Source organism: Solanum lycopersicum, chromosome 2 (genome assembly GCF_036512215.1).
Source record: "Solanum lycopersicum chromosome 2, SLM_r2.1".
In the NCBI taxonomy this organism is placed as follows: domain Eukaryota; kingdom Viridiplantae; phylum Streptophyta; class Magnoliopsida; order Solanales; family Solanaceae; genus Solanum; species Solanum lycopersicum.
The window spans coordinates 19,668,866-19,740,954 of NC_090801.1; the positions used below are offsets into that span (position 1 = coordinate 19,668,866).

Genomic DNA, 72,089 nt, shown 5'->3' on the forward strand with positions numbered 1-72,089 from the left:
GGGTGACTTCATAGGAATGCTTGTTATGAATAGTATTATGAGATGTTACTTGCACATTGCACCAGTGTGACTTGGGGTTGTCTTAGGTGATGGTTCTTATGTGAAGGTTGTGTTTTATGATATGTTATGCCCTTATGAATGTATGTGGTTAAATTGATGAAGGTTGTATGAATGTTTACTCTTGGTGACCTTAAGGTGATAGTTTGGCATGAGTGGTGGAATGGGACACTATTCATGCATTGCACTAAGTATTACTTAAGGGTTGCTTTAGGTAATGGAGTTAAGGTTAAAAAAGGAAATGTAATGTATTGGGGCTATTAAAAGTGTCTTAGATGTGATAAATGGTCTTATCTATTGTTGTGAGTGGTATTCCATGTCTAAATGATGTATGTGAATTATATTGTGCTTATTGTATCAAATGCATATGAAGTTTCTCTAAAAGACATGATGCATGGTTTCCATCTTAATGTCATCTTTAAAAGCATGTTTTTCATGGTTATCATACTTAGTGTAATTTTATATTAATATCATTCTTCTTCATCTTTTTACACAAAGTGTAGGTGATGTTGGCTAGAGGTTCTTTTATAGAATGAAGAGTGTGTCCTTAATGATTCAAGGACCTTTATGTCAAGAGTTTATTTAAGTTTATGTAATAGTATAGAAATTTCTTTTGTATTGTTAAGGGTCGTGTCCCTATTCTATTGAAATTGTGTATAAGATTGAAAGACGAGACTTAGTGTCCTAACTATGTAATGGATTTTAAATAAAGTGACATTTTAGTCGTGTGTTATGGTATGGAGAAGTTTTAAATTTTCTGTTAATTCTATCACAATGCAATGAATGAATGCTAAGGGCTTGTATGAGACCTCCGAGAGGTCAAGTACGTCGTGTTAATTCTAGGGGGTACTCTCTGGTCATAACAGTTTATTACTTACACATTAGGAAAGTCATACCTTAACAACAATCCAATCAACATACATACATACCTGCATGTCTTACCATAGCATAAGGAACACCCACAATCCCTTCCAAAGACTACTTGTGCAATATAAAAGAATTATCAATATCCCCACTCCTACTAACTATAACTCATCAAGAAATCATAAAAATTATTCAAGCCATATTTATTATGTTATTGCATAGGGATAATAGCATTAACTAACATAGACCATGTGAGCTACATGCAATTCGGTGTCATATAACCCCATAGAAGAAAAAGGTACCCTGCTTTCCTAAGGTAGAACTAGACATCTATAGCTATAAGGTGGATCCACTAGCTAAGACCTATGGGGGCACATTGTTATGGGATAGGAATATTTCTCCTAGAAAACTGGCCTATTGTATTAACGGGAGAGTTTTCATCTCATGAGAGCATATGTGGAAGACATGTCCCCTTGTAATAACGGGAAGGCCTCTACCTTATTTAACATATCTGCTCGGTGCTAAACATTATTTCCCAATTTATACATAGTTAAGAGAAATTGCTTTTACATATGTGAAGGATAACTTTACCCTTAATTCAACCCAACTCATAACATAGCTTATTCATTCAATAAAGTGAGAACTACCTTTCACCTTAGAATCATCATATTCATCTGAGAAATCCTTTCAGAATACATCAATATAATTTTTTATGAGAATCAACTTCGAATCAACAACATATAAATATAATCATCCTATAAAAATCATACATAATCATGTGTAGTTGTAAGGAAAACTTGTCTTTCGTTGATACCAAAATTCACACATTAGTATAGGATCTTCGCCTTTCAAGTGGAACATAAGTTCATGTATAAGATACATGACAATAAACACCTCCACCTATCAAGTGTATCAACAATTCATATATAGGAATCTTAATCATAGAATGACTTCATACATTGCCTTCAAGGTTATACATAAAGATTCAACCCTTAAAGGGTAATTCAACCCTTATCATTTACCCTTCAAGGGTAATAAATGATGTCTTTCAATCACACTTAGAATAATTACTTTAAGTATGAATAAAATAATATTAATTAACTAAATTAACATATATATAATTTTGAGTATTCATATTGCTTCAACAAACACATCATAATTTATGAAATAGGGGTCATGGGGGACTACATGGACTCATTGGGAAATTTACTATAAAAATCACCAATAAAAGAACATTCATAACATAATACAATTAACTCATAGAAAGTTATTTTAAGAAGAACCCATTGCTAGAATAAAAACCCTAGTATTTTAACAGTATTCCAAATTTGAAATTCGAAGTGTAACGTCTTCATGGAGAAAAATTTTCCATTAATCAAGGTTCTCATACCTTAATTGATGTTTTCCCACTATATTGTAGTGAAAATCTTGGATCTTAAACCCTAATATCATGTTCTTGGTGTTTTTCAATGGAGGAACTCTAGAGAGAGAAATATTGAGAGAAGTGGGTTTTGGAAAATATTTGGGTGTTTGAGTTTATGATTTGAAAATGGGTAAAAATTGACATAAAAATATATAACCACCCCTAAAATGTCCAAAGCATCCCCACTTAATTGGACTAAAATAGAAAAGACATAAAATTCCACATTTTGAATGGTCGTGGTATGGACCACGACCCGTGATCCTCCTCGTGGAGTTGAGGTAGTGAGCCTCATTTTGGAGCACAAATCTCCATTGTCTAAGGAACCTTCACGACTTGTGAAGTGGAGGATGGATCGTGGTCCTACCCGTGAAGGGTGGAGGCAGTAGCTTGCCTATTTAGGGCCCTTAGCTCTCAAGCCCTAGTAATCTTCACGGAGCCTCCAACAGGTCGTGGTCATGACCACAAACAGTGGTGATGGCAGTGAAGTTGAGGTAATGTCTAAGAAAAATGGGGGACACAAGTTCATGGTCAAGGCAAGACCATGCCTCTCTTTACAATCTGTGGTGAGGACCTAAACTCGTGGAAGATAGGGCTATGTGCTCCAAGCTAGGGGTTGCCTTGGCCATTGGCCTTTGTTTGGCCCCCTTGCCTTGGCACTAGCCACTTGATCAACACCCAATAGACCTCAATTCAATCTAAACGTACTTACAAACCTTTGGGGAGTCATTTTATAATTTATTTTTTTAGTCGTACGTTTAAACTCTAGTTTAACCTATCATTTTTTGGAATGTTACAAGTGTACACTAATCATGCAGCAGTCCGGTATTTTCTTATTAAGAAGGATGAAAAGCTGAGGTTGATTAGAGGGAATCTTCTATTTGAATAGATTTATCTAGAGATAAAAGATATAAATGGATTGAGAATAATATAAATAATCATCTATCCAGATTGGAGGGTTCATCTCTTTGAAGAATGAGAGGCAGATACGCAAAGAGTTTCCTAATGAGAAATTGCTTGCCTTGGAACTTGCTCAAGTGCATTGGTATGCTGATATTTATAATTTTCTAGTGAGTGGTTTATTTCCACCAAGCACCTCAGCATATCAAAAGCAGAGGGCTGAAGTCAAATTCACGTTTCTATGTATGGGATGAGCCCTTCTTATTCAAGCAAGGACCATATCAGATGGTAAGAAGGTGTGTAGTTGAACATGAGGCGCGCAAGTGTTATAGAGTTTTCACTCTTCGCCATATGGTGGACAGCACAGGGTAAAATGCACTGCACATAATGTATTTCAATGTGATTTCTTTTGGCCTACTCTTTTTAAAGATGTTACTATGTTTGTAAGGGGTTGTGATCAGTGCCAAAGGATAGGCACAATTTCTATAAGGCATGAGATGACATTGAGTAATATACTGGGAGTTGAGATCTTTGACGCCTGGGGTAGACTTCATGGGATGACATGGTCCCATAGAAATCAACACATCCTAGTGGAAGTGGAACTACGTGTCTAAGTGGGTGGAGGCAGTTGCATTACCATCCAATGATGGAAAGGTTGTTTTGAAATTCATCCATAAGCACATCTTCACCAGGTTTAGAACTACAAGGTCCATGATTAGTGATAGAGGTACACACTTTATTAATAATCCAGTGCGCAATTTTTTGGCTAAAAATAGGGTAAGACACAAGGTAGCTACAGTGTATCCCCTAGGCTAGTGGGCAGGTAGAATTGTCTAATAGAGAAGTCAAGAAGATTCTCCAAAAGACTGTGAATGCCCAAAGGAAAAATTGTGTTGTCAAGCTTTGTGGGCACATCAAAATTCATAAAAATCACCAATACATACTTCTCCTTGTTGAATGGTGTTTGGAAAAGCGTGTCACCTCTCAACTGAATTGTAGCACAAGTCATAATGGGTGATCAAAAATTTCAATTTAGATGTTGAATTAGTTAGAATGAAGAGGATAACCCACTTGCATAAGTTAGAAGAATTCAGGCTCCATGCCTATGAGAATGCTAGGGTTTATAAAGAGAAGACTAAGAGGTGGCATAAAAAACATATTGTGGCACACACCTTTGAGCCTAGTCAATTGATAAAGCTGTTCAATTCAAGATTGAAATTATTCCTCGGAAATATTTGGTCTAAGTGGAGTGGACGTTTTGAAGTTTTAAGGATAACCTAACATGGTGCGGTGGAGCTAAGACACAAGGAGAAGATCTCTACTTTCCTTGTGAATAGACAACGAGCACTATTTTGGGAATGATGTTGATCATTACCTTGAAGCACTTACATTGAGTTATGAGTGAGTTATGAGATGGATCATGTCGGGACATTAAATCGGGCACTACACGAGAGGCAACCCATGACCCCTTGTAATAGTTAGGATTTCTATTCTCTTTGTTTTGTTATTTCAATTCATAAAAATTATTAAAATATGATAAATCAATGAAAATACATATATACGAGTCGTGCCAAGACCAAAAATAAGGCGATGGATAGGAGGTAATCCATCGAAATTGTACTAATGAGCATAAAATGTGCAGGAATCAGGAATTTTGACTGATGGCGTGTCGCGCTCTTGGAATTAAGTTTCTAGAGTGAGGCAGAATGGTCTGTGGACTTGGCGCATTGCGAAGTGGTCCTGAAATTTTGATTCAATGAGGATTGCATTCTACGTCAAATGTAAGGCATGCCAATGACAATGTCGCATCGTGGAGGGGGAATATATATTATCCTTATTGAAATTTTATTAATTTCACAAGGTAGAACACTACATGGAGCCTTTGTGTTATTCCCCCAGGTAAGGATTTTTTACTTTCATTAAGTGAAATGGGTTCGACTCATTTTTAATTGAAATAAACCGACCCAATTCACCATTTAACCCTAAATTGTGGTCCCTAAAACCCCATTTTCTCCTAACATTTAACGATTTTCCCTCCCCTTTCCCTTGCGATTTTTCCAAGTTTCATTCATGACCCGGAGCCATTTCAACCTTCTTTCTTGACAAATTTCTCCAATTTTACCTCTCCATGTATAAATCTTGGTTTCTCTTGATAGTAAGTTTGTTATTGCTTGTGATGACTTTATGTTTAGAGTATTTAAGTTTAGGAAATTGTGGGGTCTGTATGTGAAGGTCATGGGTTGTGGTGAGAGTGATGTTTGTTGTGTTTCGCTGGGTTATTTCAAACTTTTTAGTAGAAATAATGTACTGTTAATTGTTGTGGTTTGGAATTGGTCATGAAGTGGGTTTTTGTATGAATGTGGGGGAATCATGAACATGTTTGGTTAGGAAAAGGGGCAGTATTTTGGTCATAATTGTGGAAACTTTGTAGTGCTTATCCGGTAGTTCGAAGTCTTAAGTAAAACTAAGTTAATCTAGCTTGAATCTGGGTATAGAGTGATTTGGCAATTGGATATACATGTTTCTTATTCACAATGATGTTGGCCATTTGGCTCAGATTATTGGCTTACTAAATTGTCATAGCATTTTTGACTTTTGGAGTTGGAATTTCCTCTACTTGGTATCATTTGAGTTTTGTTGCGGATGGTTGTTTGAATATGTTCGTGGAATATCAATTTTGTGGTGTTGGCTGGATGATATCATGAACTCATGTGTATATATGTGTAATGTGAAGTCTTGAGTATAACAATTTGCATCTTGAATCATGGAGTAATGTGTGAGGATCTTACTCTAAGTGTGAGGTCAAGTGTAGTTTGTGAACATGTTTGGTGATTTGAAAAGTGAATGTGCATGCCTTTCTTTGATTATGTCAGGGTTGCATAAAATGGGAGTGTTAATTCTTGACTAATACTTATTGACTAATGCTTTGTCAAAGATGTCGTGTGGGTCCCAATCATATTAAGGCTAATTTAATTGTTTTGTAGTCGATGTGTGTTTGTATTCTTGTGGGAAGTCTGAGTACCTAGGCTAACGGATGCGTTGACATAAATGTGTGGTGGTGTGAGCACATCACCCATGTTTATCAATATTGTATATTTTGATGGGGCTGAATTTTATTCTTTTTTAAGGTAACCATGTAAAGCTCCCAAAGACCCGATAAGTCAGTTGCCATTTCTAGCCAAAAGAAGCGTGTCCGGAGTGGGGGTAGATCTCACCCTCACCTGCAGTTCAAAAGGGCCACACCACGTGATTCGGGGTGAAGGTTGTGACCAAGGAAAGGAAGGCATGGTGGAAAAATAACAATAAGGCATCATATTTCACTAAAGTTTGCATTGATAGGGATAGCTTGGCGCAGGAGTTTCCATAGATACTCAGGCAGATCAGGGAGTTACATATGGAGTTTATCTTTTCAAAGCCGGAAGAGTGCAACTTACACATGGTCCGTGAATTCTATGTCATCTGGGCACCGAAAGCGAGATATCATTTTGTGACAGTGAAAAGAGTAGAGATGCCTATCACACCCGCACATATCAATGACTTATTAAGTAACACTAGACAGTGATCCACTAGTGTTGACAAGGCTGAACATACGCCCTCCATACCGGTCCATTAGACACACTTTGTGCAGTATAGTAAGAAAAGATTAACCAATCTCTTCCCTATGCTCACGTGCTTAGGGAAATAAGAGTCTGGCTAAGGATCACTATGAATTGTTTGATATCAGGACTCCACTACATAGATATTACCCCGACCAAGGTTTTCTTGGTTTTTGCATTGACAACGGCTACAGAGTTGAATAGCAAAGCTATCCTAAAATCGGCGATGCGAAAGGTCCGGGTTCATAAAGGTCAATGCTTTAAGTGGACTTATTATTAAAATGTGTTGTGTTGTAGGTATTCCTGAAGAGAACGTGGATTACATGGCACCATTATTCCAAGCACCCATGGACATCACTAGGACAAAGGGGGCCGTTGTCCCAACTCGTAGATGATGCGCCACCAGACTGGTTGTCGGGTTTCTACTGACGCACAATTGGGGAAGGTTGAGAGGCGCTACCCTTTGAATGACCATGTTAAGGCCCTACTTGGGATTGGTCCTGAGTTTTATGAGTCGCCATCAATGAAATTTTGATTGATGAAGAGAGATTGTGGACCAACTAAGATATGGAGTCCGACTCAGATGAGGATGTAGAACCCGCTCAGTCGAGATGAGACTGAAAGGGGTGAGGCTATAGAGGATTGATCAGGGAGTGTTTTCATTCATGCATGCATACATGGGTGGCTAATCCTACCAAGTCAAGAGATCACATTCACGTAACTTTCATGCATCAAGTAGGGATAACTAGGTCTACCTAAAGAAGACACCATATCAACATGTAAAGGCTCTTCATAGTCTATCATCATCACATACCAACATTTAGAGGAACATGCTTTCATTTACAATATCACATACCTTTATACAAGATCACCTCAAGATCACATAAACACCTTCACAACATGGACATTACACAAGCTAACACATATATAACATAATAACTTCACTTTACATATTCATATAAGCCATAACACCTAATACATAGTCCCATTACTTCACATAACCAACTTCACATTAGACCATCACAAATAACATAATACTACTACAATTCACATAATAATGCCGACAAGCCCATGATCACAATAAGAACAAGAAGTAAACACCGCCACCATAAGTGGACCATATGCACAAAAGAAATTTTATATCAATCCTACATTAGTAAGGGAATTAGGTCAACTTACTCTCTTTAAAAAGCTAAGATCACCATACCTTAACATCTCCAAAAAATCATAATATAATAGTATAACTAACCATAGAAATCAACAATACAACATAAACTAAACTCAATTCTATCAACATTAGTTCATAAGCAATAAATCCGCCACAAGCAAAATTTAGAGATCTGAGAAGATGAAGAGTTCATGGAGATTTTAATTTGAAAACATCAATTTAACATCAATAATATCATACTTAATGATTTGAAAACATTTCATTCAAGAACCCTTGAGTTGGAGTGAAAACTAGACTTCTTCATATACTTAGAAATCACTTTGAAACTGACTCTAAGGTGACAATAAGCCTTAGATAAAGAACTCTCATACATTATTATAATAAATCCCAAGAGAATTGAAGAAGAATCCATTAGAAATCCAAAACCCTATCTCCATCTTGACTTCATGCTCACATGGGGGGAGGGGGTTGGAGAGAACTTTGGGAGGGAAGGGTTTTGATTTAGGTGTTAGGGTCTAAAAGAGGGCATAATCACTTTTGATACACTTAAAATACCTAAATACACCTAAAACAACCGTCCAAGCACTTAAAAAATACTGGGTGAATTTACCATTTCAACCCTAAGCTAGCCAAACTACTGCAAGAAATTGCAGGCCCAAACGACGCAACTAGACCATGGACCGTAGCCTGGTCCATTCCCTATCTATTGGGTCTGTTGTCTTAGTCAAAGGCTCAACAATTTTCAGGACTTGAAGGCCTGGTCAGCGCCCAAGACTGACGGACCATCCATTCATTGATGATCCGTCATTTGGAGCCGTCAACCATGTTGTCTGGCAGCTTCTTAGCTTGAAGGTAGGGTCCTTCTGAAGAGTCCCTCATGCGTCCTTGGGGGAGTCGCACTCGGGCTTTAAGACCCTAAATATGCTCATATAGGTTCTAGGGTCATCACCGCTGACTTAGAACCAAAACAACACACTTAACTTTCATCAAAACACATAGGCACACACTAGCACATAGACGACTAGTATCCGAACGTCTTCGTCGTTCCTTGACGTTAGACCTCCAACTCAACCAAACCGACCTATAAACTCATTTAAAAAATAAATTAACAAGTGAAAAGCCCTTAAAACACAAGTGAAGTTATATCTCATCCTAGTTCATTTTTAGGGTTGTTATAGTCTCCCCTACTAGGGAACATTCGTCCTCGAAAAACTCTTGGCACTTAAAGGAAAAACAACCAAAGCAAACAGCCCACATTCATGCATACACTATAATAAACCATACACATAGTTAGGACACATAGTTAGGAAGAACTTACTCCACATAAAAGGTTAAAACAACTTCATGCAATTCAAGCAAGTAAAGCTACACCTACTAACTCCTTAGGCATCATTCTTTACCATTTCTCATTATATTTGAGGAACTTCCTTCTCCAAGTTACATCATGCGCATTTAGACATCACTTAGTACATCATGCAATTTCTCATCGAAGCACAATCATGCAAAATTTCAGTAAGGCACATTTAAAGCAATTTCCTCATAAAGGCTCAACATGCAACTTATCAATAACACATTAGACATGCTTAACAAGTCAACTCATGTACTATCTAGGAATGTTCACAATTTCACCTCATGAATCTAAACTCAATACACGTGAACATGAGGGAATAAAATATATGACAACTCCTTTTTTTCCACAAAAGACTCCAACATGAACCAAGATACTAAGAACTCTTAGTTTAAGGCTTGAATAGGCACATAAGGAAAAGATAAGGATAATTCACTCCCGGCACCCTTACTACTCACCATACTCCTCCATTTGGGAGAAACTCATCTAAGGTTAACATGAACATACCATAAGAATCTAAATCAAGAAACTATCAACCTTACCAACACCATTCTCACCCAACTCTTCAATTCACTAAGCCTCTTAAAACAACAACATCAATCAAACATATCTCATGAACACCAAAGACTCTAAAAAAAGTCTCTTCATCTAGTCACAACATCCCCTACTAGGAGAAACTCAACTAACTCATTCAAACATCCTCCTCCTTTTTTAAGGTCAGATCAAAACAACATCAAATGTCCTTACTCATCACACCTCTACATTTCTAACACCAATAATCATCACCATAGGTCAACTCATCCAACCTAAGGTCATCATCACAATCTTCCATATCCCATCTATCCAGTCACACAAAACCTTTTGCTCTCCCTCAACCTCTACAACCAAATTCCTCAAAGGCCACACTCTAGAGACCATCATATAAAGAATGAGGGAAAGACATCATAGAACAAAACTCTTAGGCATGATTAGAAGAATAAAGAAGTGAAACTTTCGTATCACCCAAGATCCTCCTATTCATAATGTGGTGCGCTTCACATTATGAACAAGACTCTACTAGATGTGGCTTTGAGACAACCTATGGCCATCCTATAACCTTATGCTCTGATACCAAGTTTGTCACGATCGGAAAGTACCCTCTAAAAATAACACAACGTAATCGACCACTCAGAGATTTCATACAAGCCACATAGATCGTTCATTGCATATGACACTCAAAATAAGTAAAAATTTAAAATTTTCTTCACACACGAAGAATACTTTCTTTAATAAGCAAGCGGAGGACTTTAAAAACATATAACATTACAATAAGTCTCATTAAACCATCAATACATTAGACTATAATATTTGGGACTAAGCCCATAGAAGACTTGAAATAAAGACTAAAAGACCATAAAAGAACATATGGGTCTTGTACTCGAATCTTCGACGACTCACCAAAACTTCATGTTCAACCTTAAGAAACTTATCCATCATCCAAGGCATACCAAGACCTCCAATCCCTACACCTTAGTCAAAAAGGGAAAAGAAGGGGTTAGCACATTTAAGCACTAAGTAAGGAAGCCATGCAAAAAAAGACAATTAGTATAGAAATATTTTTCATGACATTTTGATAGAAACCTTCATCTAAGAGTTTAAGAGATATAATACAAGTCAATAATCACATATAAGTCATATTAAGATAATATCAACATATAGAACTTAATACCATATTCATCAAGTAAGCCTTTTTATCACTTTAGACTCTATACCTAAGATTACTCTAAGACCCACCTAAGTAAGACATAAAAAGACCGCCCATACACCCTCTTCAAACAGACCTAAGTGATCCTCAAAGCTAAACTAGATAAGAACCTTTGTATTCAACATACTTTAACTAAGTGAACATTAATCATTAAAGCCATTTAGGAGACAACAAAGAAATAGGGGACTTCACATAATGGTCTTGGAAGACCTAGGGAACTTACTTTAGTATCTTCAAAGCCAACTTGTGTCATGTGTAGATAGCATCCCATTCCATTACCTACACGTTGTAGAACCTATCCAATACTAGAGTGCACATCCCACATGATAAGAATAAGCATTAACCGACATAGACCATACTTGCTAGGTATGAAATTAGGTGTCATAAGACCCCACATCGTGGAAGGTGTTATACTTGCCAAAGGTAGAACTAAGACACATCCCATGTCACATGGTTAAGGGATATCAAGGGCTTTTTTATACTCTAGTCTTAACTCAAGTAGATTACTACAAGAAACATATCCACTCGGTGCTTTGTCTTGGTTCTGTTAGAGTAAGTTCATTCACATAAGGGTATTTGAGAAGGTACTATCTTTAAAGCCTTACCAACTCATAACACCACTACCAAGAAGGGACCCACAAGGGTCTACCGATCAAGGTTCATTACGATAGCTCTTATGACTTTCTTAAAGATGGTTTCATGTCGTTCCGGCCAACCTACCTCTACGTCCATCATTCTACTCAAGAAGGGCACCATTTAGGTCTACCACTTCAAAGGCTTCTTTATTAACCTTCTTTCAAATTAAAGGTTTCACATTAGTCTTTCATAGAAGGTTACCACGAATCCTAGACTTCCATTCATTCATGCATACATGGGTGCCTAAGCCTACTAGATCAAGAGATCACATTCAGATAACTTTCATGCATGAAGTAGGGACAACTAGGTCTACCTAAACAAGACACCACATCAACATGAAAAGACTCTTCATAGTCTATCATCATCACATACCAGCATTTATAGGAACATGCTTTCATTCACAATATCACATAGCTTTATACAAGAACACCTCAAGATCACATGAACACCTTTACATTTTGAACAATACACAAGCTAACACATATATCACATAATAAATTCACTTTGTACATACATATAAGACATAACACATTATACATATTCATGTTACTTCACATAACCAACTTCACATTATACCTTCACATATACCCTAACATGATACTACACCAATTCACTTAATAATGCTGAAAAGAGAAAGATCACAATAAGAATAAAATTTAAACACCGCCAACATAAGTGGACCATACCACACAAGAGCAATTCTATATCAATTCTACATTAGTAAGGAAATTAGGTCAAACTTACCCCCTTTCAAAAGCCTAGATCACCATTATTTAAATTCTCCAACAATTCACAATATAATAGCATAACTAACCATAGAAATCAATAATACAACATAAACTAAAGTCAGTTCTATCAACATTATATCATAAACAATAAACTCACTTCATAAGCCAAATTTAGAGATTTGATAATATCAAGGGTTCATGGAGATTTCATTGGAAAACATTAATTTCACATAAATAATATCACATATAATGATTTGAAAACATTTCATGCAAGAACCCTTGAGTTGGAGTGAAAATTGGACTTTTTCATTTACTTTGGGATCACTTTAAAATTGGCTCTAAGGTGAAAACAAGCCTTAGATAAAGAACTCACATACCTTATTAGAAGATATACCAACATAATTGAAGAAGAAAGCCATTAGAAATCCACAACTCTGGCTCCATCTTGACTTTATGCTTCCATAGGATTTTTTGGAGAGAACTTTGGGAGGGAAGAGTTTCGGTTTAGGTGTTAGGTTTTAAAAGAGGGTTTAATCACTTTAATACACTTAAAATACAACTGCCCGAGCACTTAAAAATACTTGGTGTGAATTTAACATTTCATCCCCAAGTTGGACGAACTACTATAAAAAATTGTTGGGCCCAAACGAAGCCACCTGACCACGGACTGTGGCCTTGCCATGCCCCATGAATGGGGTCCATTGTCTTGGTTAGAGGCTCAAAATTTTTAGGACTTGTAGGCCTGGTTGACGCCCAAGACTGACGGACAATCCATGCATTGATGGTTCGTCGTTTGGAGACGTCAACCATGTTGCCTGACAGCTTCTTGGCTTGAAGGTAAGGTCCTTCTCAAGGGCCCCTTGTGGGTCCTTGGGGTAGTCTTACTCAGACGTTAAACCCCAAAACATTCTCATCTAGGTTCTAGGGTCATCACACTAACTTACACCTCAAACAACACACTTAACATCCATCAAAACACATAGGCACACACTAGCACATAGACGACTAGTCTCTGAACGTCTTGGTCGTTCCTTGACATTTGACCTCAAAATCAATCGAACTGACCTATCAAACGCATTAATCAATAATTAACAAGTTAAAATCCCTAAAAACAAATGAATCTCTAGTTCATCCCAATTCATTTTTAGGGTTGTTACAAAAAATTTCTTTTACGATGTCATATTCATGGGTTGCCAGATAATTTTCTACTATAATATTTCTACCAGAGTCTCGACACTGTCAACAAAAGGTGTTGTCAATCAACCTATTTGGGGTTATATTATAAGACAACCTTTTGTCGTGGCGTCATTGTTTCTTGATGAGATGACTAAGATAAATTGTGCATGGTGTAGAGGATCATGTGTCTCCTCTAAACCTCGAACTGATTGAAGAAAAATTAGAGAAGATTTAAGAACTTGACGAGAATATGGCAAGGATAATGAACCAAATGGTCTTATTGACGAAACACGTCATGGGAAGTAGTTATAAGGTTGTGAATGCAGTTGGTACTAGCAGTAGAGTGAGCTCGTATGATGCAAAATTTGAAACCATGTATAATGAAGAGGTACATTCCTAGTGGAGCCAAATGGGGGGTTCTTTTCTGAGTTATCCAAGGTCAAGCGAGAATCAAGGTTGGAATAGAGATCGTGATGATGGCTGGAGAGATTTAGATTGAGATTGGTGTAATAGGGGTACAAATTGTAAGGAGAGATATGATGATAAAGATCGTTATGTTCTTCATTACGAACTATCCAAAACCGACGAAACTAGATGTCAGCTCCGAAAACGTTTGGGCCGAGGATATGCTTGCCCGTATATTAAGCAAAGTTGAAGGATCAGATAAAGTGGTCAAGGATGTGAATGATGATTTCTAAGATTTGAATCAAACAGTGACCTCTCACTTGGTTTCCATAAAATAACTCGAGACCCAAATGAGTCAAATTTTGGCCCAATTAAATACAAGACCAAAAGGGGGTCTTCCTAGTGATATTTTGGCCAATCTAAAGAATGATAGAGTCAAATGCATGGCCATTTTGACCCGAAGTGGAAAAGTCATGGGTGGTCACTTTCCAAATGATGATAAGACAAGTTCAAGTAAAGGTAAAGATGTTACTGTCAATAATGATGGACTTTCCAAAGAATTGAACAATGAAGCGTCCAATGAGGTTGATGATGCAAGGATGTTGTCTCCAGTGACGTTAGAAAGTCAAATTTGGGGGTTGCTCATCATTCGGTATCTACAAAGCTGGTGCCTAAAGGTAATCCGTCGTTTCCTCAATGATTGAATAGGAGGGACAAAGGCGCAAAGTTCCGAAACTTTCTCTTCGTTTTCAAAACTCTATATATTAACCTTCATTTGGTAGAGGCCTTGTTAGAGTTACTGGGTTATGTGAAGTATGAAAGAGTTTGTTACCAAAAAGATGATATGTATTTGAAACAATTGAGTTGAATTTAATGTTGTTTTGAAATGGGTTCAATTATTTATTTATGTTTTCATTAATGAACTGGAGTTTCAATTTGGTCATAACATAGCTCTCTATGCTTGCTTGAAAAAGATGCTTAGAGTTAAATGAATGGTTGATATTTATAAAGATTTGTATCTTTACAACCCATCTTGAGAAAGTGTACTAATTAAAGAATTAGGTTGCTTGTATTGTTAAGCTTGTTGAGGTTCGAGAGAAATCACTCGTTGAGAGATAGCTATTATATTCAAAACTTATCCTACTCGTTAAGATCAACAACTTAAAGTAATTAGTAATTACTCATTAAGTGGAACTAGTATTTAATTTCTTACACTCCTAAGTTTCTCTCTCTAATCATTCAATTCATGTGTTAACTACCTTTGTTGAAAATTGGTTACTAAATCCTCCATTTAATATTGATCATTAAAACACATCTCGTTGTTTGAAGAAACCCTCCACTTCAATTGGTTTTTTTTTCATGAAAAGCATACATGAGATAAGAAATTCAATGTTTTACTAAGATTTCAAATAGTGGTCCCGAATTCTAGTTGATTCTATTTCGACTCTTCCTCAGAGAAAGGATTAAGCTTTTGTTGTGTAGTCTTTTACTGCAACAAGAGATTAGAACACTTGTTCACTTTGTACTTGAATTCTTTACTGTATAAGGATCGACCTTAACTCATCGTTTGGTTTATACTTGATTAGCGACTACCTACACTTGAAGCTCTAGTTAAGCGTTCTCAACTTACACTACATTGCAGGCCTTGATCATAACTATTGATAAAGATGTGAAATAGTGGCCTATAGCCCAAACTCAAATGGCACCACCAACTATATGTGCTTTTTGTGGGAATGGGAATACGACTCATGAATGTTAGCTCCGCAAAGTTATAGCTAAAAGATAATTGCAATTGGTAATTATAATAGTGTAAACTTATAAAGGCACCAACTTAATTCCATAGGACAGAAACATCCTGGATTTTGATGGAGTTCATCAAATGGTAGTTTGAGTGCATGACAACAAATAACTTTAGCGGTCAACGTCAAGCACCTCAGCGACAAGAATCAACAGAGGTAATATGAGGAAGATCTAATGAAGACATTCATCATAAAGATTGATAAGATGTTTGAAACTCAAAAGTGTTTCTATTCAAAATATAGAAAAGTAGGCTGGAAAGATTGCTAATCAGATATCTAAGAGACCACCCAGAACTCTTCCAAGTGACATAGTGAAGAACTCTAAGGAGTTGAAGGTTGTGACATTGTAAATTGAAAATATGTTCAATGATAATTGCAAAAGCAAAGCTTGTGAAGCTACAAAGAGACACAAGGAAGTTAAAAAGTAGTAGAGGAATTTAGTGAAATTCAAAAAGGAAAGGAGAAGTCAGAATTAGAAGTAGATTTTAAGTTAGCGTTTGGTCATAGATTTTCAAATATTCTTGACAAATATTATTTGGATGAAATTTCATCAGGTGTTTTGCCACACTATTTGAGAGACATATTTCACATTTTTAGAAATTAATGTTTTCAGGGTCCTAAATACATGCCTACATATATGAGAATTGGGAAAAGGGTCAAATATGCCCCTAAACTATTTGAAAAGGTTTAGATATACCCTCCGTTTAATGTTTGGTCCATTTATACCCTCGCCGTCCAACTTTTGGTCTACATATGCCCTTTTGGACGTTAGTTGGCCAACTCGGAATATCCAACTCATTTTACTTTTATTTAAATGCCAAATGGATATTCCACGTCATTTTTATGTATCATCCCTTGACATTTATATTCAAGGGAAAAGGGTCAAATATGCCCCTAAACTATTCGAAAGGTCTAGATATACCCCCGTTTAAAGTTTGGTCCATTTATACCCTCACGTCCAACTTTTGGTCTACATATGCCCTTATGGGTGTTAGTTGGTCAACTCAAAATATCCAACTCAATTTACTTTTCTTTAAATGCCAAATGGGATTTCACATCATTTATATATATTATTACTTAACATTTATATTAAAAGAGAAAGGGGTCACTTATGCCCTAACTATCCGACCCAATTTTAAAACACATATACGACCGTCTTTTAAATGGTTCAATTATGCCCCTAATCCGACTCATATATGTGTGAATTATTTTGTTATTTACATCATCATCGCCTGCTGCAGCTTGCAGTTGTGTCTGTAACGTTGTTGCGGTGAATTCCTCTGCTCTAGCCCTTACCTGCCAGATTTGCGCCTCCAGCTCTGCGTTGCGCCTAAACGCTTTTCAAACCTCGACTTCCTTTTCCTTTAGTTGTCGTGCCATTGATTCTTCTGCAGTTTCAATCAGAGCACGATAGTGTTCGCCATTTAAATGGTTCAATTATGCCCTAATCCGACCCATATAGGGTATTTAAAAAAAAGGGTCAGGTTGTATAGATTACTTAAAAGACGGGTCATATATGTGTTTTAATATTAGGTCGGATAGTTAGGGGCATAAAAGGCCCCTTTCTCTTTTAATATAAATGTCAAGTAATAATATATAAAAATGATGTGGAAAATCCATTTGACATTTAAAGAAAAGTAAAATGAGTTGGATATCTCGAATTGACCAACTAACATCCATAAGGGCATATGTAGACCAAAAGTTTGGACGCGAGGGTATAAATTAACCAAACTTTAAACGGGGGTATATCTAGACCTTTTGAATAGTTTAGGGGCATATTTGACCCTTTTCCCTTGAATATAAATGTCAAGTGATAATAACAAAAATGACGTGGAAAATCCATTTGGCATTTTTGAATAAAAATAAAATGAGTTGGATATTCCGAGTTGGCCAACTAACGCTCAAAAGGGCATATGTAGACCAAAAGTTGGACGGCGAAGGTATAAATGGACCAATCTTTAAACGGAGGGTATATCTAAACCTTTTCAAATAGTTTAGGAACATATTTGACCCTTCTCCCATGAGAATTTAATAGTTTCAGTTTCCATCAACTATTTGAAGGAAATACAAAAATTGAAAACGGGGTAGTCTTCTAAAATGACTTTTTGTTTAGTCCAGTTAAGGCCCAGAATTGAATTGGCGCGGGTATAAGAGACGAAATTTTCCCGCTTTATTGATAAAAAGAAGGTTGGAAAAAATTTCCCACAGATTGCCGGAAGATGTCGATGTGGCAGTTGTACTCCGTGTCGGTGAATGATTTCCGATGGAAAGTCTCAGGAGAGTCTCTTACTGAAGAACCGAGCTTAACCCTACCTCCCCAGCAGCTCCAATCCATACCCGATCTCTTGCGTCAAGGTACTTGTTTGTTTTCTTCAATATTTGCATGCCGTGCCATGGCATTAAAGTAATGGCTTCTTTTGAAATGCAGGAACTTCGAGATTAGCAGGGAACACCGATTCAACTAGTACACGATTTCCAATTTTTCGAGGGAAACCTGTGTCAGTGAAACATTCTTCCATATCAACAGCTCTTTCCATCCTTGATGATGAAGACAAGCCGATTTTGGACACAGGTATCCTCCATAATAATCTATTATGTAAAAATTTCATCTTCTTTTCATGTTGCTTCACTGCAGGTGTTTAAAAATACGGTGTATACTTGGGATTTTTTCAAATAAGACCCACAACTTAGAATTAGTATTTGACCTAAAATTCAATTTTGGATTATTCTTTGTAGCACGTGTTTCCTTTTGATTTGTCAATTTTAGAGATATAGTGGAGTATGTGAGTCCATATCCAAGTTTCTTGACTATATATATGCATTACCGTATTATTGTGCAGGCATAGGAACTGGAAGACAAGATGTTCTTACTTTTCAGGAAGCCGTGTTCCAGAAAGGCTCAGGGGAACCCCTTAATGCTCCACAATCCTTTTCCCCTTCTAGCTTGAACAAACAATTTAGCATGTCAAACTCGTTGTTCCAGACAGCCTCCGGTAAACCAGTCAATATATCTTGTACAGGTCTTAATAAGGCCAAGGCGTTGTTGGGCTTGGAAGAAAATGGTGACCATGAAACATTTCCAGGTTCTGGAAAGAAAAATACAACTCCAGATGAGCTCTTTGGTTTTAGGAATTCCTTTCCTATTGTGGAAGTAGAGGGCATTGCTAGCACAGGGTCTACTAATGTTTCAGCAGCTTCATTGTCTCCGTTTGATGTTAAATTTAACTCCACAGTTTGTCCAGCAGAGGAGTTAGTAGCAGATTTTCTGCACTCTGCAGGTAAACCTCCTCCAATAAAGTTTCATACTGCTGGTGGTAGATCAATAACAGTTTCCTGTGAGGCATTGAAACGCGCAAAGAGTCTGCTTGGAGATCTAGAGCTGGGTTGTCTTGTTGATGAAAAGGATATGGCTGATCCATTGCTTTCTTTTTCAAAAGACCAAAAATCTGTTGATCAGGTCTCCACCAAAGAATTGAACTCTGATACTCCTGTTTCCCTCTTATCGGCAGCGAAAGGTAGTGGGTCCTCAAGCCTTTTTACATCGCCATTGAGATCAACTTTGTATCATAAAAAGTCTTCAATTAAATTAGAGAATCTCGTTCCAGCAAGTAACTTGATTAAGGAATTTGATGCTGTGGCAAAAGAAAGCACTAGTAGGCTGGACCATAGTATTCCACAGAATGGAGAGCCATTCAATAAGAACTCAGCAGCTACGGACCTTAGAGAAAATGATATCGCTTCAAAACCTAAATTGCTAGAACGGCCTTCCAGGGGCCCTTTGGTGGATATCTCAAATAACATTGGAGGAGGAATTGCAGATAGAAACCAGAACGTTGGTCGGAAGAGGAAACCCGGGGGAAGTTTTGTTTCTCCATTCAAGAAGCCTCGAAGCACCAGCATTGTCAACCCTCTCAAAAGAAACGATTCTGGTGCTGCTAATGGTATATTTGAAGTTTGTAATTACACTCCTTATGGCTTGTCTTGAATCATTTTTGATAGGTTTGATATCATTTCACTAGGGTTCTCAGATTTAGCACCAAAATTACCCTCTCAAAAAGGAAAGGTTTCAATTCGATATCCATTCCATGTGGCACGATTGTATATGAAAGAGTATCTTGGAAAGCCTCCATCAATCCTGAGCAAGGTGTGAATGGGCCAGAATAATTTGTTTCCTTTGATTGATGACTTTGCTTTTGATAGCTGATACTTCTTATATTCTGTGGAGATTCAGTTAGAGAGTTTGCCAGATGACGTGAGCAGGATGAATCCAGCCACTGCTGAGACTTATGTGTTCAATGATGAATCTTGCTCAGGTTGCATTGGAGTAGGGTCTTTTTTGGAGATGCTGTCTCAATCAGGAGCTTCCATGCAATATGTTTCTAAAAAGTAATTTTTTATACTTCTCTGCAAAAATGTTGAGAAAAATTAGTTGGCTGTCAGAAAAGCTGCTGTTTGAGTAGCTACATTACTAGAAGCAACCAATTTGTTTCAAGTGTTGCATTAAATGATTGTTGACCTCTTGTAGCAATATGAATAGATATTGGTAATAGTACCCATTGAATCATGCATGTGTCTGGGAGCTTTCGTTGAAGCTACGGAATTATTTTGCTATAGATTTCACATTCTGTACTGACATTGTTGAGAGTTACAGGAACTTGTATTTTCTAGATTCCCTTAGATCCACCAGTTGATCCATAGAGCTATAATCTTGGGTGTACGGTATGAATCATCAGATGGAACCAATTAGTTTTAAGTGCTGCACTAAAGAATTGTTGCTTGTAGCATTATGCATAGTTGTTGGTAATAGTACCCATTCAATTATGCATCTGTGTGTGTCTGGCAGCTTGTTTTGAAGACTTCAAAATGATTTGGTGATAAGTTTTGCTTACAGTTCTGACATTGTTGAGATATCCTGGCACTTCTATATGCTACTTTCTCTTAGATCCACTTATTGATCTATATAGTTATAAACTTATTATCATGGGTGTACTTATCTGCTGAGCAGATCAAGACAATTCTATCGTTTAATATGGTTGATGTCTAATAAAAGTTTATCTTCCTTTTAAATTGTTCTTTGATGTGACATGCTTACAAATATTCTTCATCATTCCAATAGGTGGATTACAAATCACTATAAGTGGATTGTTTGGAAACTTGCATCTTATGAGAGGTGTTACAGTGGCAAATTTTCCGGGAAACTTCTGACAATATGCAATGTACTTGAAGAATTAAAATACAGGTATCTGTAATTCAGCCAGTTTGTGCATTTCCTCTTGGATCTCGCAGGTACAATAAAAACATCAATTCATCCGTTGGACAGATATGAAAGAGAAGTAAATCATGGTCATCGATCTGCAGTTAAGAGAATTTTAGAAGGAGACCTCCCACCTTCTTCTATGATGGTACTCTGTGTTTCCAATATCTATTCAATTCATGTCTCGCCAGTTGGACCTCAATCTTCATTGTCTAGCACGACCGAGAATGGTACTTGTGCAAAAGTTGAACTGACCGATGGGTGGTAAGAAAAATATTAATGTTTATGGTGTCATAAATTGGATTTCCTGATCATGCAGAATTTGTGTGTTTTATAGGTATTCAATAATTGCTGTTTTAGATTTACAACTATCCAAGAAGATGGCTGCTGGAAAGCTGTTTGTTGGCCAAAAGCTTAGGGTACCACATTAAATTAATAGTTATAGTCTATTCTTTGAGCTTTTCATATTGCTCACAGCTTATCTTGTCATTTATAGATCTGGGGAGCTGGATTGTGTGGCTGGACAGGTCCTGTTTCACCTCTTGAGGTTGTTGCCTTTAGCAGCTTCTAGATAATGAATATTGTTGCTTTCAAGAGCTTTTCCAGTTTCTATTGGCATTTTTAAAGGTCTGCATTAATTTTAGGTGTCAGGGACGACTAGTTTACTGCTGCATATAAATGGGACATATAGAGCTCATTGGGCATCTCGTTTGGGTTTCTGTAAGTATTAGTAATACCAAAAACTCATTACTTGTAGTTATATCCTGGCTATGCCATTATAATTTATTATGTTTCCGTTTGTCCTGTCTTGCTTCATGTAAACACTGTTAGGTAAAGGTGGTGGTATTCCATTATCATTTATGTCAATCAAGGATGGTGGAGGTGCTGTTCCACTAACATTGGTTGTAATTTCAAGGATATATCCTGTTCTCTTCAGGGAAAGGTAATTGAAAGTTGTTGGGGAAGAAAAAATAGTTTTGATTCTGATGACAATCTATGACATTCAGGTTAAGTAATCGGGGGTTCGTTGTAAGATCTGAACGGATGGAAGTTAAAGAGATGCAGAATTTTAATGAAAGGTGATACCAAATAAATAGTTATTTGTTTTTTTGACTGCAAGCTTGCTAAAAGATTTCTGTCTTTCTCTTGGTATCTGCATTATGGGTTCATTTTTAGAATTGCTTTAGCTTTTTTTTTTTTTTTTTGAATTTGAAAAATCCGTCACATTTTCTTCAATTAGTAGAAACTATCACCTAGATGCAAAAAGAAGTACGTAAGTGATGCAGCCAATCTTTAGCTCACTCTGGATGACAAAAGCTATCATGAGTTTTACTCGCTGTGCCTTTTTGCATCAAGCAAATGCTAGTTAGCTTTTGAACAATTTAATAGCTCAGTGCTTACCACTTATACCTTTATTACTTATACCCCTTACTTCAGGTGGTCCATTGAGTTGCATCATTTTATAATCATCCAGTATATCCACCCAAAATGTGTATTCGTCCTCGGTCATTTTTTGATGCTATTACATGCTTCCTTGAATATCTTTTGGTAATAAACTTTCACTCTCACCTTTGTGTCCTCCTGCCAGCTTCTTGCTTTTTCCTCATTTGAATCCTGTGATACGTAAGAAATGTGCCCCAACCCCATCATAGACTACAGTGCATCTGATACTAGTTTAGTAACATTATGGCAATAACCTTATGGATCACTCTTAAGTCCACGTTTGATTTATTCAATAAATATGATTTCTTTTCTCCAACATAAGTAAAAGTGGCACAATGTTTTTTTTCTGTAAAGTGGTCCTTACTTCCTGCTATTATGTGTGATTTTCTATTAAATTTCCAGTGGGTCAGGCATCTGTATCGATCTATTAATTAGAATAGCTATCTAGAATCAGTGTTGTGGACGGCGAGAGGCGACAAAAGGCGACAAGGGCCTGCCTCGCCACGCGGCGAGGCGAGGGGCGAGGCGCTTGCCTTTTTGAATAAAGGCGCCAATTAATACCAAAAATTAAAAATATTTAACTGCATATTTTGTCCAAAATCTTAATAGCAATAACACATATTAACAAATATTCAATTCAAAAACCAATAGTAGATACTAAAATGTCTAAAACTTTAAAGACCAAACAATTCAAAATACAATAAACCAAAACTTTAAAAGTCTATTCTTCTTCAAATTATCCAACCCTTGAGTGCCATAATTCCATCCAATGTCCCTCTTTTGCTAGCAACTGCCATTGATTATTAAATTCAATTAATTCGCTATTTAGGAATATTGGAATAAATAATTAGGAAAATGGAAAGATTTTTTTTTAATTAACTGCCTATAATTAAAAAAAAATTACACAAAGCAGTAAGCAACTAAGCACTGCTTACAGCCTTGCACCAAAAAAACACAACTGAAAAAAAAAACTGAAGAAGAAGAACAAAAAAAAATGTTGAAGAAGAAGAGAGAAAACGACATACCTGGAGAACAGAGAGTCGCGAGGGAACAGAATTGTGAGCCGGCGGCCGGCGAGGGAGAAGGAGAACAGAATCCGACAGCGAGGGAGAACTGGAGAGAGGCTCGCGATGGAGAAGCCGACAGCGAGGGAGAAGAGACAGCGATGGAGAAGAGAAGAGAACTGGAGAAGAGAGTCAATCGAGAGAGAGAGTCGCGATGGAGTTTCAGAAATTTCAAAAGTAAAAAAAAAAAAACCCTAATTTTGACTAATATTATTAAGTCAAATATTTTTAATTAAAAAGGCAGCGCCTTTTCTGTCGCCATTGTAGCGCCATACCTCGCCACTCCTCGCCTTTTTGCTATCGCCTCGCCTCGGCAGAGAATGGCGAGGACCCATCGCCTCGCCTCGCCTCTCGCCAAAGGCGATGAGGCGCTCACCTTTTGTAACACTGTCTAGAATAGGATAGCATATTAGTTTTTTAAATGGAAACATAAATTGGCTTGAGTCATGCTCTACATCAGCTAATATCACCATTATTTTGGGAACTGTAACAGACACAAATTGCATGAGAAGGCCTAGAAACCTACACTTGACTAGACCTTATTAAAAAAATATTTGACCTATGCTTCCTTCTTAGCATATTGAATACTGGAACTGTTATGAGGCATGAAAATAAAGTTAAGACACTGTGGATAGTATCTCCTTTTTCGTCAGGCAAAGGACAAAAAGAAAATAACTTGCTCTGAGCTTAGAGAACATCAAACAAGTCACTAATTTTTTCATGTTATTAGGAAAAAGAACAGAGCAGTCAGAGGAAAATAGAATTAAATGAATGCAAGGAAGAGGGAAAATATGAGAGGATCCAACATAAAAACGAAAGTGATGGGATTTTCTTAGCCTTAGAAAACATCAAAAGGATTTAATTTCGCATAACTTACCATCCTTACCAAATACTCACTCTATCATTGTCATCAGTAACGGGATATGCCACGGAAAACAATTTAATTTCGCATAACTTACCATCCTTACCAAATACTCACTCTATCATTGTCATCAGTAACGGGATATGCCACGGAAAACAATTCATAAGCATGAATCATGGAAGGTATAGAGACTTAGAACGTAAATATGAGCTTGAATACTTATGCATCAGTGACAAAACATTTATGTATTAGTATAGAGTATTGGAAAAGGAGTTCTACCTTAAGCTCTTTCTTCAAGACCTTAACTAGATGCAAATATTTTGAATTTGTGGCTTGTGCAGCCTCCCATGTAGCCTCTTCAACATTATGATTCCTTCATAACACCTTAACTGGGGTCACTTCCTTGCTTCTCAATTTTCCGACTTGGCGATCAATAATAGCTATGGGAATCTATTCATTCATAGGATAAGTTCTCTATGACATCAATATCTTAGTTAGGCACAATGCTTTTGGACGGCGAAAGGCGACAAGGGTCTGCCTCGCCCCGTGGCGTTGCCGCTCGCCTTTTTGGATTGAGGCGTCAATTAATACCAAATACTTGAAATATTTATTTTGCATACATAAATATCCAAAATCTCAGTAGCAATAATATATATTAGCAACTACGATATTAATTAGTATAAAACTAAATTGAGAAGGGCAAAATAAATATAGAAGGATTAATTTTTTTTTCCTTGAAATGTAGGCAGAATGCAGCAACGCAGTAAGTTATCAGTAGCTTCAAAATAAAAAAAAAAAGCAGAGTGTAAAACAGAGTCTGCACTTCTGCATATGTAAGAAGAAGAGAAGAAAAAAATAATCTAAAACAATACCTGCTGAGTGCTGAGTAGCTGAGGTTTCATCGTCAGTAGTGAGGAGAATTGGAGAAGAGACGAAGAAGGAAGTCGCGAAGTAGTGAGGGTGGAGAACTGTAGAAGAGAGGGTCACGAAGGTGCAAGGAGAGTGGCGATGGAGAGAAGAAGTCCTTGATTTGCAAAAACACCAAATAAACCCTAATATTGCCTTTTAATTATCAGATCAGATCCTTTTTTTAAAGGTGACTCCTTGTCGCCTTGCCTTGCCATTCACTTTTTGGTCGCTATTTTGAACTCACCACGTCTCACCAGTAAAAGGCAACGAGGCATCGCCTCATCGCCTTTGGCGAGAGGCGAGTGCCTTTCAGAACATTGGTTAGGCACGACGAGAGGCAAGTCTCCTACACACTCCCCTTACATAAACACATGAAAAATCGAATGAATTGAAGACAACCCCATTGACAACACTACTTAGTAGGCCACTAGTCCAATCCTCCTCAACATCCTATAAGGACAAATATATCGTGAGTTAGCATCCCCTTTCTGTCGAACTGCATAACAATCCTCATAGGTGAAGCTATGAGAAATACCCAAATCATCAACGCCTAACTCTAGCTTTATGCAGTGCACATCTGAATAGGATATTTGATAGCTTCTAGTTGTTCTTAGTCAGTCCTAAATTACCTTGACCTTCTCCATAGCATGGTGAACCAAGTCTGCCCAAGTAACTCTGCTTCACCCACTTTTAAACACAATAGAAAACCTACATCATTGGTCATATTATGCCTCGAACAGTGCCATCCTAATATTCGAGTGGTAGCTATTGTAGTAGGCTAACTCGATAAGGGGCAAGTGATCATCCCAATTGCCTTTGATGTCCAAGGCACAAGCCCTCAACGTGTCCTTGAGTGTGTGAATTATGTGTTCGACATGTTCATTTGTTTGCAAGTGAAAAGTCGTGTTGAGATTCACTTGTGTGCCGAACCATTTTCGAATAGACTTTCGAAAATTTGCCCCGAACTGAGCACCACAATATGCAATAATGGAGAGTAGACTCCCATGCAACCAGACTATCTCTTGAATGCACAATTTTGCATAATCTTCCGGTGAGTCGATAATCTTTATGAGCAAGAAATGGCAGACTTCGTGAGTCGATCCATGATCACCCAAATGGAATCATGTTTTCAAAATGAGTGAGATAAATCAATCACGTAGTCAATGTTAATCATCCCCACTGGTATTTTGATGCTCAACCTTAACCTGCGAGGCAATTCAGACACTTGGCTACATAGTTTACCACCCCTCTCTTCATGTCATTACACCGATACACCCCCTTAAGATCGTGATACATCTCCGTAGAGCTGGGTTGAACGGAATACCGTGAACTATGAGATTCTGCCAAGATCCTCTCACAAAGCCCATCAACATTAGGAACACACAACTTGCCTTGGCACCTCAAAGTGCCATTTCTCCCTTGTTCATAAGTCGTCATTCCATGCTGATGTATCTTATCTTTAAGCTGAAGCAAAATAGGATCGACATTCGCCTTCACCTAAGTCGTTAGCATGATGGACAACTAAATGTGTATATATTAATGTAATTATATAGTGATATAAATTAGCATGATCATATATATTTTTTGTAGAAACAGAAAAATAAATATTATGATAGAATAGCTGATTTGGAGGGATAGCAAGGCAGATTTAGAGGGATTCAATAGCAGATTTGTAGAGATAGAATAGCTGATCTTTAGGGATAGAAATGACAGATTTTTAGGGATATGTAATCTTTATTTTTTGTATATAATGGAAAGACTCTCACGTGCTGGACCTAGAAGATAGTATCATGTATGCCAAAAAGAGATAGAAAATTATTTATAAAATAACTTCACGGGGTAATTAGACCTTAGTATAATTGTGACTCTGAGACTTCGGGCATAGGTTGGGGGTACTTAGGCATTTTCCCAATTTTTTTTTTGAAAATTTTGGTTTTTGGTTGAGTGTTCATCGACAATCAGTCCTACCACCAGGGAATTTTATTCTTGGTCATTCTAGTTGCTTTCTTGTGTCTTTGTAGTTTTCATAGCTATTCAAAAGCATGAATTCACGTCACTTTGAATCCTTTAGTATTCGTTTCACCGAAAAAAATCCTTGTTCTTGGGAGTTTTAATTTTTGTTGGTCTTGGGAGTTTCAGTTTCAGTTGTTTGTCACCGGCAAAGAACTATGGGGAGCGATCCTGCTCCTATTGATGTAACAAAGTTAGGTAAATGGAAGATTAATGATGTTCGGGTGATGACATGAATTCTAGGGTCAATCGACCCTCTTATTGTTCTTAATCTCAGAACGTACAAGACAGATAAGGCCATGTGGCATTAATTACAAAAGGTTTACAACCAAGATAATAGTGCAAGAAGCTTTCAGTTAGAGTATGAAATTGATAATTACTCTCAAGGAGGTTTTTCTATTCAGGATTATTTTTCTAGATCTCAAAACTTATGGGTTGAATTTACAGATATTGTCTATGCCAAAATATCTATTGAATAGATATTCTGGCAGTTCATAAGCAAAGCAAGTGAGACCAACTTTTGATGAAATAACGCTCCGACTTTGAGAGTGTTCACTCTAACTTGATGAATCGTGACCATCTCCCTTTTTGGATGTTTGCTTAAAGGAATTACTTCGTGAGAGCAATGTGTTGTCGCACAAAATGCTTTCAAATAAGAAAATGATGTCACTCTTGCATTTGTTGCTCAAGGTAAAAGAAAGGGTAGGATATGAGTAGAACTCAATGCTATAGTTGCAAGGAACATGGTCATATTGTTAGCAAGAAATTCTATAATTATTGTAAACAACAAGGAAACATTATCAAAGAGTGTCCCACGCACCCTCAAAATTGTAGGATCAAAGCTTTTCAAGCTGGGATAAATGGTTCCACTAATAATAACTCATCTTCAGGACAAGTTCTTACTCCTGAAATGGTACAACAAATGATCATGTCAACCTTTTCAGCATTGGAATTAGAAGGTAATGATGTTACATCTAATTTTTGGATTGTTGATTCAGGTGCTTCCAATCATATGACCAACTCAACGAGCATCCTAAAATAATGTTCTTAAGTATCAAGGTCCATCACAAATACAAATTGCCAGTGGTGGTAATTTACCCATTACCATGGTTTGGGACATGACTTTAACTTTCAAGAATGTTTTTTTTTTCACCAAAGATCTCAACTAGTCGTATTTCAGTTGGACAATTGGTAGATAGAAATTGTGATGTGGAATTTTCTTGCAATGGTTGTCTTGTGTAGGATCAGGTGTCGGGGACGATAATCGTGTAGGGGCCTAAAGTTGGATGATTGTTTTCTATACACTTTTCCATTCATTCTGTTCTATCTTTTCCTTGTACTTCTACTGCTAGTAAAACTGTGATTTGGCATAAGCATCTAGGACATTGAAATTTTGTTGTGTTGTCTCAATTATCAAATTCTAGTTTATTGGGAAATAAAAATCAATTTTTAGTTGCTCTGTTGATTAATCTACTTGTAAATTAGGCAAAAGTAAAACTCTTCCTTTTCCTAATTTTTGTAGTCGTGCTACAAAGTGTTTTGATGTCATGTATAGTGTTTGGGGCATTTCACCAATTATATCTCATGCTCATTTTAAATACTTTGGGACATTTATAAATGATTATAGTCGGTTTGCCGGGGTGTATTCTCTTTGATCCAAATCTGAGGTATTTTCCATGTTCAAGACATTTTTGGCTTACATTGAGACTCAATTTTCTACATGCATCGAATTATTAAGATTTGATTCTGGTTGAGAATGTCTTATGAATTCAAAAAATCTTGCTTGGCAAAGGAATTGTCTCATAACATTCTTGCCCATATATGAAGAACTAAACGCAATAGGAAGCTCAATAATCAAACGACAAATAACAGGAAAGAAGAAAAAGAAGAGAAAAACAGTGACACTATTTTGCGGAGAAGGAGTTGCAGGTTATTTTATTTAATACGTTCAATGGCCTAATGTAGGCTTACAAAATTTGTGGAATCATAACCCCACTAAACTACTTGCTCGAAACTCTAGGAAAATCTAGGAAAATACCAGGAACTAATTAAATAACAAAGTGACAACTAACTGCTAGAATATAACTACTGCAAGACTTAGTCAAACTAAATCAAATATGCTGATGTTGCACGATTTTAACTATATACCCCACAACAGAATGGAGTTGTTGAATGAAAAAATTGTGATCTTTTAGATGTCACTCGTACTTTATTGATTGAGTCCTCTGTACCATCTAAATATTGGGTGGAAGTTGTCTACTGTTGTCTATTTAATTAATAGATTGCATCTAAAGTGCTAAATATTGAGTCTCCACATTTTTCGTCTTTATCACCAAAATCCTAACTATAGTGATTTTCATACATTTGGTTGTGTTTATTTTGTGCATTTGCCTTCTTCGCAGCGCAACAAACTTTCTGTACAATCTACTAAATGTGCTTTTATGGCTTATAGTACTTCACAAAAAGGTTTTATTTGCTGTGATTCATGTTCTGACAAATTTCGTATTTCTAGAAATGTTTTCATTGAGAATCAATATTTTTTTCCTATAATTGTAGATTTACCTTCTTCTTCTACTACTTTTGTGGATTTATCATCTTGTTTAAGAGGTTCAAACAAATGTATTTGTGTATGAATGACGTTGGCCAACTTTATCCTATCCTGACACTCATCTGTGGCGTGAAATTGTACCACAACTAGAATATCAGAACTGTACCACAACTAAAATATCAGAATTCTCTTGCGCCTACTCGGCGATCTAACAGAGTATGTCGTACTCTCAATTGGTGGTCTCCTTATATGGACTTGCGCAATCCTCCTCTCATAAGCTAGCTATTGGGGTTGAGTTAGACCTATGTGTCATATCTTTACATAGTATCATAGCCAGCTCCATCCCCGTTTATGCTCCCGATCCACGCTCTAGTCTGTCCTGGGTGTGAAGGGGTGTGTGTGTGTGTAAGAGTGGGCAAAAGTCCCACATTGGTTGGGAATGGACTGGTGGTCTCCTTATATGGACTTGGGCAATCCTCCCCTCATAAGCTAGGTTTTGGGGTTGAGTTACGCCCAGGTGCCATATCTTTACAAGGTGTATGCAAGTTGAAGCGGTCTTTGTATGGATTAAAACAAGCTCCAAGAGTTTGGTTTGGTAAGTTTCGGTCTACTTTGCTACAATTTTCTTTTGAGTAGAGCAAATATAACTCATCTTTGTTTCTTCGGAAAACATCTGCATGATCTTTTCTTCTTTTGGTGTATGTAGATGACATTATTATCATAGGAACTGGTTCTTTACTAATCACTAGCCTCCAACAGCAGCTTAAAGATTCTTTTCATATGAAAGATCTTGGTACTCTTACATATTTTTTGGGTTTGAAAGTTCATAATGTTGCTCAGGTGTGTTTCTAAACCAGCACAAATGTACACAAGATCTGATTTCTTTGGCTGGTCTTCAAGTTTCCTCCTCTGTAGATACTCCATTTGGAATTGAATGTCTAGTGTCGTCGTGAGGAAGACTATCTTCTTCCAGATCCAACTATATTTCGACAATCAGTTGGGAGTCTAAATTACCTTACCAGTTGAACAAGTTAGTCAATTTATGCAAGCTTCCTGTCACCTCCGCTTGGTGTCATCTCCACTTGGTGGCTGTTTGGACATCATTCAGTACCTTCTAGGAACATCTACTCGTGGATTATTCTTTCCAAGTGGTTTCCTATTCGTCTTAATGCTTTTATTCATTCTGGTTGGGCGGGATGTCCTGATACTCGTAGTCTTTGGTTGGTACATGTTTCTTGGAGAGTCATTGATATCTTGGAAGATTAAAAAGCAAGATCCTGTGTCGAAATCTTCAATAGAGGCGGAATATTTGTCTATTGCTTGCTTCGAGGTTGTACGGCGTCGTGGATTACTTGTTGAAATTGGATTTCCTCAATCTCATCCTACTCCTCTCCACGTAATAATACAAGTGCTATTCAAATTGCTACTAATCCAGTTTTTCATTAGAGGACCAAAATACATCGAAGTGAATTGTCACTATATGTGTGAAAATGTAGATAAAGGAGTCATTACTCTTCCACATGCGTCCAGTGATCTTCAAATAGCTGATGTGTTTACAAAATCCATGGCACGACAACGACATGAGTTTCTAGTAGGCAAATAGATGCTTCTTGATCCACCATCATCAATTTGAACGGGAATGTTAGCATAATGGATAACTAAATGATTGTATATTTTAATGTAATTATATAGTGATATAAATTAGCATGAGCATATACATTTATTATAGAATCAAAGGAATAAACATTGTGATTGAATAGCTGATTTGGAGGAATATCAAGGCAGATATAGAGGGATTCAATATTAGATTTGTAGAGATAGAATAGCTTATCTTTAGAGATAGGAATGACGGATCTTTAGGGATGTGTAATATTAATTTTCTCTATATAATGGAAAGACTCTCACTTTGAGAGACATTCAATGGAAAATTGACATCAGCCATTTAATATGATTCAACCTGTCTTTAGATAGCTATACTGCCATCTTTGTAGTCCAAGAGTTAGACTCCTAAGCTCGCTAGAATGAGAATATCCTTAGCCATACCTTTTCTATCCCTCTGAAGAAGCGCTAAGCTTCCCATAGATCGTCAGCCGAGGGTATTGCCAGTACATTAGGCTTACCCTGGTGTCAAAGAATATCCATGTCGTCTTTGATCAATTCAAGCTACCTGTGATGCCTCAAATTTAACTCCCTCTCGTTAAAGATTATATTGTAGACTCTTATGGTTAGTGAAGACAACCAATGCAAAATCACTTCTGTCAATTCTAGACATGCGTCAAATAATTCATCTCCTGGTTTTTAAATTGCATTGGAGCATAAGTGACCACCTCACTATGCTGCATTAGTAAACAACCCAAGCCAACCCTCCAAGAATCACAGGACACTATGAACCCTTCTATCCCCTATGTTAGAGTCAATACCAGTGTTGAAGTCTTTTTTTTTCAACTCCTAAAAGCTTCTCTAACAAGCCCGCGATCGTTGGAACTTAATTATCTTTTGAGTCAATTTAGTCAACGGTGGAGAAATAGAAAATAACCTTCAACAAACCTCTAATAGTAACTTGCCAAGCCCAAGAAACATTTCTGGGCCTTGTAGCTTTTCATGGTCTCAATTTTTTGAAAATTGACTGCGATAGACTGGTCAGAGTTACACGGCCCACAAACACCACCATGTTCGACAAAAACTCACATTTAGAGAACTTCACATACAACTGCTGGAGCCTTAGTGTCTGCAGTCTGCACCACCACTCAAAGATGATCTCCATGCTCCCCTTTGCATTGTGAATACTCCAAGATGTCATCTATGAAACATAATTACGAACATGTCGAGGAAAGGCTTGAAGACCCTATCATAAGGTTCATAAAATCTGCTGGAGTGTTAGTCAAGCCAAATGACATTACTAAAAACTCAAAGTGGCTATATCGAGTTTGGAAAGCTAATATAGGGAGATATAGTTGTTTGAAGATGGACCTTGGCCAAGCTAATGCAGAAACTTAGCTTGTCAATAAGCCCCCTACTTAACTTTGTGCTAGATTTCCCCTGTGACCTTAATTCTCATCCAACACACCCCGACGTCAAACCTTGACCTATACACCTAGGCACGACCAAAATCACTCGGGTTGGGGTTTGTGAGAAATGTAGGAAAAGAATATTATTAAATTGTTGTCGTATTTATTGTTACGTAGAGACCCTATTTATAGACCCTAGAATACAATCCTTTACCAAGTAGGATACTATTTAGGATTCATATTGTATTTCTATTCCTAATCCTATTCTAATAGGATTGTATAAACCTGTTCCTATTCTAATATGATTATGTAAACCTATTCCTATTCTTATAGGATTGTATAAACCTATTCATATTCTAACACTTTGCGTATAATCCATTCACCTAACTTGTTACAAATGTAATTAACACGAGGATCGATAAAGGGCTTGGTGAGATATCCGCAAGTTGATCAGTCAACTCCACAAAATTGAAGTCAATCTCAATGTGCTTGTCTTCTCATTAAATACTGGATTTGATGCCTAATGTCACTAAACATGGAGATGAATTGCAATGTTGAACTTCCCAAACCAAACCTGTAAAGATTGCTTCAAACTATAGAGTGACTCACATAATCGACATATAAGGCTACTAAACTCCCCTGAGCAACAAAGTGCTCAAAACCTAGTATAAAGTATATGGATCATGTTGGGAATAGATGGAATGACCCTATTGAAAAAGTGAAATAATATGGGCAGGGTCGGAGTGATGGCACAACCCTGATGAAAAAGAGAAATTATATTGGTAGGTTTGGAATGATGGCACAACCCTACACAAATCAGATTTAAGGAGTCACCGAAAAGATGAATGGAACTACGCAAATTAAATCTAAGGAGTCACCGAAAAGACACACTGTGCTATGCAACTCAGATATGAGAAGTAGTTCGAAAAAAACCCAGGGTACTACGTAAATTAAAAATAAAAAGTATTCCGGAAAGATGCACAGTGCTACGCAAATTAGATATGAGAAAATAATCACCACAATGATACACGGTGACCCAACTTTTGCTAACATAATCATTAGCCAGACGGACGACATATATGGATAATTGCCGACCGCCGGCAGCGGAAGTTCTTTGATTGTTTACCAAGATTGTAGAGGCTCAATATAGGAAAAAAATAGTATTGAATTGTTGTAGTATCTACATTGTTACATAAAGACCCTATTTATAGACCCTAGAATACAATCTTTTACCAAGTAGGATACTATTTAGGATTCATTGTATTTCTATTCCTACTCATATTCTAATAGGATTGGATAAACCTATTCCTATTCTAATAGGATTGTGTAAACCTATTTCTATTCATATAGGATTGTATAAATCTATTCATATTCTAACAGGGTCGAACTATACACATTGAACGGTTCAGACCTTAGTATGGGGATAAGACTTGTTTTCTAATACAGCTTCAACTTTCATGCTGTGCCATTTCAATACTAGTTGATACGTTGTATCTATGAATATCTGGATATATACTGATAAAACATATATTTGTGAGTTGTGTCAATGTAGACGTAGTAGCATTGTGGAGGGAGTAGTCTCAGAATCTCAAAGAGAAAAGCGAGATGCATACATCGGAAGCGACTATGAAAGCAAAGAAGGGGCAAGGATTTTAAGGATACTTGAGAGAGCTGCAGAACCAGAAGTTCTGATGGCAGAGATGACTTCAGAGCAGTTGAACTTATTTTCATCCTATCAAGCGAAGTTGGAGGTACGTTCATTTCCACCTGCTTTAGCTGTAGGAGGCTAGTCATGATCCCCTTTTTTGTCATTTTCAGGCATTCAGGCAGTCTGACATGCAAAAATCTCTTGAAAAAGCTTTGCAAACTGCTGGACTTGCTGAAAGAGACGTCACTCCGTTTATGCGAGTTAGAGTTGTTGGATTGACTAGCAAACGTACATCATTGAAGTGCTGTCCAAAGGAAGGCTTGATTACAATATGGAATCCTACGGAGAAACAGGTACGAAATTGGGGTTTAATGTCCTCTGATTTTGCACTGAGATATGTTTCTAAAACCTTGTATCCTTTCATTGTGCCAATATGTTTCTCAAAATTGTACTTTATATCATCTCTAACTGATTTGTTGTATAGCACTGTGGGCTTGCAGAGGGTCAAGCTTTTTCTGTTACTGGTCTTACACCGATAAGCTCAGACTCTAGCACCCTTTACTTGCAAACGAAAGGGTCCACATCCAAATGGCTGCCTTTGTCTCCTCGGGCAGTTGAACATTTTGAGTAAGTATCTGCTATTTTCATTCTTTTACTGCACAAATTTATACATCTGATACCTGATCCTGCAGGAGCTCTTTCTGTCCTCGCCAATCAATTTCATTGAGTAAATTGGGTGAAGTTCCTATTTCCAGGTCGGTCTTGGTGGGAATATCTTAAAGTCAATACTTGTGCTTTCGAAGCGAGAAACTTCTTTTTTACTTATTTTGTTGCTTGGTTTTACTCAGGGAGTTCGATATTGCTGCGGTGGTTGTTTTTGTGGGGCAGCTGTATGCAGAAGCTCATCAAACAAAGCAGTGGGTATTTGTGGCTGATGGATCCAAAGCTATGTTGGATTCTGATGACGAATTAGAAACCTTGATGGCCATCAGTTTCACCTCACCACACATAGGAACTGATTCATTTGCTCCAATAAATTCCAACCTTGTAGAATCTACGGTGAGCATGGATTTAACTACTAGTGTATGTGGTTTTCCTCATAGCTACCATTACTGAAACCCCTGATTTTCTGGAAGCTATTTATTGTGCCTTCAGAAAAATCCTCTTCTATACAGCCATACAGGATATGTTGATATACCATTAACTTCAACTCTAACAAATAGGTGTGGTGCTGAAAAGCATCTGGGGCGGGGTTCTTAGTACTGCAAATATTATAAGCTGTCAGTTTTTCTCTTATGGTCTTTGTATGTATTCCATCCTAAAGATTATGTCATTGAGGCTCCCGCGGTATTCCTGATTATTGAATTTAAAGGGTTGTACTGTAAAGTAAAACTCAAATGTCGATGATGTCTGGTGTTTCTCTTATTTGTACCCAGCTGAAATAATGAAGTTTTTGCAGGTTTGTTTTTGCAATGTCATCAAAAGAGCAAGAGATATTGTTAATAACCTGTGGGTAGCTGAAGCAACTGAAAATTCAACTTATTATTTAAATTATGATCATTCAGATTGTTCTCATCTAAAAGATGCGGGTGCTTCTGCTGAAAGATGGGCAAAGATATCTGGTTTGGTATGTATGCTGGAATTAGGTCAGGGTATTACATATTAGCTGCATTTTTTCAAACTAGTATTTTTCTTTTATGCAGAGACTTGAAAAGCTTAGGGGAAGAGTTTTATCTATAATTAGCTGATGTGGAACTTAAGCAGGGAAAGGCCGGTAACAATTTGTCACTCCAGCTAAAGAAGACAATTGAGATGCACACATTTTAGTGCTGCACACATAAAATGGGAGTCCATGAGTTCCTATCACTAAATCAAACCGTACGTGTTGTGTTTTAATGAAATTGTCTTCAACAATTAACATGTTATGTTATTTTTGGTTTTGGTCATCATCCCAGCATCAATCCGTCCCTACATATCATGTGTTTAGATCCAATTTGATGGTTTTGAGGACCTAGCTACATTTACTTAAAATGTCAACTTTCTTCTAGTCCCAATCATGAAGTTTTTTTTTTTTTTACACTGGCAACATAAACCCAACCATCAAGGTTTAATAACTTTACGTAACAAACTGGGTCCAATGTTGCAGGTCATGCTCTTCACCGGCAAAAAGGTAGAATTGAATTTGTCATGTGGTCAAGGACACATGTATTGGTTTGACTTTGATTAGATCTGTTCATAACTAATCTGAATGTTGACGTGAAACAATTCAAATTGGCTCATCCAATGTACACGTTTTGTTAGATGTTACAAATTTATGTGGTGTTACATCCTCCCCTTAGGAACTATTGTCTTCAATCAAAAGGGTATGGTCAATTTTTTCTCAGTGCACGACTATATCACAAGTACTAACCAAGTCACATCCTCCCAAAAGGATGATGTTTTACTCTAAAGAAATATATCAATCAATCTATCATCACGAAAATTCATTCATCACTTTGAGACATGGCTACTCAGACTTTACAATATATGGCCACTTAGATTTTACCATGTATGCTAGTCGGACTTTACCACACAAACATCTCATCAATATACCCAACCAAAATCACCCCTAAGAAAGTCATGACTCTGTCTAGGATTGGGCATGGTCACTCAACAACTCCATATCAAAGTAAAAGCAAAGAAGTCGTAAATCAAAATAAATAACAAGAAACAAGAAACGAAAACAAAATGACTAATTCCAAAAATCTCAACAAAAGCATATGACACACATAAAATCAATGCCGGAGAAGGCCATGCAAATCCTAAACAAGTCCAACAAGGACACAATCAGAAAAACCAACAACAAAGTAGAGTAGAAATCCGTAGAAATCCCAACATCAGTCATATAAAATAAAGTACCCTATGGAAAGCTTATGCTTATCGTGACCAATGACACTAACCAATGCTTTGATTGTTACAATTGTTGATAGTTTAGTAACCCAACCAAAGGTTGGGGTTGTGTCCCAAGGAAGCGGTTTCAAGAAGATGTAGTCAATTCAAATTTCATTCTAAATAGTCGTCGCTAGAAAGATTAACGAATAAAAACATGGTCAATTAAAAAGGGTGACACCAAAGTGTCAAATATCAATTGAGGTTTTTTTTCACTAGTAAATTTGGTAAACATGCACTGAAATCCAAGTATGGAGAGAAGTTCTTGGGGTGTGACTGCAATATAAGTTGAGATAAATCATTGGGTACATGCTTTCGATAGGAAATTTGCAAGATAATAGTGACTAGGCTAAGCTTTAGATGGAAATAAATTCTCTCTCGGGCAAATTACCCCGTTTCAAATGTACTCCTCTCGCACACCCATTTGCCGCATGAAGGTCAGCCTACGTCTTATCTCACTCACTCATTCAAGCTGAGTGTACGAGACTCGGGCTCACCCTTTCGGGCTGAACCTCATGTCAACCAGCTCCTTAGGCCATCGGTCTAGAGGTCTTGCTTTCACGAGCTCCCTCTCGAAAAAATCAAAAACACATGGGTTAATTTGTATTTGCAACTACAAACCCATTAACTAAACCATAACCACTGGATGAAATCACCACTAAAATACATCTAACCTATCAGCAAGCAAGACCCAACAATAATATCACTAATATTTTCTAAATCACACCCCAAGAATGGGGTTTTTAGCCACACATCAAGCAATAACAAAATACACCTACAATGATACTAAAATCATTGGGTATAAGAAATTAAACCTTGATTTAAGCAAAGGAAGAAGAATGGATAAGACCCACTTCCAACTTAGGGAAGATGAAATCCTTCTTTCTTCAAGTCTCCTAAAAACCCTCTCCAAACTTGAGAGAAAATAAAAGGAAAAATAATATCTTAAAGTGTAAATTATGATAATGTTTGGATTCTTTAAAAATAATAACAAAGGCTAGATAGTCGAGATCGCTGAATGACTCGGATATTCTCCCTTCTTCTATTTCGTCGTTGTTTTGTGCCTACCTTCAACATCTTTATGTTCTAAACCATTGGGCGGTATAACATTGTTTCGCAAAGTTGTTCAGCGAAGCGTCGACTGCTCCTTTCATCGCCTTTTTTATCCTCTTCCTTCATGGCTTCGCATGCTTGAATAAAGAGAGGAGTATGTACCTTCGTTGACTTGCCAAGTGTACTTGGCGATGCTCATGCTTTACTTTCTTTGCTCTATTTAGCCTTTTTGTTCCTTTTTGCGTAAGTGTCCATGCTTGCAGTGGCGGAGCCAAGATTTTTGCCAAGGGTGTTCATATTTTAAGACAAGTAAAAAAATAAGCCACCGATATTTGTTCAAACTCATTGAACTCCAAACTGAAATAGTAATCAAATATACTAAACTTATTAAAAAATCATCCACAATATACCAAATAGTTGAGATGCTCAAATAAATAAAGTAGCTTTTAACATAAAAATAAAGATATTCAAGCTTTCAACACATGATTAGAAAAAACAAAACTAAAGGAAAAAAAATTAAGAAGTACCTTTTTCACAAATCACACTTCAATGGCAGTTGAGGAAGAAATAGACAATGATTAAAGCTTCCAATTTCTTAAAACTTGCAAGTATGTATGAAAATAGAGAAGAGAGAAAGGTAAAGACTAAAGTTATAAAGAGTTTTTGAGAAAAGAAGAAGACAACAAACTAAAAGGAAAAGAGAACTATGAATTTTTACACCAAATAGTTGAGATGCTCAAATAAATAAAGTAGCTTTTAACATAAAAATAAAGATGTTCAAAGCTTTCAACACATTATTAGAAAAAACAAAACTAAAGGAAAAAAAATTAAGAAGTACCTTTTTCACAAATCACACTTCAATGGCAGTTGAGGAAGAAATATACAATGATTAAAGCTTCCAATTTCTTAAAACTTGCAAATATGTATGAAAATAGAGAAGAGAGAAAAGTAAAGACTAAAGTTGTAAAGAGTTTTTGAGAAAAGAAGAAGACAACAAACTAAAAGGAAAAGAGAACTATGAATTTTTATACCAAATAGTTGAGATGCTCAAATAAATAAAGTAGCTTTTAACATAAAAATAAAGATATTCAAAGCTTTCAACACATGATTAGAAAAAACAAAACTAAAGGAAAAAAAATTAAGAAGTACCTTTTTCACAAATCACACTTCACTGGCAGTTGAGGAAGAAATATACAATGATTAAAGCTTCCAATTTCTTAAAACTTGCAAATATGTATGAAAATAGAGAAGAGAGAAAGGTAAAGACTAAAGTTGTAAAGAGTTTTTGAGAAAAGAAGAAGACAACAAACTAAAAGGAAAAGAGAACTATGAATTTTTATACCAAATAGTTGAGATACTCAAATAAATAAAGTAGCTTTTAACATAAAAATAAAGATATTCCAAGCTTTCAACACATGATTAGAAAAAACAAAACTAAAGGAAAAAAAATTAAGAAGTACCTTTTTCACAAATCACACTTCAATGGCAGTTGAGGAAGAAATATACAATGATTAAAGCTTCCAATTTCTTAAAACTTGCAAATATGTATGAAAATAGAGAAGAGAGAAAGGTAAAGACTAAAGTTGTAAAGAGTTTTTGAGAAAAGAAGAAGACAACAAACTAAAAGGAAAAGAGAACTATGAATTTTTTAAAAAAATTAAGAAAAGTTAAAAATAAACCTTTTATTTCCTTTTATTTTTCTAAACTTAAAAAGGGTAATTTTTGTACTTTTTCTCAAGAGAAAAATGGAATAAATATTACAAAAACGAAATGATTAAGCCTGGGATCAAACCTAGGCTGAGTTTTGCCTTTTCTAAGAGAAAAAAAATGGAATTATGAAAAAATCAAAAAAATTGCCATAGTGGGGCTCGAACCAAGGACGCAATGGCATATTTGCACAACCTTAACCACTGGGCTGTCAACATTGTTCAACTGTTAATATATATCTAAAAACAATCGATATTTAGTATATGTATTCGAAATTTTTTTTCGAAGCATCTGACCAACCTTGTCATGTCATAGCTCCGCCTCTGCATGCTTGCACTAAAACTTCAAATACCTGAACCTTAAGAGTTTCCAAAAGGTATTAAGACTAAATAAGTATTTGAGGGCACTATTTCAATCAAAATAAAGCCTAAATGAGTCCAATTTGTGGACTCATCAAAAGCGCCCCAAACTAAAAATGAAAATGTGTCCTTACAGTACATAAAAACTAGGAACAATATCACTTTGGTTGATCAAAAAGTTAAGTCATAGACAAATTTCTAAACATCAAGTACACTTCTCAATCATTATGCAAATATATAAAAATAAATATCAAACCTCTAACCTCAAGGACGATGTCACGATCCATGGGTATCCCCTAGATGTAACAAGGCATATAAGACCCCGATACGCCTCATACAAACTCTTTATCATATCTGTTGACAACCAATTTTGACCGACCTTAACCATTTTTAGGAATGTTATTTTATTAAATACGTATTTTAAAAATTATTTTAAAGTTTAGAAGTTTAGTCGATTTTGCATGAAAATCATATATTTTAGTATTTTTCCTTTATAAAATTATTGTTAAAACACTTCAAAATTTATTAATGAATTTCTTATATTTTAAAATTTAAGTGATTTTCGATTATATAAAAAATATTTTCAAAATTTATCGGATTTTTATTGAATAGCAAATTTCTTAATTTTTCTCAAAATTATTTAAATTCTAGCGTATTCTATTATACTTTTTTTTCAATTCCAGCCTATCCAACTCCAATTTTATTTCAATTATAACCATCATCTTCCTTTAAATTCTAGCCGATTTTATTACAATTTTAGCCATTCTATATCCAATTCAATTTGATTTTAAAACTCCATCTATTTATATCATCCGTCCAATTAAATAATTAAATTCTAATCGTATCCTAACCCTCTATCTCTATCTAATCTAACGGTTGAGATCAATTTTTCCTATCTCTTTCTTTAACACCAAAAATTATAATTCATTCTCCCTCCCTTCTCCCTGGCAGCTGCCTCCTCCCCCTTATCTCTTTCTCCCCTCGTTTCCTTTTCTCCGGCGAAACGCCGCCACCCTCCGTCCTTCTCTTAATCCTTTCTCTTCTTCTCTCCTCCGCCCCTTTCTCCTTTTCCTTCTCTTCCCCCCGTTCCTCCTCCCCTCGCCTTCCTCTTCCTTTTACTCTAACCACCAGCAGCAACTAGGCAGCAAGGGAAGAGGCAACCGCCAGCAACGCCGACGACGAGCAGCCACCAGCAGCAACGTTGCAACTGGAGACAACTACCAATTACCCCCCCCCTCTACATTTCTTTCTCCACTCTCCTCCCTTCTCCTCCCCTTTCTCTTTCTCTTTTCTCTTCCTCTTTTTGCAGGTACCAGCATCTCCTGCCGGCGAATACAACACCGTCCAGCAGCAGCGAGGACAAGAACAACCGGACAACAGCTTGGCGAGAAGCAACTCCGGCGAAGTTTCAAAGATTTTAAGCTAGTCAAAAGACACATCTTTTAACAGATCCGTCCCCAGTACACTCTATTATTTTGTTGTTGCTCCACATAAATGATTGTTGATAATATTTATCTATTGTCTAATTATTCTTGCTGTAGTTTTTTGGGATGTTCAAATGATGTGCAAGTTGCAATTGGTAAATGTTTAATACTAGTTTATAATTTTGTATCTATAATTGAATATTGATTGATCAATTAAAATAGAGCCTTGCAACAGATTTAATCATGTTGGGTTTTACTCTTCCTCACGTATGAAAATTCTAGCATGATATGTGATTGTTGTCAGATATTGATTTCTTGTCATCTTTAAAAGAAAATTAATTCCACGTGCCAGCATATTATTACGGTCTTGATTTATTCGTCCGCCATGATTAGTGTTCTTCCCATATTTTAATTTAGGACAAAGCTTTAATTACTCCAAATCTTATGGAGGGACATTGACATTTGATGGTAAATGTTGATCATTGATTTCCTTTAAACAATTATTCATATTTGTTTGTTTGTCTAATTTATGAATTTCGGAAAGTTGAGATTTTTTTTCCTTGATTAAGCTTGAACTGATTTCTTACTTATTTATATATGGTAAAATAATAATAGTAATTTAAAAGTTGATTTTGGCTCCTTTGCAATAAGAAAAATAATTTTAGTTAATCCTTCCTTCCATTAATATTTGGCTTGATTAATGACAATCTTATTATTTAATTGTCATATTTAGTTGCTCATATTTGGTAAAATAAATTAATAATAAAATTTGATTTTTGGGCTCTTCTTTATTTAAGTAAAATATATTGCTCTTCCTAATTCTTTCTTGCTTAAGTTTGGTAATATATATTTTTTAATAATTTGATTTGACTCTCTTAAAATAAGAATAAATTTAGTTGATCTATTTTTTCTTATTTGTAAATTGTCTGATTTCTTACTTTTTTATATATGGTAAAATCATACTGCTTTAGGTCTTCTTTATTTATGGTAAAAGAATTATTATGCTCTTAATTTATTCTAATTTATTCCTTTCCTTATGTGTCCTCTCACCTTTGCTATATAAATATGACCATCTTCTCATTCACTCATGGACTCACTTTTTAAAACAAGTTTCTCTCATTACTCCTCACTCTCTTAGTTCTCTTGCTACTCTTAAAATAAATTAAGATTTCGGTAAAATATTCAAGGGTTCTTCTTTTCTACTTTGATTTTGTTCGAGTAAAAGTTATATCAACTTGTATCCATTGCTACCATTTCTTTTCCGCTTAACCGATTAGTATTACTAATTAACATTTACATTATTTTTGTATTCATATATTTGTGTAAGTTTATTGTTCTATTCTTTTCTATATCTATAGTTTGTTGTTAAACAATTGCTTATGTGTCTCATCTTGTCTAAAAATAAATTTGATTACTTGTGTAGCTATTTAATTGCTTTGATAGGTTTCAAACTTGAAGTTCAAGTTTAAGATTAGTTATGAAGAGATTACTTTGTTTAATTCATATATTTGAATCTATATTTTCCTTATTTATTTATTTGAAATATTTGTATAACTCTAAAGCTCTCATATATAAAATATATTTAGGGATCGCCTAAGGAGAGGGGGAATTATATGCTAATTTGCAAACTTATTTGTGTTAGAAAGAATGCTTATAAAATTTTAATTTGTTTGATAAAACTACTTTAGATTTAACTAAAAAAGAAATAACAAAACAAATCATCTTTGCTTAATTATTTGGTTGATCTTGTCTAACTAATAAGTTGAAGTTATTTTTATTCTAATTGTATTTTAATGATATTGGTATGACTATAGATCTCTTCTTAACGTGCTAGAATGCTAAACAATTTGCGTGCATATTTTGTACAAAATGATTCAAATGAATAAATAAAACGTATAAAATCTATGTAAATATTTTTAACACCCAGAAATCATGCTCTTAAGTATATTTTAATAACTTTTTTGCATATTGAAAATGTGATAAATCTGCTACTTTTCTAAAATATAGATCTGGCTTTAATTATAAATCTGCCGCTATTCCTAATTATTTTCTGCATCTAATAAAATGACTGCTTGATTTTTTTCTGCATTAATCATAATCTATTGCACTGTGATAATTTTTTTTGCATAAAAAATATTTTTTCAGCATTTATAATCGATATAGGGAAAAAGGTCTGATATACCCCTCAACTTTGTCATTTGGAGCTGATACACCCCTCGTTATAAAAGTGGCTCATATATACCCTTATCGTTATACAAACGGCTCACATATACCCCTGCCGTTACAAAATGACTCACATATACCCTTCATTTAACGGAATTTTCAATAATTAGTTTTAAATTTATATTTATTACTTATAATTTTTTAAAAAAAATTTATTTAGTGGTATATATGATTCTTCTATAAAAGTTCAAGGTATATTTTAATTTTTTTCATACATAAATTATTTTCTGACTTCTTTTATTATAATTATTTGTGTTTCTTATTCTTATTTTATTTTTTTCTTTCTTTCCTTAGTTTAAAGAAAAAACAAATTAAACTATATTTTTGTGTGTATTGTAATTTAATTTCGTATTTGAAATTTTTTTTGGTCATCTACAATAAGTTTTACAAGAATATTAGTGAAACATAAATAAATATGATTATCAAAATAATAATTATAAATTAGTCATTGAAACAAAATAAATAAAAAAAATATGTTTGACGAGGATTAAATTTACTATTATGGGATTATATTTTTTAGAAAAATAAAAATAAAAATTTAGATTAAAAATTATTATTTTTTCATTTCCGTTAGAAGAAAAGGATATATATGAGCCATTTGTTTACAAGTAGGGGTATATATGAGCCATTTAACAAGGGGTATATCAGCTCTAAATGACAAAGTTGAGGGGTATATCAGACCCTTTTCCCATCGATATATAAATCTGTCACTATTTTAAAAAATAATTTTTTGCATTAAATTTTTCACGCATCTAAAACAATTTTCTGCATCAATAATAAATCTACAGCTATTCTTAAAATTATTTTTCTGCCTTAAATAAATAAAATATGTTCTAAAAATAATTTCAGCATTTATAAATAAAATTTTCTACTTTAAAACGTTCTCAATAACTTTTTTTTGCATGCTAAACACTTCCTTTAAAATAATTTGTTGTATTTATTTTATTCTGCTATTGCTTTTGAAATAATTTTTTGTTGCAATTTTTGTGATCACTTTTTCCTTATTTTTTAAAACCAATTCATTACTCCCTTTTTCGTCTTTATAATATTTTTACATTTCTAAATTAGTAAATAAGTTATTATGTTTGCTCATTTGTATGCTCACACATTTCGCATGGAATTTTTTCACAATTATGTGTTGTTCGCAAGCATGTCTAATTAAAATTTAGAGGCCAAATTGAAACCTACAGTGCTAAAATGACCATTTTGTCTGTCTTGTTTGTTTTATTTGGTGTCTAGGAGGGCCTTAAATTCTATTTGTCTAAACCCCACCCTTTAAGAGTCGAATGCCTCTTGGACAATCAAGTTGGCACGATTAGGCACCTTTTAGGTATGAAATGCATGTGGTGGTGGGGTAAGGGTAGTTGGCCCTACGGAGATGATGACATCGACTCAGTCTTGAAAGACAAACCTTGATTTTGTTTGTCCCTGTACGGCAGCCTACCGGAAAAATAAAAAGATAGTCGAGTGCTGATCCAAAAGTCTCTTTTGAGTCTCCCTTCCCTTTTACCCCTTTAGTTGTTTGATAATTACACTTACTTGGGATAGTTTAAACATAAACCAAAATTTGTTTACTTATTTATTTGTCTTTTCTATCCTATCGCTTATCTTTTTATTAATTGCTTAGTATATATTTCATTGTTAGCACTTAGATTCATATGTTTAAATATTAACTAAAATAATAATTTGAGCTATTTGTTCGACTTGTTATATCACATTGTCTCGTATATTAAATTAAATAAAAAATGATAAAATGTCTTTTTGTTTAATATTATGTCATCATCTAGCTAGCATGTGTAAAATTAAATAAATAATGAAGTGACCTTATTTGCTACTTGTAACCCCCACATACATAGCACGAGATATGGCCGGGACCCACATTAGTGAACCTCGAGGGATGCCTAACACCTTCCCCTCAAAGTAATTTGAACCCTTACTCGTTTCTCTTGTTAGTTGACCTTATCTAGACTTAGTTAGGTTAGATAGGTGTCCAAATACGCCTTAATTCGTTAGTTGACGACTCTTCAAAACTCCAAATCCCAAAAAAGTTGTAAGGTCATGCACAAAGCTCGTTTTGATGGAAAATAGGGCGCGATAGAATGACGACTCCGCTGGGGATATTAGGTTCTTACCATTACGTATTTCATGTTTATTTATGTGGGGTTTACTCTATTTTGTCATTTTGTTAAGTGTTTACCATGTTAAGTTTATTTTGTTGACTTATTCATCGTCTTCTTTCCATGTTCCATCCCTTCTCTCTTCCTTATTTGTTTATTATCATGTTTCACCTTTCCCTTTCCCTTTCCCTTTATTTGTTTCCTTGCATGTTTTACCTTATTTCCTTATTTACGTGACTTTTTTTTAATATGTTTATATCTTTACTTTCCTTTATTTATTTATGATTATTTATTTATTTATCTGTCGCTTTATAAACTGTCTATATGTTATCGCTTTCAAATCTGAATGCTAAGTGTTTACCGCTTTGATAACTAGCATTCTGTTCATACTTCCCCCAATTGGGACCCTCTTCCTTTTTTTTTCATTTTGTTCTCGTGATGTTGTGCCTTTGAACCTCTCACAACTACTCCAATTTATTTCAAATACCCATTATAGAGAGTCGGCATATGCGTGAACGTAACAAATAGTCTAACTACCGTGAAACCACGAGCCTCTCGCATAGAATCCCTTTCAAGTCAATGTCAAACCAACTCTTAAAAGTCTTGGTTAGGTCATACATTCTACATATGCTCTAGGTGGTTTGACCCTTGGTGTCAATGCACATAATTAGTAGCCACCCTATCGTTTAAAGAGAACTAACACCCTTTAGAGAAATTACATACTTATGTGTCAATGTGATCATAATAAATAAGTCAAGCAAACGTTGTCAAAATAGAGTTTAGAAATTGTTGGTTGTCTTGTTTGCAGAGTCATTGCTTACCCTTATTTCCCCAACACACAAATGGTGGTCAACGTGAACCCTACCCTGAAGATCGGTGGGAGGATATTCAAAAAAATTGAGAATTAGAAGCAAATGAACTGCTAGGTGGCCTTACAACTTTGGTCTCCGTACAGTCAGATCGTCATTTGAGGAAGGCATTATTGAAATTCTAGGATACTGAGAGGTTAGTCTTCAAATTCAAGGAATTTGATCTAACCCCAACGATTGAAGAGGTTGGAGGATTCCTGGGTATCACATACAAAGAGCATGAAATGATTCTTCTATACAAGTCAAGTCCAAGATCATTTCTATAGAAGTTGGGCATGCGTCATGATCCAAGTTTACTTTGTCTGAAAGAGGGCTGGATTTCTTTAGAGTTCTTGTACTCATGCTTTGGTGATGAGGAAGGTCATCAATACTTTCACAGAGAATTTGCTTGCTCTTCTGCAAAACGGGAAAGATATCATCTTAATGCATTCGCTGTCACACTATTAGGCTCATTGCCTTTCCCTAGAGAAAGCAGAAAGATCCACACTAGCCTTGTTACGTGGTTTGTATGTTGGCTCGAGGTGGGAAGACTTTGGTACCATGATACTTGTGAAAATTCTAAGAGCCTTGACTGCGTGTACCAAGGGCAAGAGGTACTTTGAGGGGTGTAACTTTCTGTTGCAACTTTGGACCGTTGAACATTTCTATCAAAGAGCTAATAAAGTAGACATCATTAAAGGGACCTAGGGAAAAAAATTATCAATCATCCCTTAAGGATGAAATATTTTATATCTCCTGTGGGAATGGAGGACTGGTTCACGTACCTAAGGACCTCTCAGCCATTGAAATCCAGTGGAAGTATTATTGGTTGAAGCCGCGCGTGCCATCATAAGGGGGAATGAACTTTATTTTATCGAGATTATTGGTTTGAACGGTGTGAAACCATACACACCACTTTGAGTCCTTTGATAATTCGAACAAATTCATATGATACCTATGTGATCCCTCATGGGCCACTATAAATACGACTTTGGCTTAGGAATACCTCAAGTGAACACTATACTGCGAAGATGTGAGAATGTAGTAACTATCGATGTTCAAGAACTTCGACCCTTTGCACACTTGAATATTACATGTGGCTTCTACAGGACATAGAGAATACATATTTAAGCCAAGGAGGTCTTCCTGGTTTTGGCGATGAAAGGGAAAAAAGATGGGCCCGCAACCTTCTCAACAACGATTATGATATCACCCCAGAAATGAGGAAGCAAATTGTGCCTGACATTGGAGAGTAGCATGATTGAAGTTTTTTACTACAATCTTTATTCCCGTATGTTATCACTAGCCCTTTAGTTTATTTCTAGCTTTGCTTTAGCTTGATGTAATAAATTGAATTTATTTCAATGTATAAAAGTCATTTTATTATCTAACTCTAAACACCATTTGACAAACAAGGCTTGAATTAATTATTATGCATCACTTATATGTCGTCTTAGGCCTACCTCTGGCTCAACGAAGTCCCATGTATTTAGGGCCTTTATTTCAAACAACGTGTTGTTATTGTGTTATTATACTAATTCCCTAACATCTTTTTCTGTTGATTCTATTGTTTTCCCCATTTCCAAGGTTGATCTGTCCTTCATCTTGGCACATACACAATCAAAAGGAAACCACCCTTCTCCTTCTTCTCAAAGAGAAAGCTCCAAAGATAAGGTAAAATGGTTGATGACAACAACACCAATGAAAGGTTATAAGATTCTGAGGGAGGACAACTTCCAAGTGATCTTGTCCTAAGACTTAAACGCAAGATTCTAGAGTTGGAAGAAGAAGTAGCCCACATGCGCGATTTGGCCAAGCTGTCTATCTGTCTTGAACCAATTTGAAGAAAACATAGACAATCCTCCTCACACTAACAAAAAAACCATGCCAAGCAATCCTCTAATCAGTATATTCTGACCTGAACCCACTCATCCACAATATATTTCCACCATCCCATGCCCAAAATACCCAAGTTCCTTTCCATCATTATTACCAACAAACCAAGCCAACCCTCCCAGAAACAACCCCAAATGCAAATCCTCCATATACTCTTGGAAATGATAAACTTAATCCAATATATGTGGAAACCACTCATGTGACCCATCAACTCCATGAATAAGAGTCTCACAACAAGGACATTCTGATAAAAAACATGACTAAGAGATCAGATAACTTGACCAACAGGGTGCAACATGTTGAAGAAAGCAAGAGGTTAGGAGGACTGAGCTACAAGGATTTGTGCATGCGCCCTAATGTACAACTTCCCGAAGGATACAAGCTTCCAAAATTTGAGATGTTCAATGGTATTGGGGATCCCAAAGCCCACCTACAAATGTATTGTGAAAAACTTTTAGGGGTGGGAAGAGACGAGAGGATACTCATGAAGATGTTTATCAGGTGTCTTACCGGGGAGGTCCTAGCATGGTATATTGAACAAGAATCACAGAAATGGGTCGAGTGGGTGGATATGGAAACATATTTCATGAACATGTTTGGTTTTAATGTAGAAAATGCACCTGATTGGTTCTACATTCAAAACTTGAAGAAGAAACCTAGTGAATCCTTCAGAGACTACGCCATAAGATGGAGGTCTGAGGTAGCTAGGGCCAGACCCCCTACGGAGGAATCTTAGATTAAAGACTACTTCATCCGTGCCCAAGAGCCACAATATTATGACCAAATGATGCTGGTGGCTGAAAAGAGTTTTGCTGAAATAATCAAATTAGGCAAAAGAATTGAGGAAGGCATAAAAAATGGGACTGTCATCAACCTGGAGGCCTTTCAAGCAACCAACAAAGCTCTGCAATCTGGCGGAATGACGGGAAATCGAAAGAAAACATGTTCTTTAATGATGGCTCATGGAACCAAGACCCTTTTGAGGTACCAGGCAACGAACCCACCTCCATCTTCATATCCTCACACTCCATACCCTCAACATCTCTCAACTCCAACACATATATCTCCCCAACCCATGCCAGTATATTACCAAAATACTCCTCCTCAATATCCGCATGCCTCATATCCTGTCTATAATGTCCAACCAACACACTTCTAAACTCCACCACCCACTCTGACACCGAATTACCAAAACAAACCTCCATATGAAAGAAGAGCTAAAAAAAATTATACCCCTCTGGCCGAACCCAAAGCGCAACTTTATGAAAGAATGAAACAGGTTGGGTATGTCACCCCAATTCATGCATTACCTGTGTATGTTCGCGCAAGTGGTGCACCCTAACAAGGTCTGCGCCTACCATTCTGGGATGAAGGGTCACACTACCGAAGTTTGCAGAGCCCTCAAGGATAAGGTTCCAATGTTGATTGATACAAAAGCCATCCAACTCAAGGATCCTACACCGAATGTTGCAAATAATCCTCTTCCTAACCACTAGGTCAACATGGTGGAAGTTGGTGATGTCTGGGATTGTAAAGAATCTATCTGGACCCTCGAGACAAAAGAAGTCATGACTACTACCACCCAAGCATCAACGACAGTACAAAGACTTGCTCCGTTCGAGGTAGAAGTTGCCGTGCCAGAACACCGTTCACTGTCTGTAGAGCTTCTTCCTAGATACAATATGATATACATGATGTAACTTGGGATTACAACAAAAGAAAAATAAAAAGTCGAAGAGGCAGAATTGCAGCAGGGGTCACCAGAACTAGAAGAATTTACACTTCTGAAAATTTGGTTCAGGAAAGCTCTAGCAAATCCAAAGCACCATTCGTAGAGCTTGAAGATCAGAGTATCTGGAAAAAGGTTCAATCTAAAGAGTACTTTGTCATTGAGAAACTGAGTAAAACCCCATTCCAAATACCAATCGTGGCGCTACTACAATCTTTCAAAACTCATCGGAACGCTCTTATGAAGATCCTTAATGAAACTTATGTCCCATATAACATCACTCATGAAGAGGTATCCCAAATGGCAGGGCAGGTCTTTGAGGCTTACAATATATGTTTTCACAAAGATGAGTTTCCACTCGGCGTAACAACCCACAATAAAGCTCTCTACATTTCAGTTCAGTATTAGGATAAGTGATAACCAAAGCATTAGTTGATGCAGGTTCAGGTTTTAATATTTGACCCCTGAGCACATTGACAAGGCTGGGCGTGGATAGTGCAAAAATTCAAACATGAAAGATGAATGTGAGGGCATTTGACGGCTCTCTTAGGGGAACTATTGGGGAGATAACCTTGGACATGCTCATTGGTCCTGCCACTTTCCCAATAGCTTTCCAAGTCTTGGACATTCCCTCATCATATAACTTATTGTTGGGTCGTCCATTGATTCATATGGCTGGAGCGGTCCCATATACTCTTCACTGATACTTAATGTTTGAATGGGATTACAAAGAGGATGCAGTCCATGGAGAAAAAGGGCATCCTGTATATGCGATTGAAGGAAGAGAACATATGCATGGTGAAATGTACCATACAGTTGAGCTTGTTGGGAACATTGAAGTGCAACCTTGGTTTTGCTAGAAGATCATAGATATGATGGCCTGGTTTGGTTCGAGCTTGGGAAAGTTTAGGGAGCTGAATTGCAAGGGATAGTCGAACCTACACAACTTGTTCGACACTGCACCACTTTTGGCTTGGGATATAAGTACACTACCGATGAGTGGCTCGATTGGCAACCACCTAGAAATGGATACTATTATCCATTAAAGAAACCTATACCACCGTTGCATCAATCATTTCGATCAACAGGTTTCATGGGAGGCATTATTGATGAGATCTCAGAAGACTTGAAGGAATTGTCATTGACCAAAGAAGAGGGGAAATTTTTCAATGTCGTAATCAACATGGAGGAGAAAATGGGCCCTAGCGGAAGCAAGGGTAAACGTCAGCAGATGGACCTCAACTCCATCCATACCTTGTCGGGCATCTGGGTAGCCTTGGAAGATGTTTACTATCAAGTTTCTAAAATAACAGGAGTTTTCAATAAACATTTTTTAAATTTCCATACTCTGTTATTGTTTCCAAAAGAGACCTTATGCAACTTTCATGTTTTTATCAATAAAGTCCTTTTCCCCATTCATTTATTTTAACCTTATGTTTAATTGTGCGTTATTTTCTTTCTCTCGCAAAATCCACTATAAAAATGTTGAATCTGAGACTATGGCATACAATGAGACTGCCCAACTTGACACTAATGACTTAGAAGAAGTTGAAGACAATGAGGTCCTCGAGGAGTTAATCAGAAAGGTTGAGGAATTCGAGGAAAAACCCAATCAAAACTTGGTGGAGACAGAAGTGGTAAATTTGGGAAATCCAGAGGTGACACAAGAAACCCATGTCAGCATCCATATGACAGAAGATGACAAGAAAGAGTATACTGAGTTTCTCATAGAGAATAAGGATATTTTTGCATGATCCTATGCAGACATGATAGGGTTAAGTACTTCAATCATAGCCCATTGACTGCCCACTGATCCAACGTGTCCTCATGTAAAGCATAAACTAGAAAATACAAGCCTGAGTTGTGTCTGAAAATCAAAGAAGAAGTATCAAAGCAATTAGAAGCTGGGATCCTCAAAGTGACTAAATACCAACTTGTCTCACAAATGTCGTTCCAGTGCCCAAGAAAGACGGCAAGGTTAGAGTCTATGTAGATTATCGGGATCTCAATAAGGCTAGCCCCAAAAATAACTTTCCATTACCAAACATACACATACTAATTGATAATTGTGCTAAGCATGAAACACAATCATTTGTGGATTGCTTTGCCGGCTATCATCAAATTGATATGCACAAGGACGATGCTGAGATAAATTCCTTCATCACGCCATGGGGCATCTACAACTACAAGGTGATTCCTTTTGGATTAAAGACGTTGGGGCTACGTACATAAGGGCAATGACTACTTTGTTTCATGACATGATCCACAAGGAAATTAAGTTTATGTGGTTGACATCATCATCAAGTCAAAGGAAAGTTCAAATCATTTGGATAACTTACAAAAGTTCTTTGCCAGGTTACACAAATACAATCTGAAACTGAATCCAACAAAATGTGTCTTTGGCATTCCTGTTGGAAAGCTTTTAGGTTTTATTGTCAGTCATCGAGGTATAGAATTGGATCCATCGAAGATCAAATCCATTCGTGACCTTCCCCCGCCTATGAGTAAGAAGAAGGTGAGTTTCTTAGGGTGACTTAACTACATTAGTCGTTTCATAGCTCAATCTACTGCCATTTGTGAGCCTATCTTAGAGCTGTTAAAGAAAAATGTTGCGGTGAAATGGACAGACAAACGTCAATAGGCATTTGACAAGATCAAAGACTATCTATATAATCCTCTTGTGTTGGTTCTACCCGAGTCTAATAAGCCGTTACTGTTGTACATTACAGTATTGGATAATGCCTTTAGTTACATCTTGGGGCAACATGATGAAACAGGAAGGAAGGAGCAGGCAATATATTACATGAGCAAGAATTTCACATAATGCAAAGCCCGGTACTCTCTATTGGAGCGCACCTGTTGTGCTCTAACATGGGTTGCCCAGAAGTTGCGACAGTACCTCTCATCGCATACTACTTACCTGATTTCAAGGATGGATCCTCTAAAGTATATCTTTCAAAAGCCATGCCCACAGGTAAACTTCCCAAATGGCAGATATTATTTAGCGAGTTTGACATAGTGTATGTCATACAAAAAGCAGTTAAAGCATAGGCATTAGAAGATCACATGGAGGAGAATCCCGTGGACAATGATTATAGGCTGTTAAAGACTTACTTTCAAGATGAAGAAGTCGCCTTTGTGGGGGGAAGACATTTTTGAAGAATATGTGGATGGAGACTGTTCTTTGATGGATCTAAAAATTTGAACGGATCTGGCATCGGGGCTGTTTTGATCTCACCCACTGGGCAACATTATCCGGTATCAGCAAAACTCAAATTCCTTTGTTCAAATAATATGGCCGAATAAGAAGCTTGCATACTGGGGCTCCAAAGGGCGATACATTGTGCCGAAGAAATACATTATTGCATGTGATCGAGATACATTGTGCTGAAGATATGCATCATTGCATGTCCCGAGATTGCATTGCGCCCGAAGTTTGCATAGGCCCGAGATGGTATCGAGCTCGAAGTTTGCATGTGCCCGAACGAATCATGTCACAAGTAGCAATAGATTCCAAATTACACATACGATCTCTTCACTTATTATTTATGTCCCAAAGGAATCATCTTTCATGGCCTGCAGACACCATATCATGGACTAAGGATTTATTTGTTGTCTATCATGATCCTAAGATGTCATAGTCTAAGGGTATCATTTTTCATGGCCCACAGACAACATTTTAATGACCTGAGGAAATATTTTGCTTATCATTGCCCTAGACATCATAGCCTAAGACATCATTTTTCATAGTCTTAAGTCAAACATTCATAGTTTATATGGGAAATTGCATAATGTTTACATTTACCATTTATTTTGATATATTAGCCTAATCAATTTATTTAGTAAAACTACAATTTATAGATGTGCAGATCTGATACGCTCAAACTTACTTCTCAAATGAGAAGTAAAGCGGTCGCGTCAAGTAAATAACCCAACTAGTGAGGTTGGGATCGTTCCCACGAGGAAAATAGTCTAGACTTAACTTCAACTTGTTATTACTATTGTTCGGTTGATGACTTCCTTAGAAAGTAAAAGCATAAAAAGGGGGGTTTGTATTTCCTAATAAGTAAAAATAACTGACACTTAACAGCTTTTAATTTTGGGTTTTAATCAATTAATCAAAGTAACTAGGGTTTACGTGTTCCCCACAGGTTCATAACTTGATAATTCTACCTATAACAATTCTTTCCTAGTATCTTGCATGCAAAGTGATAAGTTATGTATTTCTAAATCCTTGGTCCGGCATCTAGAAAATATCACTCCGCACCTTGGTCCGGCTACGTGTGTTGCTTTCCTAACCCTTATCTTTACCTCATATTAAGCATCGTATTCGATATTTGACTAAGTTATTACCTCGTACCAATCAATACTAGCCTATTAGATAGTATACACTAAATCTATGTTAATAATTCTTTTCCTATTATCTACCTCCTTGGTCCGGCAAGAAGCATTAAGGCGAGTTCTAACGTTGATTCATCCGTTAAAAAGACTTCTAAGCGAAAGAATTATTAATACATGCAAGACACTATTCTAGAATTGTTATTTTAGCTAGGGTTTATCTCATTATTTGCCTATGGTTTCCACAACCCTAGTTATGGAGTTTAGTTCCTCATAGCCTTAAACACAATATTCAAATATGTTAAACAAGAATTCATGTACTTACTTCAATGAGAAAGAATAAAGTCCGAAAATTTACTTGATTAATCACCAAAAATCACTTGTAAGAATCTCTCAAAATCAAACACTAATAAACAACGTCTAATAATATGATTTCTAATCTAGTAGAGTCTAACCTCAAAAACGAGGTTTTTCGAACTATTTATAAAAAAATAAAAACCTAATTAAAGAAGGATTCTAATTACTGGAAATCTGCCAAAACGCGGCTTGGTCGACGGACCACGCGACGGACCGTCGTGGTCATGACGGACCGTCGTGAACTCCGTCTTCCCATGCTTGGTGCAATTTTTTCTGCTGCTTTCTTCATTCCCCTCGACGACAAGTGTGACGGACCGTCATAGGCACAACGGTCCGTCGAGGGTCTCGTTTCAAAATACTTCAACTCTTGGAATCTGGGTACTGGGATCACGTCTCTGATCTTCACGACGAACCTGCAGGACGGACCGTCATAGCCATGACGGACCGTCACAAGCTTCGTAATCCCACACTTGGTCAGACTTCCCCATCTTCCTTCAGTAGCTTCTCTACGCTGCCACCTATGGACCGTCACAGGCACGACGGACCGTCATAAGCTCCGTAGGTGGTCTCTTCTGCATTTTTCGCTCAAAATCTCCGCATTCAGCTTTGGACAGATTTCCTGCAAAACAAAGAGAAACTTATATCAAAATTAGCACAAAAAGGGCTTTTGGACACACTAAACTTAAGGAAAAAGTATTAATTATACTGTGAAACCACGGTATATCAACACACTCAACTTAAATTCGTTGTTTGTCCTCAAGCGACGCACTATGACTCACTACACAATCTTTGTACAGTAGTATTCATGTTTTATCCTTTGCAATCATTTGGCTATCAATATCGATTAATCTCATCAAATATATGCATGCTATCTCTATTAGGCTTGAATTTTGTTGGATTCGAACATGACACAGACTCACCACGCACTAACACCTATCCTCTTCAATTTCTCACCGAGGTGCTAACAATTCCGGTATAGCAACTAGTGTCCTCACTTTAGAACAAAATCCTCATTTTTCACACAATGATTTCAGTTTGAGTATAAGGATTACATTTCAACACTCGCTCTCAGAACAAAGTCACACTCATTCATACCTATTAGCATAAGCTTGCCCTTATTTTCACTGCCTTAAGTTCGCTATACAACCCTTAGGATCATGATAGGACTTTTTTTAGCTTGTAACGTAGGCTCAGAGTCAGGTAGGGTATATTTAGGTATACTTTAGTGACTTTTTGCTCTCCTTGACATATCGGCTAAACCTTCCACTTTCTATAACTTTATCTCGCCCAGTTTCTCCTATTCTTTCACCTTGCTGTTTCCCTTCTTTCTTCATTTGTGTAAGTAACTCTTTTCTTTTCTTGTTTGGAATTCTTGAATATTTCTCTTTTTTTTCCAACGAGTTCTTGAGTCACTTTACTTTTGTTCTTTCTCTCTCTTTGTTCTTTCAACCCCACTTTCCAGAGCATTCCTCAAAACAGCCACCCTCAACTCATGGCTTTGCCATGAGTCAAGGTACACAATACCCTAAGTCGGGTTAGGGCCATAACGAAGGTTGTTTATGCATTAGCCACCCTCAACTTATGCTTTTGGCATAAGCTGAGGTGCACATGTCCAAGGAGGGACCAGGGCCAACATATTGTTCCCAGAAAAGATCAGTTGGGGTGAAAAAGAAAGGTCTAATTTTAAGCTCAAATTATTTGGATCAAAGAAGGATAACTTTCATTTGGTTTCTTTTATTTAGGCTAGAAATGGGCTATATTGAATAAGGGCCTATGATCCTTTCCTAATTGTCTGTTACAGCTTACTTTTAGCAGGACTGACCAGGCAAGTTCTAGCTCAGTACCAGTAGTGGACTATTAAACTTTCCTCACACTCACTTGACATCTCATCACTATTCCAGATTATCAGACACCTAGTTTGACTTGAAGATTTAGGGTAATGCAATGGTGTAACTCTATTTCATGTTTAGAGCCACACAATTATCAGTTACTACGCCTAGTCATGCAACATTTTCCAGTTTTATCGGGATATCATTTTAGCCATCATGCTACAGAGTTAAACTATGTACAAAAAGTATAACGTGCTGGTTCAACAGAAAAAGTAATCAGTCTTTTGGGGAAAAAGAACACAGGCAAGAAAACCCCAAAAGAGGATAGTGAGTTGGGCTACTCAGACTTCACCCTAACACTCACTTTCCATTTGCCCCACCCCCAACAAAAAAGCATCTAAAGATTAGAGGGGTAGGTGAAGCAAACCTGTGGCGCATAGCGCCGTCGATCAACAAGCTGGTGGGTCTGGTTTCCCAGAACCCACATCCTCACTAATCTGGACACCCTCAGTGGTGTCCTCAGCAATCTGGACACCCTCAGTGATGTCCTCAGCAACAACCGCACCATCAGTAGTGCCTCCTGCTGTCTCTACAGTGCGGGAGCTAGACGCCCCAGCCGCTATCTGCGATGCTCTAATTTGGTGTGCCTCCGCCTCAGCAAGTGAGGCTCTCCTCGCGGACTCCATCTCTCGGCGCTCCTTCTTCCTTGCTCGCGCCTCATCCTTTGGTCGACCCCTACGCCTCTTGGCACTCTCTCGAGGAGAAAGTGGGGGATTTTCTGAAGTAGCAAACAGGGCCGCCAATACAGTGTCCTCAACAGGCTCGACAGGCTCCGACACTCTCGCCTCTAGGATCATGTCGATGTCTGCATGAAGACTGGCGACTGCAGCCTGAAGAGTCGACACATCTACCGGAGGGGCTGGGCGGGCTAACACTCTCAACTCAAATGCATCTAGGCGCTGGTGAACCTCAGCAATCTTCCGCTGCATCTTCCTCTCCATACGCGCTTCAAACTCAGCAATAGACTTCTGCATCCACGGCTGGATATGATGCAGAAGGGTGGCCATTTGTGCCTACAGTTTTTGGACCCTAGCAAGCGGGGCCGGTAACGGTAGAGGAGCTGTGCGAGAGGAGCTCGGGGCTGGGCTACTACCCGGGATAGACTCGACCGGGGTAGTGTCAGTGGACGCCTGTGTAGCGGTGCGGGCCTGGGCCACCGTATCCGCAAGATCATCAGCAAGTGGTGGCAGCTCTAGACGGGGCCCTCGACGTGGGGCCAACTCATTGGCCTCGTCTCTGATGAGGCCGACGTCAAAGGTGCCCTGTGGGGTCTTCAACTGAGCTATGTGCCATATGGGCACTCCTGCGGTCCTGCAAAGGGCAAAAATCATACACGGGATAGTAGTGACCTTGAATGCCCTCTCGTGCATGACTGCCTGGAGAAGCCATGCGAAGTCGACCTCGAATTCGGCTATCATCGCCGTTATCAACACTGCTCGATCCCAAGTGACGATGTTATCAGCAGCTGTGGGGGAAAGGCAGTGATGGACGAGCAGCCACAAGAACTTCGCGACGAACGTGAGGTTGGCCTTCTTGATGGCCCCCTTCGGCTCTGTGACCCAATCTGGACCCTCTCCGTCGACTGATAGGTGCAGGGCCATCCACCTCTTGGTGGTCTTTCTCAGTGCCTGCTCGCGCAAGAACTGGCCAACCTTCACTATCTGCCAGCGGTAGTCAAACTCGACAGTGTGGGGGGTCCGCGTAGCATCTGCACTCTCGCCGTATAGGAACCGGCGGATGGCTGGCAGGGAAATGTCGACCTGCACGCCCCAGACTCGAACCTGCTCCAGTGGGGCCTGTTTAGCGGGATTTTGTCCCCTCTGTTGATGTTCACCCGGAGCATCGGGTAACATCTGACCATGAACATCAGCCGGAGCTGGGATGTTCTGCTTTGGATCCTCATCATTGATTCCCAAATTACGATTCATGTTTCGCAGTGTACGCTCTAGCTCGTGATCGTAGGGAAACAACGGTTCTCTTCCTCTCCGTGTATTTGGCATACAAGGAGGATAGTTCTGAAAAGAAATAAAAAACAATTAAAACAAAGTAAAATCAAGAAAATATCAACTAAACTATAGTAAGAAGTTCAAGTTAATCTAAAAGCTAAATTCCCCGGCAGCGGCGCCAAAATTTGATACGCTCAAACTTACTTCTCAAATGAGAAGTAAAGCGGTCGCGTCAAGTAAATAACCCAACTAGTGAGGTTGGGATCGTTCCCACGAGGAAAATAGTCTAGACTTAACTTCAACTTGTTATTACTATTGTTCGGTTGATGACTTCCTTAGAAAGTAAAAGCATAAAAAGGGGGGTTTGTATTTCCTAATAAGTAAAAATAACTGACACTTAACAGCTATTAATTTTGGGTTTTAATCAATTAATCAAAGTAACTAGGGTTTACATGTTCCCCATAGGTTCATAACTTGATAATTCTACCTATAACAATTCTTTCCTAGTATCTTGCATGCAAAGTGATAAGTTATGTATTTCTAAATCCTTGGTCCGGCATCTAGAAAATATCACTCCGCACCTTGGTCCGGCTGCGTGTGTTGCTTTCCTAATCCTTATCTTTACTTCATATTAAGCATCGTATTCGATATTTGACTAAGTTATTACCTCGTACCAATCAATACTAGCCTATTAGATAGTATACACTAAATCTATGTTAATAATTCTTTTCCTATTATCTACCTCCTTGGTCTGGCAAGTAGCATTAAGGCGAGTTCTAACGTTGATCATCCGTTAAAAAGACTTCTAAGCTAAAGAATTATTAATACATGCAAGACACTATTCTAGAATTGTTATTTTAGCTAGGGTTTATCTCATTATTTGCCTATGGTTCCCACAACCCTAGTTATGGAGTTTAGTTCCTCATAGCCTTAAACATAATATTCAAATATGTTAAACAAGAATTCATGTACTTACTTCAATGAGAAAGAATAAAGTCCGAAAATTTACTTGATTAATCACCAAAAATCACTTGTAAGAATCTCTCAAAATCAAACACTAATAAACAACGTCTAATAATATGATTTCTAATCTAGAAGAGTCTAACCTCAAAAATGAGGTTTTTCGAACTATTTATAAAAAAAATAAAAACCTAATTAAACAAGGATTCTAATTACTGGAAATCTGCCAAAACGCGGCTAGGTCGACGGACCACGCGACGGACCGTCGTGGTCATGACGGACTGTCGTAAACTCCGTCGTCCCATACTTGGTGCAATTTCTTCTGTGTCTTTCTTCATTCCCCTCGACGACAAGTGTGACGGACCGTCATAGGCACAACGGTCCGTCGAGGGTCTCGTTTCAAAATACTTCAACTCTTGGAATCTGGGTATTGGAATCACTTCTCTGATCTTCACGACGAACCTGCAGGACGGACCGTCATAGCCATGACGGACCGTCACAAGCTTCGTAATCCCACACTTGGTCAGACTTCCCCATCTTCCTTCAGCAGCTTTTCTACCCTGCCACCTACGGACCGTCACAGGAACGACGGACCGTCATAAGCTCCGTAGGTGGTCTCTTCTACATTTTTCGCTCAAAATCTCCGCATTCAGCTTTGGACAAATTTCCTGCAAAACAAAGAGAAAATTATCAAAATTAGCACAAAAAGGGCTTTCGGACACACTAAACCTAAGGAAAAAGTATTAATTATGTCGTGAAACCACGGTATATCAAGATCACAGATAAAATCGACCGCCTTTTGAACAACCGCCTTCATTCTTACAAATGAAGACCGTCAAATTCTTGGCTACTCGCATATCGTTCAGCTACTCAGGCTACTCTTCAAGCTATTTTGGATATATTGTCAGACTCAACTCGCTATTATGACCTATATCGCGCCCATTTTTTGTGATCGGGTTTGTGCACGACCTAACAAATCTTTTGGAATTTTGAGTTTGGAGTCGCCACCTAACGAATTAAGGCGCGTTAGGGCACCTAACTAAGTATAGCTAAGGTCAACGAGCCAGAGATCAGGGTAATGGTTCAAATTACCTCGAGGGGAAGGTGTTAGGCATCCTTCGAGGTCCACGAATGTAGATCCTGGCCGTATCTCATGCAATTTATGTGGGGGTTACAAGTAGCAAATAAGGTCAGTTCATTTATTAGTTTATTTAAGTAGAATGCTTGCTAGGTGATAAACAATATAAAACAAATATGACCATTTTATTATTTTTTACTAATTAATTGATAAAAGGCTAGGTGATAGCAAATATTAACAATTAAAATCATTTTTATTAAATCTAACATGTGAGCCTAGGTGATATAGTAACAAGTTGAATCAAATAGCTTATTATTATCTTAAATTAATTTTTAAACAGGCGAGACTAAGTGATGAATAAACTGAACAAATAGTTCATGCTATTATTTTAATTGATTAAAAAAGGTGATAGAAATAATAAACATAACAAAAAATAATCAATTAAATAATGATAAGCGAGGAGGCAAAAATAGACAAATAGATAAGCCAATAATTTTTTTATTTTTTTATATTTCAAGCTACTCCAAATAAAATTACCAAACAATTAAGATTACTTCAATTATTTATTATTTGAGCATATGATCTATCTGATAAACAAATATTGCAAATATTAAGAAAATAATAAAGAGATAAACAAGAAGACATAATATGCACAAAAGATATAGAATATAGCTCGAGTTAATTTATTATGCCGCACCAAAAAAGAATAAGATGTGCGAGAATAAAGTTTTGAAAAAATGAACAAATTTTGATTAGAATTTTTATATAAAAAATATTTGTTTCTTTGCAGGGATGATGCCACGATATTGTCAATCGCGCTCCTCCACCATAGAAAAAATTTTGTTTTGAGGTTGGTCTTAGAAAAATAATAAAAGTTTATATTTTGAAGATGATTTAAAAAGGATTTAGTATGCATATAGGCACATAAATATTCACATATAAAACACATAATCTCTTTTGTAAATCAAGGGTAGGAGGAACTCCCGGGGACGCGTCGGCTTAATTTAAAAATATTGAAATTACACCTTGTAATTCCTTTGACTTTCCCACTAACGATAGGTTAGGAGACAGTACTTATGATTTTTTTTTAAAAATAAATGTAATAATCAATCCAAAGTTTTAAAGGGGGAATAATTAAAAGAGAATAATTAAGCAAGAAACACAAACCTTTCATCCTCCGCCCCTTTCTCCTCTTCCTTTTCTTCCCCTCGCCTTCTTCTCCCTTTTTCTCAGGCCACCAGCAGCAACTAGGCAGCAAGGGAAGCGGCAACCGCCAGCAACGCCGACGACGAGCAGCCATCAACAGCAGCGTTACAACTAGAGACATCCACCAGCCGCCCCTCCCCCTCCATTTCTTTCTCCACTCTCCTCCCTTCTTCTCCCCTTTATTATTTCTATTTTCTCTTCCTCTTTTTGCAGGAACCAACATCTCCTACCAGCGAAGACAACACCGACCAGCAGCAGCGAGGACAAGAATAACCGGATAATAGCTTGGCGAGAAATAACTCCGGTGGAGTTTCGAAGGTTTTAAGCTAGTCAAACACGGATCCTTAACAGTTCCGTCCCTGGTACACTCTATTATTTTGCTGTTACTCCACATACATGCTTGTTGATAATATTTATCTATCGTCTGATTATTCTTGCTATTGTTTTTTGGGATATTCAAATGATGTGCAAGTTCCAATTCGTAAATGTTTAATACTAGTTTATAATTTTGTATCTTTAATTGATTATTGATCGATCAATTAGAATAGAGACTTGCAATAGATTTAGTCATGTTGGGTTTTACTGTTCCTCTCGTATGAAAATTCTAGCATGATATGTGACTCTTGGCAGATATTGATTTCTTGTCAGTTTTTTAAAAAAATTGATGTGCTAGCATATTATTTCAGTCTCGATTTATTCGTCTGCCATGATTAGTGTTTTTCCTGTATTTTAATATAGGACAAACCTTTAATTTACTTCGATCTTATGGAGGGACATTGACATTTGATGGTAAATGTTGATCATTGATTCCCTTTAAACAATTGTTCATATTTGCTTGTTTGTCTAATTTATGAATTTCGTCAATTTGATATTTTTTTCCCCTTGATTAAGCTTGGACTGATTTCTAACTTGTTTATATATGGTAAAATAATAATAGTAATTTAAAACCTGATTTTGGCTCCTTTTCAATAGAAAAACTAATTTTAGTCAATCACTCCTTCCATTAATATTTGCCTTGATTAATGACAATCTTATTATTTGCTTGTCATATTTAGTTGCTCATATTTGATAAAATAAATTAATAATAAAATCAGATTTTTGGGCTCTTCTTTATTTAAGGAAAATATATTGCTCTTCCTAAGTCTTACTTGCTTAAGTGTTGTAATATTTTTTTTAATAATCTGATTTGGCTCTCTTAAAATAAGAAAAAACTTAATTTACATATTTTTTTTCTTATTTGTAAATGGTCTGATTTCTTACTTTTTTTATATGTGGTAAAATAATATTGCTTTAGGTCTTCTTTATTTATGGTAAAAGAATTATTACTAGTGTAGCTATTTGATTGCTTTGACAGGTTTCAAACTTGAAGTTCAAGTTGAAGATTAGTTATGAAGAGATTACTTTGTTTAATTCATATATTTGAATCTATATATTTCTTATTTATTTATTTGAAATATTTGTATAACTTTAAAGCTCTCATATATAAAATATATTTAGGGATCGCCTAAGGGGAGGGGAAATTATATGCTAATTTGCAAACTTATTTGCGTTAGAAAGCATGCCTATAGGATTTTAATTTGTTTGATAAAACGACTTTAGATTTAACTAAAAAAGAAATTAAAAAAAACCAAATCATCTTTGCTTAATTATTTTGTTGATCTTGTCTAACTAATAAATTGAAGTTATTTCTATTCTAATTGCATTTTAATGATCTTGTTATGACTATAGATCTCTTCTTAACGTGCTAGAATGGTAAACAATTTGTGTTCATATTTTGTACAAAATGATTCAAACGAATAAATAAAACTTATAGAATCTATGTAAAGGTCTTAATTATATTTTAATAACTTTTTTGCATATTGAAAATGTGATAAATCTGCTACTTTTCTAAACTATAGACTTCAGCTTTAATAATAAATCTGCAGCTATTCCTAATTATTTTCTGCATCTAATAAATGACTGCTTGATTTTTTTCCCACATTAATCATTATCTGTTGCTTTGTGATAATTTTTTTTGCTTAAAAAATATATTTTCAGCATTTATAATAGATATATAAATCTGCCACTGTTTTAAAAAATAATTTTCTGCATTAAATTTTTTACGCATCTAAAACAATTTTCTACATCAATAATAAATCTACAACTGTTGTTAAAATTATTTTTCTGCCTTAAATAAGTAAAATCTGTTCTAAAAATAATTTCAGCATTTATAAATAAAATTTTCTACTTTAAAACGTTCTCAATAACTTTTTTTTGCATGCTAAACACTTCCTTTAAAATAATTTGTTGTATTTATTTTATTCTGCTATTGCTTTTGAAATAATTTTTTGTTGCAATTTTTGTGATCACTTTTTCCTTATTTTTTAAAACCAATTCATTACTCCCTTTTTCGTCTTTATAATATTTTTACATTTCTAAATTAGTAAATAAGTTATTATGTTTGCTCATTTGTATGCTCACACATTTCGCATGGAATTTTTTCACAATTATGTGTTGTTCGCAAGCATGTCTAATTAAAATTTAGAGGCCAAATTGAAACCTACAGTGCTAAAATGACCATTTTGTCTGTCTTGTTTGTTTTATTTGGTGTCTAGGAGGGCCTTATATTTGTTTTGTCTAAGCCCCACCCTTTAATATTCCAATGCCTCTTGGACAATCGAGTTGGGACGATTAGGCACCTTTTAGGTACGAAATGCATGTGGTGGTGGGGTAGGGGTAGTTGGCCTTACGAAGATGATGACATCAACTCAGGCTTGAAAGACAAACCTTGATTTTGTCTGTCCCTATACGACAGCCTATCTGGAAAATATAAAGGAAGTCGAGGGTTGATCCAAAAGTCTCTTTTGAGTATCCCTTCCCTTTTTACCCCCTTACTTGTTTGACAATTACACTTACTCGGGGTAGTTTAAAAATAAAATAAAATTTGTTTACCTATTTATTTATCTCTTTTCTATCCTCTCGCTTATCTCTTTATTAATTCCTTAGTATATATTTTATACTTAGCACTTAGACTCACATGTTTAAATATTAACTAAAATAATAATAAAAATAATATGATTTTGAAAAATGCTATATCAAGGAAGGGAAAATATCACCATTGTACAAAAAAAAATAGTACTAAAAATATACTAGGCAAGTCTTAAACAGAAAGAGGAAAAAATTAATCAATATTAACACCTTTTACGGATCACGATCATCAAATGGACAAACCAATTCGATTAACTAAAGAAACATTCAAATGATTATATCAAATCTGCTATCAAGATCCACTAAATCAGTTTCAAGAATCACTAAAAGAGAATAATTAATCAAGAAACACAAACCTTTCGATATTAATAAAAAATTGAGCGCGTAATAAAACTTAAGCAATAACAAATTCTAGAATGTAGTAGTTCACTCAAAAAGACTAAGTTATGATGATATATCAAGGATTCAAAAGAACACAATTCAGAGACTCACAAACAATAGCATACGCTTAAGACGAATTTCTCATAAAATACTGATTTTAACAAGTGAAGTATGCATTGAAATCAGTCACACTAAGGAATTTATTAAAATGAAATCTAACTAAAAATAGGACAGACTTGGACGGATCTGTAAAGATCCGTATTCAATAATTCAACCCTCGTTCTATGACGAAATGGGGCCGGAATTGTTGTCGTCCAGCGTTGCTGGCTAGAGCAGCTATTGCTGTCTCCCTAGGCTGTGCTGGCCGCCTCCCTCGCTTTTTGGAGTTGCTAGTTGTTGTTACCTGCGAGGAGAAGAGGAAAGGTAAGAGAAGAAGAGACTTTAGGGGAAGAGAGGGGAAGAGGAGATAAAGAGGGAGAAGGGGGACGACGGGAGAAGGGAGAAAGAAGAGAGGGGCGCCGGTTAGAGTTGATGCTGTTGCACGAGACTGCTGGCGCAGATGCTGGTCGGAGTTGTTGTTCTTTTCTCCAGTCTCTTTTGTTGATTTTTTGCCGGTTGCTGCTGGATGGAGAGGAGAAAGAAGAGGCAATGGGAGAAGGGGAGAGGGAGGCGGAGAGAGGGAGAAAGAAAAAGAGGAGAAGAAATGAAAGGGGGAGAGAGAGGCGGGAGAGGGGTAGTTGCCGGTGGTGTTTCTGTCCGACTGCCTCCCTCGCCAGAAAAATGGAAGAGAGGGAGAGAGGGGTGGAGGCTGGTGAGGAAGGGAAAGGAAGATGATGAGTTAAAATTTCAGGTTTTGGGTCTTTTGGTGTTAAAGAAAGAGATAGGAAAAGTTGATATCAACCGTTAGATTAGATAGACATGGAGGGTTAGGATTCGATTAGAATTTAATTATTTAAACGAACGGATGACATAAATAGATGAAGTCTTGAAATTAGATTGGAAAAGATATGGAATGGCTAAAATTGCAATGAGATTGGCTAAAATTGGAATGAAAGAGTGACTATGATTGTTATAAAATTTGAATTGGAGTGGTTAGAATTGAAAGAAATTAGAAGAGAATGGTTAAGATTTAAATGATTTTGAGGAAAATTTAGGAATTACTATTTAATTAAGATACTAGATATTTTACAATATTTTTTTTATATAATTGAAAATCACTTAAATTTTAAAAAATTTGAAATTCATTAATGATTTTAAAATATTTACAATAACTTTATTAAGTGAACATAATAGAATATATAATTTTCAAGCAAAATCGATTAAAATTCTAAACTTTAAATAGATTATAAAATACGTATTTAAGCGAATAATAATCCTAAAAAAATGGTTAAAGGTCGGTCAAAATTGGGTGTGAACAACCTACTGTTAGGCTCGTCTACCTCAAAACGACATTTAGGCTCGTCCCCCTTACAATAGGACATCTAGGCTCGTTCGACTTACAATGCGACATCTAGGCTCGTCCGCCTTACAATGTGACATTTAGGCTCGTTCGCCTTATAAGACATCTAGGCTCATCCGCCTTACAATGTGACATCTAGGCTCGTAGCCTTACAATGCAAGATTTAGGATCATTCGCCTTATAGGACATTTAGGCTTGTCCGCCTTATAGGCTCGTCCGCGTTACAATGAGACATCTAGGCTCGTCCGCCTTACAATGAGACACTTAGGCTCGTCCGCCTTAAAACGACGTTTATGTTTGTATGCCTTACAAAGGATGCTTAGTTTTTGATTTTTCAACTGTGATCAATTGCCCCCTCAATTACTATTATTGTGCTAACATCTATTGCAACGAAGGCCCTACCAATTCTGCATTACTCGTATTGCTCCTTTTTCTCTGAACCTTACAAAGAGTTCAAATCTCTCTATCATGCTCTTCTCACTTCTCTATCATGCTCTTCTTGCATCTTTATCTCTCTCTTCTAGCTAATCTAATCTTATTCATTCAAGCCGATATCGTTCCTTTCGAAGACCTTAGCACTTTTTCAAATTTTGAGAGTTTCATTTACTCTAGAATCTAGAACTACACACGACATGATTCTCGTATAATCAGAGATATGTAGGCGGCCTAATACCAAGGTCTCAATTGTACCCTTTTTCAACTCTATGTTGTTTCAATTGATCCGACTGGCATTTCTTGTCGGTCGGACAAAATTGGCTACTTAGTCAATGTTGGTCGCCTGACAATTTATTCTTCATTCTCAAACAACCAAGGGGCAGATGTTGACACCCAATTTTGACCGACCTTAACCATTTTTAGGAATGTTATTCGATTAATTACGTATTTTAAAATTTATTTAAAATTTAGAATTTTAGTTGATTTTGCATGAAAATCATATATTTCAGTATTTTTACTTTATAAATTTTTTGTTAAAACATTTTAAAATTTATTAATGATTTCGTATGCTTTAAAATTTAAGTGATTTTCGATTATATAACAAATATTTTTAACATTTGTAGTATTTTAATTGGATAGCAAATTTCTTAATTTTCCTCAAAATTATTTAAATTCTAGCCTATTCTATTATAATTTATTTCAATTCTAGCCTATCCAATTCCAATTTTATTTCAATTATAACTATTATCTTCCTTTCAATTCTAGCCGATTTTATTACAATTTTAGCCATTCTATATCCAATTCAATTTGATTTTAAGACTCCATCTATTAATCTCATCCGTTCATTTAAATAAATAAATTCTAATAGAATCCTAACCCTCTATCTCTACCTAATCTAACGGTTGAGATCAACTTTTCCTATCTCTTTATTTAACAACAAAAGACCCCAAAACATAAAATTCTGATTCATTCTCCCTCCCCTCTCTTTGGCAGCCGCCGCCTCCCCCTTTATCTCCTTCTCCCCTCGTTTCCTTTTCTCCGGCGAAACGCCGCCGCCCTCTGTCCCTCTCTTCATCCTTTCTCTTCTCCTCTCCTCCGCCCCTTTCTCCTCTTCCTTTTCTTCCCCTCGCCTTCTTCTCCCTTTTTCTCAGGCCACCAGCAGCAACTAGGCAGCAAGGGAAGCGGCAACCGCCAGCAACGCCGACGACGAGCAGCCATCAACAGCAGCGTTACAACTAGAGACATCCACCAGCCGCCCCTCCCCCTCCATTTCTTTCTCCACTCTCCTCCCTTCTTCTCCCCTTTATTATTTCTATTTTCTCTTCCTCTTTTTGCAGGAACCAACATCTCCTACCAGCGAAGACAACACCGACCAGCAGCAGCGAGGACAAGAATAACCGGATAATAGCTTGGCGAGAAATAACTCCGGTGGAGTTTCGAAGGTTTTAAGCTAGTCAAACACGGATCCTTAACAGTTCCGTCCCTGGTACACTCTATTATTTTGCTGTTACTCCACATACATGCTTGTTGATAATATTTATCTATTATCAACAAGCATGATATGTGACTCTTGGCAGATATTGATTTCTTGTCAGTTTTTTAAAAAAATTGATGTGCTAGCATATTATTTCAGTCTCGATTTATTCGTCTGCCATGATTAGTGTTTTTCCTGTATTTTAATATAGGACAAACCTTTAATTTACTTCGATCTTATGGAGGGACATTGACATTTGATGGTAAATGTTGATCATTGATTCCCTTTAAACAATTGTTCATATTTGCTTGTTTGTCTAATTTATGAATTTCGTAAATTTGATATTTTTTTCCCCTTGATTAAGCTTGGACTGATTTCTAACTTGTTTATATATGGTAAAATAATAATAGTAATTTAAAACCTGATTTTGGCTCCTTTTCAATAGAAAAACTAATTTTAGTCAATCACTCCTTCCATTAATATTTGCCTTGATTAATGACAATCTTATTATTTGCTTGTCATATTTAGTTGCTCATATTTGATAAAATAAATTAATAATAAAATCAGATTTTTGGGCTCTTCTTTATTTAAGGAAAATATATTGCTCTTTCTAAGTCTTACTTGCTTAAGTTTTGTAATATTTTTTTTAATAATCTGATTTGGCTCTCTTAAAATAAGAAAAAACTTAATTTACATATATTTTTTCTTATTTGTAAATGGTCTGATTTCTTACTTTTTTTTATATTTGGTAAAATAACATTGCTTTAGGTCTTCTTTATTTATGGTAAAAGAATTATTACTAGTGTAGCTATTTGATTGCTTTGACAGGTTTCAAACTTGAAGTTCAAGTTGAAGATTAGTTATGAAGAGATTACTTTGTTTAATTCATATATTTGAATCTATATATTTCTTATTTATTTATTTGAAATATTTGTATAACTTTAAAGCTCTCATATATAAAATATATTTAGGGATCGCCTAAGGGGAGGGGGAATTATATGCTAATTTGCAAACTTTTTTGCGTTAGAAAGCATGCCTATAGAATTTTAATTTGTTTGATAAAACGACTTTAGATTTAACTAAAAAAGAAATTAAAAAAACCAAATCATCTTTGCTTAATTATTTGGTTGATCTTGTCTAACTAATAAATTGAAGTTATTTCTATTCTAATTGCATTTTAATGATCTTGTTATGACTATAGATCTCTTCTTAACGTGCTAGAATGGTAAACAATTTGTGTTCATATTTTGTACAAAATGATTCAAACGAATAAATAAAACTTATATAATCTGGTCTTAATTATATTTTAATAACTTTTTTGCATATTGAAAATGTGATAAATCTGCTACTTTTCTAAACTATAGACTTCAGCTTTAATAATAAATCTGCAGCTATTCCTAATTATTTTCTGCATCTAATAAATGACTGCTTGATTTTTTTCCCACATTAATCATAATCTGTTGCTTTGTGATAATTTTTTTTGCTTAAAAAATATATTTTCAGCATTTATAATAGATATATAAATCTGCCACTGTTTTAAAAAATAATTTTCTGCATTAAATTTTTTACGCATCTAAAACAATTTTCTGCAACAATAATAAATCTACAACTGTTGTTAAAATTATTTTTCTGCCTTAAATAAGTAAAATCTGTTCTAAAAATAATTTCAGCATTTATAAATAAAATTTTCTACTTTAAAACGTTCTCAATAACTTTTTTTTGCATGCTAAACACTTCCTTTAAAATAATTTGTTGTATTTATTTTATTCTGCTATTGCTTTTGAAATAATTTTTTGTTGCAATTTTTGTGATCACTTTTTCCTTATTTTTTAAAACCAATTCATTACTCCCTTTTTCGTCTTTATAATATTTTTACATTTCTAAATTAGTAAATAAGTTATTATGTTTGCTCATTTGTATGCTCACACATTTCGCATGGAATTTTTTCACAATTATGTGTTGTTCGCAAGCATGTCTAATTAAAATTTAGAGGCCAAATTGAAACCTGCAGTGCTAAAATGACCGTTTTTTCTGTCTTGTTTGTTTTATTTGGTGTCTAGGAGGGCCTTATATTCTGTTTTGTCTAAACCCCATCCTTTAATATTCCAATGCCTCTTGGACAATCGAGTTGGGACGATTAGGTACCTTTTAGGTACGAAATGCATGCGGTGGTGGGGTAGGGTAGTTGGCCTTACGAAGATGATGACATCGACTCAGGCTTGAAAGACAAACCTTGATTTTGTCTGTCCCTATACGACAGCCTATCTGGAAAATATAAAGGAAGTCGAGGGTTGATCCAAAAGTCTCTTTTGAGTCTTCCTTCCCTTTTTACCCCCTTACTTGTTTGACAATTACACTTACTCGGGGTAGTTTAAAAATAAAATAAAATTTGTTTACCTATTTATTTATCTCTTTTCTATCCTCTCGCTTATCTCTTTATTAATTCCTTAGTATATATTTTATACTTAACACTTAGACTCACATGTTTAAACATTAACTAAAATAATACTATGAGCTATTTGTTTGACTTGTTATATCACATAGTCTCGTGCGCTAAATTAAATAAAAAATGAGCTAAATTGTCTATTTATTGCTGTCACCTAGCGTGCATGTTTGAATTAGTTAAAATAATAAAACGTCTTTTTGTTTAATTTTATGTCATCATCTAGCTAGCATTAAATAAATAATGAAGTGACCTTATTTGCTATTTGTAACCCCCACATAGATT

General features: G+C 36.3%; 1 protein-coding gene and 2 long non-coding RNA genes across 5 annotated transcripts; 1 reads left to right on the top strand and 2 right to left on the bottom strand.

Moving 5' to 3' along the window:
• Positions 1-17,955: 17,955 nt before the first annotated feature.
• On the top strand, positions 17,956-36,641 carry LOC101244820 (protein BREAST CANCER SUSCEPTIBILITY 2 homolog B-like). Of its 3 annotated transcripts, none has more exons than XM_019212108.3 (19): positions 17,958-18,196; positions 18,270-18,413; positions 18,682-19,782; positions 19,870-19,985; positions 20,073-20,227; positions 20,958-21,080; positions 21,162-21,359; positions 21,433-21,514; positions 21,592-21,642; positions 21,740-21,815; positions 21,927-22,038; positions 22,103-22,174; positions 34,492-34,690; positions 34,758-34,940; positions 35,072-35,214; positions 35,280-35,342; positions 35,436-35,646; positions 36,047-36,214; positions 36,291-36,641. In XM_019212108.3, the coding sequence occupies exons 1-19, from the start codon at positions 18,061-18,063 to the stop codon at positions 36,333-36,335; spliced, it is 3,378 nt and encodes a 1,125-aa protein (XP_019067653.1). In that variant the 5' UTR covers positions 17,958-18,060; the 3' UTR covers positions 36,336-36,641. The 3 variants fall into 3 exon arrangements, 2 of the variants coding, with proteins under 2 accessions (XP_019067653.1, XP_010315813.1); XM_010317511.4 differs by having other exon boundaries at positions 17,959-18,196; positions 19,861-19,985; XR_003245110.2 differs by lacking the exon at positions 36,291-36,641 and having other exon boundaries at positions 17,956-18,196; positions 19,861-19,985; positions 35,088-35,214.
• On the bottom strand, positions 23,127-23,993 carry LOC109119540 (uncharacterized). Its single transcript, XR_002026746.3, has 2 exons — positions 23,564-23,993; positions 23,127-23,328 (listed from the first exon to the last, which is right to left on the bottom strand). It is a non-coding gene; the product is annotated as an uncharacterized lncRNA (long non-coding RNA).
• A 1,636-nt stretch (positions 36,642-38,277) lies between the features above and the next one.
• LOC109119541 (uncharacterized) lies at positions 38,278-39,252 on the bottom strand. The gene is made up of 2 exons (XR_002026747.3): positions 39,096-39,252; positions 38,278-38,925 (listed from the first exon to the last, which is right to left on the bottom strand). It is a non-coding gene; the product is annotated as an uncharacterized lncRNA (long non-coding RNA).
• Positions 39,253-72,089: the final 32,837 nt, after the last annotated feature.

Bases quoted from the DNA above. Each gene is read 5' to 3' on its own strand.
- LOC101244820 (XM_010317511.4), top strand. From the start codon at position 18,061: ATGTCGATGTGGCAGTTGTACTCCGTGTCGGTGAATGATTTCCGATGG. The intron at 18,414-18,681 runs GTATCCTCCATA...ATTATTGTGCAG, and splicing joins CAAGCCGATTTTGGACACAG to GCATAGGAACTGGAAGACAA. The intron at 21,515-21,591 runs GTACCACATTAA...TGTCATTTATAG, and splicing joins TTGTTGGCCAAAAGCTTAGG to ATCTGGGGAGCTGGATTGTG.